The sequence below is a fragment of the Canis lupus genome, chromosome 7, assembly GCF_048164855.1.
Source record: "Canis lupus baileyi chromosome 7, mCanLup2.hap1, whole genome shotgun sequence".
Classification (NCBI taxonomy): Eukaryota; Metazoa; Chordata; class Mammalia; order Carnivora; family Canidae; genus Canis; species Canis lupus.
In genome coordinates this window covers 62540255-62604352 of record NC_132844.1, presented here as the reverse complement: position 1 = coordinate 62604352, position 64098 = coordinate 62540255, and the positions used below count along the sequence as shown (strand labels likewise).

Sequence of the window (64098 nt, the reverse complement as noted above, 5' to 3'; positions counted from 1 at the left end):
TCCTTATCTTTCTCCCTCTCTCCCATTCTCTTACCAACCCCTCTAATCACCCACCAGCTCTCCCCCCTCGGTCACGGAGGCTCCCCCTCCCCGCGCTCCAGGAGCCACGCCCCCAGCCCCCCAGCCCAGGCCTGGCCCCCAGCCGGCGCGCGCATGCCCACTCCACTTCCTCTCACTCCACCCTATCTCGCCCAGACAGCCGCCGGGCTGCAGCCAAAATGACCCAGCATTTGGCCCAAGACCCCACCCTCTACTCTGTCCTGAGCTCTAAGACTCAGAAGGATAGACTCCTGACATCCAAGAGCCATGTCATCTGTTCCTTTGGGGTCGGTGGAACCTACATGACTATGTGCTCCCTGTGCCAACTCACCTGTGCCAACTTTCTTCTCCTTAGACAGGATTCACAGTAACAAGTCTCAAACCAGGCTTGAACTCCCAAATCCCAAACCAAGGAAGTTTGATCTTTGCCGAGTCCAAACTTGCAGTCTCTTAACTTATTCTCCATTCATTCTTTCATTCGTTCGTTCGGCCGGTCGATCGTTAGTCTTTACAATCTTATGCGCCACGCGAGGTGCCAGGCATTTGGGGTAGAGGCATGAACTACAGTTGTCATTTCAGACCTCTCAACTCCCAGAAGACGTGTTACACTTTCCTTATTCACCCAGATGCCTGTGTTCGAAGGCTCTCTGCCCTCCCAACATGAGAAGTCTTCTTTCCTTCCTTTCCTCCATGCCAGGGATTAAGTGGCTTCTAGAGTGGAGGGTGCCATTTACACCTTGTGGGGGGTCTTATTGCTTGGAATCAGAGCGATAGCTGTGAGGATAAGGCCATAAGAACCCCAACACTCTCATTCCACTGAGAGGAAGTATAAACTGGATTCAATGTTACTTGAGGGAAATTTGGAAGGATTTATCAAAAATCTCTAAAATGTGTATACATTAGGCTTTTATGTACAAGATGATTTAACACAGCACAATATTTTTTCTTTACATTTATTTTCCCATTAAAAAACTGAGGTTTAGGGGTGCCTGGGTGGCTTAGTCAGTTAAGCATCTGCTTTCCACTGGGGTCATGATCCCAAGGTCCTGGTATCAATCCCCATATGGAGCTCCCTCCTTAGTGGGGAATCTGCTTCCCCCCTCTGCATCTCCCCCTCCCCATGCTCTCTCTTTCTCTCTCTCTCTCAAAAGTAAATAAATAAAATCTTTAAAAAAAAAAAAAGAACCAAAGACAAAACAAAACAAAAATACCCCACTGAGGTCTAACTTACATAGAGTAAAATTCCCCTTTCCACAAAGAAAACTCCAGGCTCAATTTTCTTCAATTTCTTTGGTGAGCTGCACCAAATACTTAAGATAGGATAACACCCACCGATGTTACAGAAACTGTTGCAGGCAGAAAAGGAGACATATCCCAACTTGATTTGTAAAGTCAGAATATCTTTGTTGTTGTTTTTAAAATTTCACTTATTTATTCAAGAGAGATACACACAGAGAAAGAGAGGCAGAGACACAGGCAGCGGGAGAAGCAGGCTCCATGCAAGGTGCCAGACGTGGGACCAGATCCCGGGTCTCCAGGACCACGACCTGGGTGGAAGGCGGTGCTAAACCGCTGAGCCACCCGGGCTGCCCCAGAATATCTTTGACACTAACACCTGACAAGGATTTTACAGGAACAGAGAAGTACAGATGTGTATGCCTTATGCACATAGATAGAAACATCTTTAATCAACTATAAGCAGATCAAAACCATCAATGTATGTAATAACATAAAACAATATGACCAAGTGGGGATTATCTCAGGAACGTAATTTATGTTCAACATTTGAAAATCAGTCAACCTAATTCGCCGTGTCACCAGAAAAAAAGGATTATCTCAGTAGATGCAGAAAAAAGCACTACTTCTCCCACTACCACCACCAATTCATAATTTAAAACTTTCAGCAAAGCAACAATAGAAGAGAATGTCCTGGCCTTAATAAGGGACATTCATCAAAACCTACCTCTAACATTTTATTTATGGCAAATATGTCGGCTACATTTCCCTTAAGATTGTTCATGGTAGATGTAGGCTGAGAGCTCAATGCCCTGGCCTTGCTAGATGTTCAGTGTTCTGGATATGACTCTGGGTTTTTCTTGTTTTATGGATGTGATATCTTCTTCTGTTCCCTGAAACATTTATCTTTCACTCACAGGCAATTATTCTGTTTGCTCAATATGATTTTCTCTTAGGCTATGAATTTCCTCACGTATAGTGCAGACAGAATGATAGATCGTGGTTATCACATCTTATTTGTGGACAAAGCATTTTGGAATAATTGTCTTCTGCTCACATTTTGAGCTGCCAAGGCATCTGCTTTTGCCATTGTTAGTTGCATTTGATTTTTTAAAACTTGCATGAATTCCTCAGTTTCTGGTCTGCTGATTATAACCTTTCTTATTTTCAATTTAACAATCGAGTCTTTTACTTTTTAAGGTATTCAAGATGGGGAGGAGAGGATAGCTGGTGAGATTCGTGTGCTACCTTGCTCAGTTTCCCCCTGCATATTTCAGTTCAAGGGTTTGCATTTGAGCACAAGAGAACATACATGTCTTCTGCTTGGTAAGTTTTCCTATAGAGTTATTTGTTGAACAGAATTCCTCAATTTTGATTTAATAAAATTAATTTTTTTGCCTTATGATTTGTGCCTTTAAAACTTTGTGTAATAAATGCTTCTTCATTCCTAGGTATTCATCTGCAGAGGTTTTTTTCTATTAATTTAATAATTCTATTTTTCACATATATGTCTTGAATTCATCTGGAGTTCATCTTTGTATTTAATATTAGGCAGAGATCCAGTATTTTTGGTTGTCTTATTTTTTTAATATACTCTGCCAGTTTTCTCAAGGATGTCTACCAAATAATGGGCTCTTTGTCCCATTTTTCATGGTGCTTCCTTAATGTAAATGCAGAGAAACCTTCCATGGTCAGTCTGGAGGAGCTAGGGACTGGGAGGCGGGTCTTGGAATGTTCAGTACTGGGATAAAGGGTCACCACAGATGAATGGGAGCTAGAAGTTGTCTCAAGAAGACTTTTTTCACAGGGCTGTGGTGTGAGTGGTTTGGGGGGGAGGGCTCCCAATAGCTGGGCAGGGGTAAGAGAATAGGTACTCATCTGGGATCCATGGAGGATATTAAATGCACTCAAGAGTCCTGAGGCCCAGACTGGTCTGACACAATCAGAAACCCCCATCACTGCTGCCCCTACAGTATCCTTATCACCCTGAGGAGGGAAGACAAGGAGGAAATTCATAAATGGAGGTGAATTTTTTCCCTGCCCCTTCCTCCTATCCTAAACCTGTTACTGGGTCCTCCTCTCCTCCTCCCTTCCTTTTACCTACTTCCAGCTACCCCTTCCTTTATGCTAAAAGCCTAGCTCCAGAAAGAGCTAAGGATCAGAGTTCAGTGGGGTGGTAGGGATAGAGCCAGAGGAGTAGGAACAATCCCACCAGGTCAGAAAGGACAGGGCCATCAGGCTGAACTGAAGATACTGAGGCCCAAAAAGAAGAGCAAATTTGTTGAGGTGATGGGGGTGGGAGAAGTAGTAGGGAGAAAGCCTCAGAATCAGAGCTAGACATACCAGGAGCGAGGACCACACAGAGGGGCCCAGCGAGGGCTCTCAAGAGCCTGCCTGGGTCTTTGCCCTATCTGTGCTGCTAAGTGCTGGGTGACAGTTTCTGGCCAGTGCCATGGGATCTCTGGGCCTCCTTTCCTCAGTTGTGATATCTTGGATAATCTCTGAGATCCTTTAGGTTCTGAATTCCAGAAGGTTCCTCCTCATGACTGTGTGGCTGTCAGGGAGGGAGGAATAATGTCTATTTTGTAACGGAGTTCCTATGTATCATATCCCTAAACCCACCAAGCACTTTACCATGTCTTCATTTTGCTAATTAAAAAGGTGTAAAGTGGCATTTCATGGTTGTTTTAATTGATATTTCTTAGGTTATTAAGAATTGTGAACATCACTTACCTGCCTTTTGGATTCCCTCTCCTGGAAATTGCCTTTCACATGTTCTACCCATTTCCACTGGGATTCTTGCCATCTTATTGATTGGCATAGCTTCTTGTGTGTTATACATCATATTGCTATATTACTTTTAGATATTTTCTTTTTTTTTAAAGATTTTATTCATTTATTCATGAGAGACACAGAGAAAGAGGCAGAGAGATACAGGCAGAGGGAAAAGCAGGCTCCATGCAGGGAGCCTGACGTGGGAGTTGATCCGGGGTCTCCAGGATCAGGCCCTGGGCTGAAGGCAGTGCTAAACTGCTGAGCCACTGGGCTGCCCACTTTTAGATATTTTCAGTTAATTTTTTCCAGTCTATCATCTGCTTGGTAAATTTTCCTATAGAGTCATTTGTTAAACAGAATTTCTCAATTTTGATGTAATCAAATTAAAAAATTTTTTTGCCTTATGAGTTGGCAAAATCACTAAGCCTTTAAAACTTTGTATGAGAAGTTCTTCATTCCTAGGTATAATGCTTCCTTATGATAAAGGATGTTGTCGTGTATATAGGGAACTGTTTGGAAGCCTACCCTATGTCAGTGTCTCACTTGTCAGTTCTTGTACCAGCACCACTGACATCAGTTCTATTACTTAGTAGCATATCTTGATATTTGGTAGGACAAATCTTATCTTTTAATTTTTATTTTTTCATGATTGACATAGCTATTCATGCATCTTTATTTTTCCATATAATTTTACAGTAAGTTTATCTAGTTCTAACCAGGATGTGAGGGTGATCTGGCTGCAATATCTGTCCCTCCATTGATTGTCAGTGTTGATCCAGCTGATCTGACTGGCTACAGGTGTCCCCTTCTTCTCTCACCACTCCATGTGCATCTGTCCTGAAGCTGCACGCTCAAAGAGGCTGACCTTCTCCATCAGAGGAAGAGGATCCTTCTTGGCTGAAGGGCATACAAGTAGCTGTGCTCCTCTGCTAGAACCATCAAAGTCCATTTGAAGGAAAATGTAGTGTAGTCAGGCTTCCAAGACTAGACACATCCAAATGAGGCACTGCATGTGGCAGTCTGCCTTTCTTTGAAAAAATAAAATATTAAGCTGAAAGTGTGTTTGGGATTACAGTTAGAGACTTATAATTTGGGGGACATTGACACCTTTATAAATATAATTGTCTCATCCAAGAACATAGATTATTTGTATTTTTCAGATCAAGGTCTTGGTTAAATTAATTCTTCCTTAATATGTTATAGATGTTGTTGCTACTAGAATTGTATCTTATTTTGATTAGATTTACCAAGTGATTATTTCTAGTATAGATAAGCACTTAAGTAGATGATGCCACCATTTCAAATTGTGACAATTATCCTTTGTCCTCTCATTGGTTCTCCTTATGATTTTGCCCAGAACCTCTAATACTACATGAAGCATTAGTGGTAGCTGTGGAAATCTTTGATTTGAATGTATACTTTCGGGATCCCTGGGTGGCGCAGTGGTTTGGCGTCTGCCTTTGGCCCAGGGCGCGATCCTGGAGACCCAGGATCGATCCCACGTCGGGCTCCTGGTGCATGGAGCCTGCTTCTCCCTCTGCCTGTCTCTGCCTCTCTCTCTCTCTCTCTCTCTCTGTGACTATCATAAATAAATAAAAATTTTTAAAAAAATGAATGTATACTTTCTTCCCCAAGTAATATTTACTGTAGCCATTGGTATACAGGCTTTTCCAAGTTATTTCTTCCTATTTGCAATTTATGAAGGATTTTAAAATAATTTTAAATATGTTGAACTATTCCAAATGCTTTTTCTGCATCAGATGATTTTCTTCTTGTAATTTATTGACTTAGTTCATTTATATTGCTAGATTTTCTGAAGCTAAATGATCCTTTTTGTCCTAGGATAAACCCCAAATGATCATAATACATTCTTTTCTTAATTATTATTACACTGTTGACTTCAGTTAGTTAATATTTATTTCAATTTTTTCTCTATGTTCCTCAGTGATATGAACCTATAATTTAATTTTCTTGTGTTATCCTTAACTGGTTTTGAGCTAAGGGAACTTAAGCCTCTTGAAACGAACTGGGCAGCTTTTGCTGCTTTTTATCTTTTGCAAACATCTTGTATAAAATATAAATCAAATGATTCTTAGGATATTTATAGGTGATACCTATAAAACCATCTGAGTCTTGCAATTGCTGTGAGGATGGGTCTTTATCTAAGATTTCAATTTCTTTAACATTTATTAATCTACTCCATTTTACTTCTTGTGGTCATCTTGGTATTTCATATTTTTTAGGAATTTGTCCACACCTGGGATTTCAAAAGATTTTGTTCAGGATTTATTTATTTAAAAACCTTTATTGAGTTTGTGGTAATTTTCTTTTCCTTCAATTTCTTGTTTATATCTTTTATCTCATCAGTTTTATCAGATGTAGGTCTATCTTATTAAACTTTGCAATGAGCAAGCTATGAGTTTCTTTAATAGCCATTTTTTCCATCTTTTTTATTTCAGGCCCTCATCATTATTATTTTCCTCCGTTACATGTCCTTGAACTTGCCTGTTGCTCATTTTCCATCTTCATGAGTAGAGCGCTTAGCTTATTTATTTTTAACCTTTTTGTATTTCTCACAAATGTATTTAAAGCTTCTAATTTTCCATCTAAATATTAGCTATGCCCCGCAAATCTGATATGTGGTGTTTATATATTATCATAATATATTTTATTATATACTTATGGTTTATATAATAATAAATAACTACTATTTAATTTCAAAATACGGTATTTTAGCTTCATTTCTATGCATTCTTAAGTTTTAAAGACTTTATTTTTAAGCAATCTCTTAACTAATGTGGGGCTCAGACTCATGACCCTGAGATCAAGAATTACATGATTTACTGACTGAGCCAGCCAGGTACCCCATCATTTTTAACTTTATTGCATTATGTTTAGAGAATGTATTTCATATCATATTAGTTTTTTGGAATTTATTCTTCTTTTATTTCCTCATACAAGGTCTATTTTTGTAAATATTCTCTGATATTTGAAGGAATGTATGTTTTTATTTATGCAGAGTGCTTTATATGTGTGTGCATATACATAGTTTATATTTATAAATAATAAGTTTTATTAACTATTCATAATACATTTATATAATTGAAAGCATTTTTAAGGTGTAATACATATTTTATATATTTTTAAATATTTGTTTTAAATTATAATTTATTATATATTATTTGTACATAATAATATATGTGTTTGTAAATATTATGTAAATATAAATGATACATGGAACTTATTAATCATCTGGTTTAAAACATAGATTCATTCATTTATTTTTTGTTTCTTTGATCTATAATCTTCTGAAAGGGATATGACTCTCCAATTATGCTTATTAATTATTTACTTCTCCTTGAATTTCTGATAGTGTTGTGATTATTATTTTATGGCCATACAGTTAGGTACATAATGTTTATGATAGTTCTGTTTTTTTATTTAAGTATACTTTTCATCAATATTTATTATATATCTATATATCTTTGTCTCATAGTATTTTTTACCTTAAGTTCTTTTTTGTTCAATATTGCTACTACAGTTTATTTCATATTAGCCACAAATATTTTTCCAACTTTTGTTTTTAGCCTTTTAACATCTTTTTTGTTAAGTGGATCTCTTGTAGATAATTTTTTTCTTATTTAAAAAGCTTTTTACATTCAAAAATGTTTAATTCCTGCATGATTAATATATACTGTTATATTAATTTCAGGTGTACAATATAGTGATTCAACAATTTTATACATTCCTCAGCGCCCATCACAATAAGTGTACTCTTAATCCTCTTCTTGTAGATAATTTTTTAAAACCCAAACTGAGAGTCTCTATCCTTATTTTGTGAGTTTAACCCACTTACATTTTTTGGAACTTCTTTTATATTAGGATTTATTATTGCCTTTTTATTTAACTTTTTACATTCATTGTACTTTATTTTCAAAAATTATTATCCCACTTACCTTTGGGTAGGGTATTATTTTGCTGAGTTAAAGAGTATGCATTCTATTTATTTTACTGAAGACCCATATTTATATTGATTTACTCCTGTTCCTGCCTTAAACTTATCAATATCTATATATTGACTCTCATGAGACAAGCACTTACCATCCTTTCATGATCTTCTGGTCTCTCCTCCTCACCCCATGCTGATGTTGTCTGGAATGTTATTTTTCAGTTGCCATGGGAGTATTTTCTCTTTCTCTTCATTTTGGTTCTAGCTGCATTTTTGTTGTTGTTTAAGGAAAAAAAAATATTTACCAAGATACTTGATCACATTTATTTCCTCGCCTCACCAAAGTATTATAATCACATATTTGAGTGACAGTTTGGCTGGATACAAAATTCTACTTACAGAGTTCCTTTCTTCAATCCTTTAATAACATTATTCAACTGTCTTCTGGCATCCAGTGCTCCTTTTAAGAAGTCTAACATAGATCTAATTCTTGTTCTTCTGTAGGTGATATGAAAGCCTTTAAATATACTCTTTGTCTTTGATGTTCTTGCATTTCATGTGATTTCCAGGAAACCAGAACAGAGAATGAAATTGGCCTCCCAAAACCTCAAGAGGAAGAGAAAAGGGAACAGAGTCAACTTAGGGTCCCTGCAGGCCATGGGTAACTGATGCCTAGGATCTTTATAATCAGCTGAAGTGCAGGGTGGCACTGGGCCCAAAGGGGAGAAGCTTCTCCCTGAGCTAGTGGGAAACAAAGGGCAAGGCTGGGATACACAGGTGCAGGGTCTTCTTAGACAGACTTGCCTCCTGGGGAATCCAACCTATCCATGGCTATCTTCATGTCTGGGTCAGATCATGCATGTTTATCTCCCTGGGTCTCAAGCCTAGCAAGTCCCAAATGTAGCTTCCCACTAGCCCAGGCCTCAGGCCTGAGGCAGGCTCCTGGTACTCCCTTCCTCAAATCTGAGGTTAAGCAAGCTACCTGGCCACTCTTCACTGTCCCCTCACTGAGACCTCAGACCTACCTGTACTTGGTAGAAGCCAAGTACAAGTCCACACAGGAAAAGTATTTGGAGCTAAAGCATACAGAAAGTAGACAACAACTGTCCAGGCTAGAAGACAGAATAGAGTTTGGCCCCAAAGCTGTGAGAGAAAGTAGGGGACCTGGAAACAGTCCCACAGGGTCCACTAAGCCAGGGTGACCTGTGTCTAAGATCTGTACATCATTGCTGTTGGTGTATGTAAGAAAAAAAGAAACAGAGAGACTCTGGGTTTCTGTCTACTGAGTTCTGGGCAGATCTTCCCACCAGATGGGGTTAGGAAAGAGATAAGAGCCCTTCCCTGGACACAGGGCCCTCAATACCCTTGAATCAGAGCAGAAGATCTGGTGGAGTCTGAGGTGACTGAGGCAGATGAAAGGGGTGAGTTACATTTCTCCCAGACCTCAGAGAGAGGGGAGCATTTCCTGAAGAAGTAAGCTCCCCTGGAGATACCACCAAGCTGATAATTCTGAGAATAGTGACCAAATTGCTGGAAGAGTCCTCCTACCTCAGCTGAACTCTCATGATAAAGAAGCCAGCATCTAGCCCACCCCAGATTGTGTGCTGAGAATCCTGAGCCGCCATCTGGGGCTTGGAGCTGTGACTAATCTGGCACACTCATTTGCAGATGTCTGCCAGCACTGGGTTTTCCTCATAGGGCTTTCCCTTGGGAGGGTACTGGCTTTGCAATGAGAGCACCTGTCTCGACACTTCATAAAGTTCCTCAGGCACAACTCTATTTCCCCAAGAATCTGGATAACAAGCCCTCAAGTCAGAGCCCTCGCTGGTCCCAGCTACTCCTTTCCCAGGGCTGAGGTAAGGGGAGAGGAAGTCCACACCCATAGCATAGGCCCCAAAGCCAGCCCTCTGGTTACAGAGCCACCTAGCTCCCTGCCCTACCCCCCCTCCATCTCACCTGAGGCCAGGAGCATCAGAAGGACAGGTAGCAGGAGCAGGCATAGGGGTCCCCAAGCCATGCCACCTCCAGCCTGTTTCTGACAGTGGAGAAGAGAAGGGGAGGCCTCTGGGGAGAAGGAAGCAGAATGTGAGCCTGATTCTGCTCCAGCTTCCCAGCATCTCTGAACTAGAAGACTCAAGAAAGGCCACCACCTTGACTGGAGAAGTAAACTAATGGGCAGGCTCTCTGGGAAGTGGGGAGGAAGGAGTGGGTAGGCTTGGGTGGTGGTTTGCCACCCTCAGGGTCTGTTTCTGGGCCTGCAGACCTGAATCCCGCCTCAGGTGCTCACTTTTGCCCAGCTTTTCCCTTTTTCTGTTATGCCATACTTTCCACCCTATCACACTCCTCCATCATTGCTGCAAAAAGCTCTGAGAATGTCCAAGAAAAGAACCATGGTAAAAGAAGAAGCCATTCCTCTATTCCCCCCCCCCTTTTTTTTTGAGAGAGAGAGAGAGACAGACAGAGCACATGCACCAACAAGTGGGGATGCAGGGTAAGGGCAGAAGGAGAACGAGAGAGAGAATCTTAAGCAGACTCCACGATGAGTGGGGAGCCCAATGCTGGGCTCTCTCATGACCCTGAGATCATGACCTGAGCAGAAATCAAGAGCCCGATGCGATGCTCAACTGACTGAACCACATGGATGCCTTCCATTCTTCTATTCTTTCTCTCTGTGTACTGCCTGAGAGTGGTTGGGGGGCTATGGAGTCCCTCTAGTCCCCAGAACAAGATAGGGACTCCACTCCAAGGGCATGGTGGGTCAGTGATATATTTTCAACCTGAGAAGTTTTTGAGTGGAGAGAAAATTTCAATTTCAGGCACTGTGAGAATGGTGCCTGGGAGAGGTGGAGGCCAGGGGAGGGGAAGAAGTGCTGAGCAGGAAATATCAGAGGGGAAGATGAGGGGGACAGATCTGCTGGCCCCAGGAAGCAGGGAGGAGAGATCAGCACCAGCTCCATCTCTTCACTTCTCATTCCCTAAATGTGCTCTGTCAATGTTGGTTGGAAGAATACTTGAGTGGGTGAAAGGTGAAAAAGTCTTTCATTTAAAAAATGTATGTGTAAAATGTGCAGAGGAAAACCAGCCAATGTTGGAACAAACTGAGAAATAAGATAAAGTGGTAAAGTATAAAATAACTATCCATGAGCCCATACTGATATAAATAAATAATTGAATAAATTTATAGACAAATGGGGGAGAATAGACAAATCTTTCCAGAAGAATTCCCAGTAATTGATATAGATACTCTGCCCTCAAGGGTGAGAGCATAACTGCTACCCCTTAAGTATGGGCTATCTATAGTGCCTTTCTTCAAACAAAACAAAACAAAACAGGGAAAGAGTAACTTCAGAGTGGACAAATCTGCAAACACCATCTCAGCTCTGTGACCAGGTTAAGACTGACCACGATAATCATGTGGGTTGTATGTACCATTGACATGATCTGATGAGAATGGCACTTTACCTCTATGGTTTTCCTCCCAAAACCTCTAGCTTAGTGAGAGAAAATATCAAGCAACTCTCAAATGAGAGACAGGTATTTTTTAAAAACTTAGTTTGATTAGGCACAAGAACAGCAAACAGGACCATTTAAGGGACTAGTTTATCTAAGGACGGTACACTCACCAATGTAGGTAGCCCAGTGTGCATTGAACTCTCACATGGCTGTTTTTTCCAGTTGGTTATAACCTAGCTCCCTGCTAGGTGTGTTTAGTCTTCAGAGCATCCTGTTCAAGTAAGAGGATTAATCTCATCTTCCTAAAATTAGGGACATTCTGATCTGCTCCAGACCACACATGTCCCTGGACCTCCCTGCCCTGGTCTGGCTGTGGAACTGGGCCCTAGAGAGCCCAGAGAGAAGGCAACAACAGGGGGGAGGAGGTGGGAAGCTGGAGTCTCTGAGGAAAATGATCAAGGCACATGGAGCCTAAGCTGTGACTGGGCACCAGGAGATTGCCCAGGTCAGAGGGGACAAATGGAGGAGGGGTGTCCAGCCACTTCCTGTCTGTGACCACATGTTCTCAACACAGAACTAAAGTGAAGGCTCAGCTACTCTGCATTAAAACTGGATTTCTAGGTTCTGTTAGAGGCCCCAGCCTGTATTAAGACCCCAGGGTGTCTGCTCCTCGCAAGACCCCAGTCCTGACTGTCATGCTGGTCCTTCTTCAAACTGTGTTGAATTGCTCCTGTGGCTGCTCCCCAACTAGCCTCACAGGTGTTGGGCCACAAGGGTGTCCTCTCGCCAGAAGCTGATGAGGAGCCTGTAAGCAGTGTCTAGCTGCTCACAGTAGTTCCTGATCCTGCATTGTGCTCTAACACTACCATACTGTGGACACTCTATTCCTTTCCAGACAGACTGTGAGTCCCTTGAAGGCAAGGCAACTTTTTCCTCTATGTGAACCCTGTCTTGCTCAATCCTGCCACATCATCTGGGCATGCTCCTTGATCTGAGAGGGAGGGGCCCACCGAGTGCATCTCCAGTCTCTTATTGTGGAGGCTGAGCTGCAAAGCAGAGCCAGTGACTTGTCGAAGGTCTCGTGGAGATTTCACAGCTGAGCCAGGCATTTGAACCCTGTCCCTCAACACAGCCCAGCATTTTGCCCACCTCCTGAACAGCTCTCATCCACTACGGCTCCCAGCAGCATGTCCCTGTCAACCCCCCAAATGGGGTGCACTTGCACTCACAGTCCAAGGACAAGGCAGCATTGGTGGAGACTTGGAGGAAAGGATTTAGGCACCAAAATAATATAAGCCATATCTTTGAGAATAAAAAATTAAAAAAATCATAAGTGTGATTCTTTTTTTAAGAAGAAAATCTGCTTTAATTGAATGGAAATTCTAAATCAAACTACCCAGGTGTAAAAGTACCAAGTGCTATAAAAAGTTTTCATCTGCATTAATAAGAAGCTAAATTTATAACAAGGAACTGAAAGTTTTGTTAGCCAACTGGTTCTGTTGAAAGAAAAAGCTTGAGAGCAGGGCTATCTGACAGAGAATATGGTAGCGATGCCCCATGTCCTCCAGCCCAGCACAGTAGCCACTAGCCATGTACAGTCGTTGAGCATCTGACACATGGCAGGTGCTACTGAGGAACTGAATTTTGGTTTCTCATTTGATTTTAGTTAACTTAAATGTAAATAGCCATGTGTGGTTAGTGGCTAGAAGATTGGCACAGCTTTAGGTGACTGAGGTCAATTTTAACAATACCCTGCCCTCCTCAGAAGGAACGGATTTCTTTGTTGTGTGGTATTTGTGAATGTCGAAACTATAAAGCTAATAGAAGATCATGTATCAGAAGGTCTCTGTGCATTGTCTAAGAGACAAGATTCAAAATATTATTGTGCTTCATGTTGGGATGCACATCTTAAATAAGATCCCCAAACCTAAGTCATAAAGGGAAAAATAGATAGATTTAATCACATTGTCAAACACTGTCTTCCCCAAATAACAACCTGTGGAGAAGAGAAAGCTGAGTTTATTGCTCACGTTGGTCAGGGAGGACACTACCGCAGCGTCCTAGAGGAAGGGCAAGGTCAGAATTTATTCAGAAGTTTGGTTTAAGGCAGGTCTTTGCAGGGCTTCATTAGGCGAGGGGAAGGATTATAGTACAACAGTCCATAATTAGTAGGAACAGCAAGGCAAGGATTTTGAGTCAGAGATTCAAAGATGCTTAGGACTCAAAGTATTTCTTGATGCTTTCCATTGAAGAGTCAATTGATCTTTCAGAAAGTTTCTATAATGAAAAAAAAAATTTTAAAAAAAGAAAGCCTCTATAATGAACAATGAAACCATTTGCCTGGGGGGGGAAAAGAAAGTCTGGAAAAATAAAGTAATACCAGAACAGTGAAAGAGCAAAGTCATGTTAATATAGACAGTAAGATGTGGCTGAGACAGATTGTGATTATAAATAGTTTCAGCACACAGCATAAACATTTCTTTTTCAAACAAAAGCTATTGTGGACAAAAGACACATTGGCAAAGAGCGCCACATAGACACCAGCTTTCCTGCCTGCAGCCACAGGAGCCATGCAGTGAAGGTTTGAACTACAGCTACTTGGAGTCAGACAGATGCCTTTGGCTCTTCCTGGAATGAGAGAGAATGGCATGAACACCTGCTGCTCACCACCTGATCTTCTCCTGGAAGACAATTTCTCATCACCCCTCTGATGAGGTAAGAGGCTTTCTGCTGTACCCCTCAGAACAGAACCACAGATTCTAAGACCACTGAGTGGCAGTTGCCAATGGGTCCTCAGCTGTGGGGTATCATATGGCTCGTTGCAGTTCTCTGACCCCCTTTTGTTTTGGCATATGAGACAAGGACCCCAGGGAGTTGGAACATTGAGCTGATCTTCCTTTCACTGCCTGTGTAAGTAATAGACTGTCTAAATCTTAAAATGGCTCCTTGTATTTTCTGCACCAAATCACCCGAGGCCTGGCCTCATGCGTGCTTGCCAAGTAACAGATGAGAGATTGAGGAGAGATATTTGCAGTGTGAAAAACTGACCATGGATGAATATCTAAATGAACCAAGGGGTTACTAAGAAGCGCAAGCAGAAGAAAGGAAGTCCAATAGCAAAATGATCAGAAGCAAGAGATCCAGCACAATAAATATCCAAATGTCAAATGAGCCCACAGATATAGATGTTTGATTTCGTTAGTTCTCAGAAGAATATTCATGTAAAACACTGAGCTGTCACTTTGTACTCAGCTGACTGGAAGGAATTAGGAAGTTGGATAAGATTCAGTATCAGTGAGAATGTGAGAAAGTTCTGGAACTTCCATGAGGAATAGGTGTGTGACTGTCCTATACTGTCTCCAATCCCTGAATCTACGTTCTATTGTCATTACTGTTTTTTGTGTCCTGTCCTGTTTAGGAAACATTTGCCTACTTCAAGATCATATTTTCTGTTTTCTTCTAGAATCTTTATTGTTTATACCTTTCATATTTAAGTATGATCCATTTTAGTTAATTTTATGTATGGTGTGCAAGAAGGGTAAAAGCTTTATTTTCACCCTTGGTGACTATCCAATAGACCATCACTATCTGTTGGGAAGACCAATCTTTCCCACTAAATCACAGAGACACCTCTGTGATAATCAGGTGAATACATGTATGGGTGTGTTTCTGAACCCTTGCTCTATCTGCCTTATGCCCCCTGGGTATGTGCTCTAGAAAAAATCTTACATGGGTCCTCCAAGAAGATGATGGGAGTATTTATTTCAAACTGCTTTTCATTTTTCTGGATTTTGCTTGTTTGCTTATTTTTTAAAATACTTTATTTATTTGAGAGACAGAAAGAATGAACAGTGGGGAGGGTCAGAGGGAGAGATAGGGAGAAACAGGCTCCCTGCTGAGCAGGAAGCCCAACATGGGGATCGATCCCAGGACCCAGAGTTCTCTATCCGAGCCCAATGCGGATGCCTAACCTCAGCCACCCAGGCGCCCTGGTTTTCTTTCTTTCTTTCTTTCTTTCTTTCTTTCTTTCTTTCTTTCTTTCTTTCTTTCTTTTCTTTTCTTTTCTTTTTTTTTTGCGCTGTATTTTTTAAATTTTTGTATTGGAGTTCAATTTGCCAACATATAGCATAACACCCAGTGCTCATCCTGTCAAGTGCCCTCCTCAGTGCCCATCACACAGTCACCCCATCCCACCCCACCTCCCCTTCCACCACCTCGTGTTCGTTTCCCAGAGTTAAGTGTCTCTCATGTTTTGTTACCCTCACTGATATTTTCGCTCATTTTCTTTCCTTTCCCCTTTATTCTCTTTCACTATTTTTTATATTCCCCAAATGAATGACACCATATAACGTTTGTCCTTCTCTGATTGACTTATTTCACTCAGCATAATACCCTCTAGTTCTATCCACATCGAAGCAAATGGTGGGTATTTGTTCTTTCTAATGGCTGAGTAATATTCCATTGTATACATATACCACAGCTTCTTTATCCATTCATCTTTCGATGGACACAGAGGCTCCTTCCACCCACCCCAAGGTTGCTAGAACTCATAGAGCAAGTCGGCAGTGTGGCAGGATACAAAATCAATGCCCAGAAATCAGTGGCATTTCTATACACTAACAGTGAGACTGAAGAAAGAGAAATTAGGAGTCAATCCCATTTATAATTGCACCCAAAAGCATAAGATACCTAGGAATAAACCTAACCAAAGAGGTAAAGGATCTATACCCTAAAAACTACAGAACACTTCTGAAGGAAATTGAGGAAGACACAAAGAGATGGAAAAACATTCCATGCTCATGGATTGGAAGAATTAATATTGTGAAAATGTCAATGTTACCCAGGGCAATTTACACATTTAATGCAATCCCTATGAAAATACCATGGACTTTCTTCAGAGAGTTGGAACAAATCATCTTAAGATTTGTGTAGAATCAGAAAAGACCCTGAATACCCAGGGGAATATTAAAAAAGAAAACCAGAGCCGGGGGCATCACAATGCCAGATTTCAGGTTGTATTACAAAGCTGTGGTCATCAAGACAGTGTGGTACTGTTTCTTTATTTTTTATAAATAAGATCAGCTGCTGAAGCAGATTAGGTACCCATCACGAGGGGAATGGGAAAGTAAAATTCAACACCAACTTAGAATCATACATAGCAGTAAAAAAAAAAAATCAAAGATTCAGATTTGCAGATGATAACAAGGATGGTCTCAGAAGCAAAATAAGATTGAATGAAATTTACAGAGTTATAGTTTTCCAAAAAAAGATTAAATCACAACCTTCATAAGTTAAAAATTAAAGTTTGTTTAGCTCATATTCAGTGAATTAACCAGGCAGACCTTAGAACCAGTTAAAAAAGGAAATCAAGAAACATACTGTTATATGGAGGAAAGGAATGTTGAAACAAATCTGGTCCTCAAAGATAAGCCCCTGTTCAAAAAAGACCTGCCTTTGGTTCCAAATGTAATCAGTTCTGATTTTATTAAGTTTTGAAAAGTTTGATTCCAGAATGCTAAAATGGAACTATTTTCACTTATGTGACTGCCATGGAACCTGAATTTTCCAAATGTCACTGAATAATTAATAATCATGTGTATATCCCAGGAGTAGACTGAAGTAGAGTGATGGGAAATAGGAATCATTTTCTTAAACACGCAGAAGTTTTTGAAAAAAATACCATAGATTTTGGAACGGGAAAAAATAGGAATTATCTGTATTTGTATCTTTTTATGCAATATATGGCACATAATAACGTCCAATATATTGTTTTTGGTAAATAGGAACTTTTATTATAATATAACTTCATAATAGAAAAAAGGGTATATTTGCTATAACATAACAAAGAATGTATGTTTGTATTTGTCTTTCACTGACAGTGAAAAAAAAAACAGAACAGAACAAAGACTTTCAAATTTGAACTGTTTTCATCTCAGTTTTGGATGAGATTGTTCGGGGGATGCCAGGGACCATTCCTCTCTCCTTCTCATGGATCTTTCTGTACAGTAAAAAGTCTGCACAATCCTTTCTCAGACTTTCTGGCAGCCAGGGTTCCAGATATAATTTAGGTGCCACCAATCAAATCCATCTGTGCAAGACTTAAGTTTGGAGCAAAGGTATCCATTTTGCTGGATAGTGGCTGAGGTGGGGTGATGCTGGAACCAAAAGTTATGCCAGCAGCTTCCTGATTTGGGAAGTTTCCCAATTCTCCAGGGTCCTCACTGTGACAAGAGCAATGTCCCCTTTAGCAGCACCACCCTATTGTGTGGCTTTGAGAGTCATGTCCAGATCTGATTCTGTAAATCATTTACTATTCTAGTTTTTAAAAATCCCTTCCTACATAAAATAGGCAGATTGGATTTAGCTATCTGCAACTAAACCTTGACTGACACAAATACCAAGAAAACAGATGCCATATTCCAGAGTGAGGCAGGAAACCAGTGCACAACCCATGCAAAAAGGTATTCAAACCTCATCCACACCAAGGGTATGCATTTGTTGGGATTTTGAAGATTAGAAGAAAATTTTTAGAGATAGCTTGGGAATATTAATACCCTGCAGGTAGAGGGGAATGGATGTCTCCTCCTCACCTCAAGCCCACAGAAAGGGGCTTCAAGGTCACAACTTGAATATATTAAACGTCTTCTGCACTTTGAGAGACATGGCAGACTGGTGCCTGACTCCAGCCTAAGAACTGTAATGGACAGAGACTGCCAGTGGCTAGATGTCCCAATGTCAGAGTGAAGAACAGGTGGCTGTGTGGGGGTCCACCAGTGTGCCATGAGTTTGTTGGGGTGAATCAAATGGGTATTTCCTGTGGACCAGATGTGAGCTGCACATGTGTGAGACCCTCAGTGTGGGTTGTCACGGATCCTGTCCAAAAACGCTGCCTGGGGGTGGACAGATCCCATGGAAGAAAGCTAGAAGTTGACTGACATAGGTGAGGAAAATAATTTTCCGTCTACCCTTCTGGGTTCCTGGCTGAGACCCCTGTGATAAAGATAGATTAACAATAGCTGTATCTTTGGAGTGACTGGGTGACTGAGGGGGGCACTTGACAGGATGAGCCCTGGGTATTATACTATATGTTGGCAAATCGAACTCCAATAAAAAATATACCAAAAACCAAAAAAAGACAGATTAACAAGAGAAAAACTAACAGAAGTTTATTAACATGTATATCTCATGTACACAGGGGAGATAACCAGGGGAAAAACTGAGTAACTGCCCAAGGTGGCTTAGAACTCCAGTTTAGGGGATCCCTGGGTGGTGCAGCGTTTTGGCACCTGCCTTTGGCCCAGGGGGCGATCCTGGAGACCCGGGATCGAGTCCCACGTCAGGCTCCCGGTGCATGGAGCCTGCTTCTCCCTCTGCCTATGTCTCTGCCTCTCTCTCTCTTTCTCTCTCTCTCTCTCTCTGTGACTATCATAAATAAATAAAAATAAAAAAAAAAAGAACTCCAGTTTAAATTCTATGTTCAGCTAAAAACAAAAGACAGGTATGGGGAAGCCACAGGGCAAAATTAGTTTCAGGGAAAGCATGGAAAACAAGAGTTAAGGTTTGTTATGCAGATTTCAATCCCTGCCTTCTCCACAGATAAGTTTCTCATATGGTTTAGAGTCCTCCTTCTCATCCTGGTAGAGAGGAAGACACCTTTACAAATGGGGATTTCCTTCATAAATGTAAATTCTCTCACAAAAGTTAACTTCCACTCTGCTTTCAGAGCTTCTTCTGTATCTGCTGTTTCTCAAAATAAACTTTATGCCAGACATGTTTTCAGGTGGCATATTCTGCTCCCCATACTGCCAAATGCTTGTAGACTGAGGAAGTCAGAGGCCACCAGTCAAAAGTCAGATGCAATTGCATGTGTCAATGAAATTGCAGGTAATGGGGCTACTCCGAGGAGCCCAAAAAGTGCCCTATGACAGAAAGTCAGCTTTAAGCTGACCAACCCTTGGAGCAGTGGCAACAGGTGAGACCTTCCCTGCTCCCTTCCTCTTCCCTTCCATGGCTCTGTCCTGGGGGACGTCAGAAGCTACAGCAAGAGGTGGAGATGGTAGCAGAGGAAAGAAAGAAAAGCCAGTTAGTACCCTTCTATCCCTCTGACAGGGGGACAAAATCGAGAGGATTTGGAGGAGAAGATTTCATTTTGAATGGAACACTTTTTCCCCTTATTGAACTGAAGCTACTTTGGGAATAAACTTTATACTGCTTAGAATGGCTCAGAAGGGTATGGATGAATAAGTAAAGCACAGAGGGGTTTTAGGGAGTGAAACTACTTTTAATGATACTACACCAGTGGGTATGTGTCAGTACACCTTTGTCCAAACCTATAGCATGGTCAGTACCAAGTGTGAGCCCTAAGGTGAACTTGGACTTTGGTTGACACTGATACGTCAATGTAGATTTGTTGATTCTAACAAACGTACCACTCAGGGACAAGACGCCCATAGTGGGGGACTCGGTGCAAGTGGGGCAACAGGTGCGATAGGGGAACTCTGTGCTGTGTCCTCAGTTTTGCTGTGAACCTGAAACTATTCTCAAAACTAAAATCTATTTTTCAAAAAAGAACCAGAAGAGTGATGGGTCTTGCCATACCTTTTACCAACAGGCCAGCAAGTTCCCCAGCAGAGTGAGTTTGGACGGCAGTGCGAGAACAAATATAAAGTTCATCTGGGGCAGCCTGGGTGGCTCAGTGGTTCAGCGCCACCTTCAGCCCAGGGCGTGATCCTGGAGACCTGGGATCGAGTCCCACCTCGGGCTTCCTGCAGGGAGCCTGCTTCTCCCTCTGCCTGTGTCTCTGCCTCTCTCTCTGTGTGTGTCTGTGTGTGTGTGTGTGTGTGTCTCATGAATAAATAAATAAATAAAATCTTTAAAAAGAAAAAAAATTTAAAGTTCATCTGAATTACCCTTTGTGAATCCCAGTTGTGGTACTTAATACAGAAATTGACTGCCATTCCCTTGGCCCTGATGACTCCCAGTGGCTTCTTTGCTGCCAGCCCTCTATACTCCCCCCTACCCATTACTGCTTTTCTCTCTCTGGCTAAGAGAGGGGCTGGGCAGAGATCTCACAAAAGTTCAGGAAACCTGTTCTTTAACACTGAACAGAGCGGAATGTGGTATTTGTTAGTGAAGGAAGGCATGCCCCTCTGCTCCTGGAAGGTCGAGTCTGCTTCCCTGGGTTTGCTGTGTCCTGGGGACATCTCAGGAGGCTGCCTTACCTGATGAGTGGCAGAAATGAATGTTATTTGAAAATGATGCATCTCTGCCATCTCTGGCCTGCGTCTTCCTCCCTCCTCTGAAGAAAAGACTGGATTGCTAGTAACTAAAATCCTCAGCCTGCCCCTCCCACCTGTCCCAAGGAGCCAGCCCAGCCCCACTCACATCATTCCCAGGGATAGGGCCTCCCTCCTCTCCAAAGACCTCTGAGCACAGAAGTGAGGAAAGTCAGGGAACAGGCTCTGGGGAACCCCTGGGAGCTGGTCCCTCTAAACCCACACCTGAAGCCGCTGCCTATGTCCTCTCATTCATTTCCACCCAAGCCTGGCCATGGCTCTCACTCACCTGAGCCTGAGGCTTTCCAGAGAGACACAATGAGAACACCAGGCCATTGTTCAGGATGAATCCACATGTCAGAACAATCTCCAACAACAGAGGTCCTGTGGAACAATCGTCAGCAATAGCAGGCCTGTGGAAAGGGCAAGCACTGGAATCCTAGCTTTGACTACCCCCACACCCAGAGTCCAAAAGGGTGGGTATCTGCTAAATGTTCTATTCTGAAGCTGAGCCTGCTCCTGGCCATGAGAGCAGCCAAGCAGGGGTTTGTACTCTTTGAAGACGGGGCCTCTACTTTTCCCAGGCTCTCACCGCAAAGGAATCTATCTGGTCTCCTGCCACTAACACCTGCCTTCTCCAGAACTCCTGCACAGCTGCTGGGTCACTCTGCACTGAGACCCTCACTGTTCCCCTCAGGAGGCCTAGGGAAAGCCCTTTGTGCTCCCCGCTGCTTACAGAAAAAAGTGCACATGACTGTGGCCTTCAAGGGTCTCCACCATCTGAACTTATGGTCGTGTGTTAACCTTATCCTCTCCTTGACATTCAGCCCACTGTCCACCTCTGTAGCTGACACATTCTGTGTGCGTTCTCACCACTTGCTCCTGGCATGGAACGCCATCCTCTCTGTGCCTTCAACATTTCTCTCCCTCCAGGTGGTGATCTCTGACACCCACCTGTGGCCCTCACTCCCCAACAGCTCTGGGTGGGGAACAGCTTCTGTAGATCCCATTCCTTTAACTCCAAGGAAGAGGCTGCTAAGGGATTACTCAAATTCCATTGGCGCTGGGGCCCCATTTTCTAGATGGTGCCTCATGGGCAGGGATATAATATGACTGCATACTCTTAGCATCCCAACTCCCAGCTCCTTTCCTACAGAGCTGATGGATGGGACTTTTGCTGCCTTGAAGTAGTAACATTCAAGGCTTGGATTGGGCCTTCAGGATAGAAAAAGAAGAGAAGGTCATTCTGCCTGCTAGGGTTCAGGACCCCCTTGGTCTGCCTGGAGCAGGAGAAAGTCCTCCATGTGGTCAGCCTGGTTCCAGAATCCTCATGTGGGGCCTGAGCTGAGGGCCTCAGCTAAGCCCTTACATTCCTTTGCTTGGGCCTCCACAGAGCAACCCTCGTTTGGACACAACTTACATTGGATCCAGATTGCCTTGGTTGGTTCTCTTGGCCAGTGCCATTTTCTGAAAGAGATAAAAAGCCCTTTTGAGCCTTGACTGACATGGGCTCCTACTGGGTGCCCAGATTCCGCCTGCCCAAGATGGCTCGGTATACTCCGAGCTTGCCTATTTCCACAACCCAGCTGACTTACTCTGAGCCAGAGAGGGACCTTCTTCTTCTCCTACATGCTGAACAGCCATCTTCCAAAATCATTGCCATGGGACAATACTCTGTTTGGGGGAGAAACATTCACAGGGTCCTCGAAGGTCAAAGGTAGAAGGAGTATTCAATACCATCCAGCCCAATCCTCCAAGGAACAGGATGACAAGGAATGCCCAAGGTCACTCAGCAAACAGACCCAGGGACCCACGTTTCCTGACCCTATTCCTATATATCTCTGTGACCGCCAGCTGGCCTCAGCCACCAGAGTCTCATCCAGTAATCCCAGTCTAATCTTTCAGCTCTCAGTACTCTTGTCCTCCCAGCCCATCACAGTCAAGTGACCCACTCACCTGCCACGAGTCTTTCTACTCTTGCTTCTGACCTACATGGAGCTTGCCTGTGAGGCAGGGAACCTCCCTCCTGCCCTCCCTGCCCCATCTTCTCTCCTCTTAAATTCTCATTTCAGCCCTTCTACTGTGGGGTTGGGTGGACACCATCCATCACCTCCAAATATCCCCCCAATATATTAAGTTTCTTTTTGTGCTCCACAACTGCCATGCCCTCCCCCACCTGGAAAACTGAATAAAAAGTCAAGAATAAAGAAAGACTCTCCCCAGTGCACTGAAGGAGCATCTATTCATCCCTGGGCAGGCCCAGCCAATCCCAGAAAGAAACCTTCTCTGTTCATTTGTTTTAACCTAACTAAAAATCAGTCCCTGACTATCCTTCCTAGGAGTACAAACTCAGGTATTACTGCAAGTACCCTCTCCGGAGGATTATACTTTGTTTCCCCTGTGAGGCTAGTAATTCCTTCAGGCAAGAGCAATCTGTACTTGACTCGGTTTCCTTAGCCATATTAGCCTAGATTTTCTCCAGTTACTAGAGAAAAGGAATGTGAAGCTGCTACCCATCCTGCACTGAGTGCTCTTTATGGCTTGACGGAAATAATTATGTTAGTGTTTATCATAAACTAAACCTGATACACTTCTCATGGAATAGTCTGGGATCAGTCATTCTTGATTACTTTTCTTGGTGTTCTCGTCGCGTGAGTTAACGAATCAGGCAGCATGAGGGATTCAGACCTGGTGAGCCCACGCCATCTGCTAGTGCCTGGAGTGAGCACACTCCTCCGAATGTAAAACATAAGGCTTTTGTTCCTCTGAACTCAACAAACACAGAAGAACCCAGAGAATTGGAGCCACTGAATGTCACAGTGTGGAAAGCCAGAAAAGGGTGGGGGACTTGCTCGAGGTCACTGAGCATGTCCGGGGCAGAGAGGGAATGGGTCTCGGGCCAGCACTCTTCTCCTCGTCCCATGACAGCCTCACCTCCCTGGGTAAAGAGCAAAGTGCTAGTGCTTCCACACCATCCAAATTAATAAAATGTCTCTGAGTAGAGGGCAATGGAACCGCTTAACTGACTGCATAAATCCTTTGTAACCAGCCAGTTAGTTCCTGGGTATCACTGGATGTTTCTAAAGTACTGGGAATTACTATATTCGAAGACTTCCCTCTGTCCTGCCTATAGCCCTGTCGGTTTGCATGGTCAACTCTTTATTTCCAAATACTACGACGTCCAACTTAAGCCCAGCCCTCTCCTGATGTTCACATATTGCAGTTAGCAGGACATGGGCCAGCGGTGTCCTGTGGGGAGGAGGCCCCTCCAACACACTCACTCAAAAGGAGGTTTCTTATTTTTTTTTATTTATTTAAATTAAATTAGCCAACATATAGTACATCATTAGTTTCAGATGAGTTCAGAAATTCATCAGTTGTGTATAACACCCACTGTTCATCACATAACCTGCCCTCCTTAATGCCTATTACCCAGTTACCCCATGCCCCCACCCATGTCCCCCCCACCCCCCAGCAACCTTACCTTGGTTTCCTATAGTTAAGATTTCTTAAGAAGCTTGAGGCAAGGACACCTGCATGGTTCAGTTGGTTAAGCACCTGCCTTCTGCTCCAGTCATGATCCCAGGACCCTGGGATGGAGCATCAGGCTTCCTGCTTCTTCTCCCTCTCCCTCTGCTTGTGCTCTCTCACTCCTGCTCTCTCATTCATGGGCTTCTCTGTCTCAAATAAATAAACAAAATATTTTAAAAAGAGAGGAGGAGAAGAAGAAGAAGAAGAAGAAGAAGAAGAAGAAGAAGAAGAAGCAGCTTGAGGCAGAAGTATCAGGGTCCCCCTCCCCATGTGGATAGACAGGCTTTCTAATAAACCTGTGGTTTATTAGAGGTGCCCCCACCAACAAGAAACAACTAGAGGTAGTGAAAGGGCCTCATTTTGCTCTCTAGAATCTATTCCTCATCTGCTACTTTTTAAATCCCTTTAAAAAGGGAGCAGCTTCTTATTGGCAAACTGGACCCATTTCAAGGATTCACCAAGAACCATCCAGTCAAGGTAGGATCCCAGCTGCATCCCAGTATCTGCTGAAAGATACAGGGAGAAACTTAATCTCTCTGAGCCTCCCTCCCTTGTGCCATGGGAACAGCAGGGCTTATTTCACAGCAGGAAGATTAACGAATTATGCTCGTGGCACAGAGTCTATGGTCAGTTATCTATTTCTTCAATCAGGCTCTCTGATACAGAGAGGATGTTTGAGATGACCTAGTGCAACTTCTTCACAGGTGAGAAAATGGAGGCCCAGAGAAAAGCTATGGCTTTCTCAAACTCACAAAGTGTGAGTGTGGAAGATCCAGGGTGCAATGATTTGGGGTCTGAAGCTTTTCCCATTACTCTGCTCCATCTCTCCAAGGCAGCCCTCCCAGCATATGGGGCCTCAGCCTGTGGCTGAGGTCAGTCTCCACAAAAACCCTTCTCTGTCCTGGGTCTCGCTTCTTCTCACCTTTGCACTCTACCCAACCAATCTGTTTGAACAGGACATGGGGCTTCTAAGGTAAGAGATCGATCACACAATGGTACAGCCCCAAGTCCTGCTGGAGCTCTGTCACAGTGACCTTGCATAGGGCCTCAGTGGGACAATCCTTCAGCAGGAATCTCCCTACCTGGGCCCAGTTCAGGCCTTTATTTCTAATGTTCGTGCACACCAGTGTCTCTGGGGGACCCTGGCTCCTCATCTGTGGCCAGGCCTTCAGGCTAGAAGACTAGGACATGTTGTTGTAAGAACCAACAGTGGTCCAGTTCTTTCCTTCTAACAGGCACTTCTGTTTCTCCTCTTCGCCTTCAGCTTGGAATCCTATAATGAGGAGTCAAAGGGCTTCACAGAGCAAATGTTTCTTCCACCATCCCTACATCTGCAGACCCCAGTGCAGATACAAGGTCGCAGATCAAAAGTAGTAGTAACTCCACCAAGCCTTTCTGAGTCATTTAGGATTTCCATAAATTATTTTGAAATGGTTCAGAAATTTTATATATACACATATATAATATATAATTATATATACATTTATATTACATATTATTATTTATATATATTATTTATATATACTTACACAATACATAATTATATATAAGTATATATATATCTCCCAGCAAAGTACAAACATATGGAGCAAATAAGGCAAAATATCAATTATGGTTGAGTGTTTGAATCTAGCCAATAAGCTTATGGTGGCTACTCTTCCCAGATTTTGTAGATTGGAAAATTTTCGTAATAAAATTGGTAAAAAAAAAAAAAAAAAAAAAAAAGAATAAAAAAGAACTTAACCGGTTTTACAAACTATATTCTATTCTTCTTGTGCTTCCCCCAGACATGTCCCTTGCTTTCCAGAACACAGTACTTCATACTAGCCCCTGCCATCTCAGGGCTGAATGGCCTCCCCACTCCTCTCCATCCCCACCCACCCACCCTGGTCCCAGAGGAGAATCTACCTGAACAAAATTGCACCTGCACTAATCTCTTTCCCCTTTCAATCCTCAATACCATTGGTCACCCTGTACCTGCTTACACCACCACCACCACCATCATCCACCATAACTTGTATTAAGCACCTATATGCCTAAATACTGAGCTGAAGAAGTTTACAGTAGTCTACTATTTAACTCTCAGGAGAATCCTCTAAAGTAGGTACCATGTACAAACAAATACTGAGTAGGTACTATTTATAAATGAGGACATTCAGGCTCAGAGAAGCTGGAGGACTTCCTCAGGTCATAAATGTAGAAAGAGACAGAGATCGGATTTGAACCCCACTCTGTCTGATTCCAGAACCCTTCATCTCTTTTCTATGCTGCCTTTCTGTGTCCTCCTAGAGAGATTTGTACTGTATTTTTGTCTTCATGTTGTGACTCTTCCCTTTTGTTACTTACCTTTCATTTTTACCAATGCCTCCTCTACTTCAGTGCCTGATTCCTTTAAAGAGAGACTTCATCTTACACTTTATATCTCCCAGGAAACCAGCATAGCGATGAGAAATTGTTTGGGTGACTTCACATAATTTCTCGATTTCACAGTATGCTAAAGGAAGCTCCAGGTTCTGTTTCATCACCTAGTTCCTGCTGGGATAGGTGCACCCTTCATTTCTCTTTCCTGTGTCTAGCACACATCCTGATCCCATCCAGTCCCTCCTAAGGAAGTGAGAGAAACCCCTCTTCGCAGGTATCCCTTTGACTGTCTGCATCCCTGCCACCTCCTTACCTGAGGCCCAGAGCAGCAGCAGCAGCAGTAGCAGCCATGGCCACCCCCAGAGCCCTGTCCCCTCCATCCTATCCCACTCCCAGGGTCCATTGGGTGCTGGCCTTCCTGGGGTTCTTCCAGTTGCTGGAGGATGTTTCCCCCACAGGGGTGTTTCTCATGTTTCCTGAGAGGCTTGACTATCACTTTGCAATTGAGAAAGGAAGTGTGAAGAGGGAGCAGCTCGGAAAAATGCAGAAGAGAAAAGAGTGATCACTGACCTTGTGACATCTTCCTTCCTGCTTCCATTACATCACAGCCCATTGGTCAACACTCGAGAGCTCCCCATTCTCCACTATAGCAAGACCCATCCATCTGATGTCCCACTTCTGTTTCACCCACTTCCACAGGTCACCAGGACTTTCTCATGCCTGGCCACTGACCACTACATCCTGCAACACCCCCTGCCATTCCCTCTGTCTAGAATGACATCATGCACCCAAAGTTGGCTTGTTCTTCAAGATGCAGCTCAAACCTTGCCGATGACCTGCCTTCTTTTTTTTTTTTTTTTTTGACCTGCCTTCTTTAATCTTGCCCCACAGTAGGGTTCTCAAGTATGGGCATGTAGCTGAATCACTCAGGAAGTCGGAAAGCATACATATGCCTGAGCTGTACCTCCAGAGATTCTGATTTGGTAGGTCTGGGAAAACTCAGCAATCTGCATCTTTACCAGCAGCCCAGGAGATTCTAAGGCAAGTGATCCAAATGGGGGATACTGTGAAAGCTCTGTTTGAGGTCAGATGAGTTCTGAGGCGTTCCCTCATGTACTCGTCCCGGATGCAAGGTGTGTACTTCTCTGAGCTCCCAGCTTTGGCAGAAGCATGAAGACCACAAACATGATGGTACTAGGAGTAACTACCACAGATCAGAGGTATTTGTCATCTTCTGACTCTCCAGCCCCCAATACCATCTCTGCCTGGGGGACATGCCCCAATGCATGGATCTCACTAGGATGCAGAGCTCTACTTCCTCTACTATTGCATATGAAGGCAGAGATTGCTCCTGCGTCTTCTTCCTGGCATCTAAATGCCAAGCATGTGACTTGACCTAAGCTTGTGCAAGATTCTGTCTAGGATTCTGGATCCTAAAGTTGTAATATAAGGCGTAGGGCCAGTTGGAGATGCCTGACGCAGAAGAAATTTAAGCACTGAGAGTCCAGAAATAGCATGTGCCAAGGATGTGCTGGCTTCAAGTGTCCAAGGGCCATGGCACAATGGCAACATCACTAGATTGTGTGATATTGTGAATTATAAGAAATATGTGTTCAGTCATCCAGATAATTAAAACATATTAAAAGATATTTGGACTTCATCTATAGTTTCGGGATCGCATCTCCCAAAATCCATGAAATTTCCTAAGCTGTAAGAGCAGTGGGAGCTTCTTTTGTCACATTTGGTCTCTTGTCCTCAGTTTCTGAAAACACTTCAAAGCCATAAATGTGACATGAGTGTTTTGTTCATAACAAGCCCCTTTCTACCACACTTGAGTTTATGTCAGTGAATAAACTCTTGGAATTCCCAGAAAGATGGAGGCTGTTGCCTACGGAATCAACCTTGAAACTTTCAACCCCATCCCCTGATTTCTGGGGAAGAAGGAGGGGCTGGAGTTTGAATCAATCACCAATGACCAATACATTCATCAATCATGCCTATGTAATGAAACTTCCAGTAAAAAAAACAAAACAAAAAAAAACACAAAAATTGGGGAGTTCAGAGTGTATCCAGGCTAGGAAACCAGAATATTTCCATGTGCCACTGTGCTGGGCTCCAAACTATGGGGACAGAAACCGTTTTGTTCAGGACTTCACCTTATTTATTTATTCATCTGGCTGTTGAGCCATATCCTTTAATATTCTCTTATAAAATACGAGTAATCTAGTAAGTAAAATGTTTCTGAGCTTGGCAAGTTGCTCTAACAAATTAATGGAACCCAAAGAGGAGAGCACTGGGAACTCCTCTAGTAGGTGGACCAGAAGCACAAATGCTGCCACTGGCATCTAAAGACGAGGAGGGGGAGTCTTGTAGAACTGAGCCCTCAATCTGAAGAATCCGATTATATCTTTGGGTAAGTAGTATCAGAATTGAGTTGAATTAAAGGACACCTAGCTGGTGTCCAAGAATTGTTTGTATGAGAAACCCCCCCCCCAACACACACACACACAGAGAGAGAGAGAGAGAGAAAGAGAGAGAGAGAGAGAGATGGGAATTGGGTGCAGAATCTAATCAGTGAACAGACCCTTTGACTGTCTTCTTCTATGACTTCAGCTGTGGCCTCTACTGTGTGCATTGTCTCTTGGTTTCACCAGTTAGATGTCTTTTTTAAAAGATTTACTTATTTATTTTAGAAGGAGAGAGAGAGAGAGAGGTGGGGAGGGTCAGAAGGAGAGAGACAATCTCAAGCAGGCTCCTCACTGAGCACAGAACCGTACCTGGAGCTTGATCCCCCAACCCTAAGATCATGACCCCAGACAAAACCCAGAGTTGGCTGCTTAACCAACTGAGCCACCTAGGCACCCCTCACCAGTTAGACTTCTGCAGGCTATCCCTGTGGGTTCTTGGTTCTCACTTTGCCTTCCTTCTCTGTCTGCCCTTTAACTGCCCTGTAGCTCTCATGCTCACCCATAAAATAGGCATTCAGGCATACCCATGTCTTGCAAACTCCAACAGATTTAAGTCAGGATTTTCTGATTTTCTACCTCTTCTGTTCTAAAGGAAGGGAGCCCCATTTGTGGGCTACTATCCCTGCTTCTCATGTGATACAAGGAGGAGAGACATTTAGACTTGACAAAACTCCTTTCCATTCTATATGGCTTTGAAGCCCTTAGTCCTCAGAAAAGGAACTCTAGCTTTTGTTCCTGTTAGTAAATAGTGACTTATTACTTATGTAGTCTCATTCTAGGCACATATTTCCTTTCTTAAATTTTTTTACTTAAAATTTTATTTTAATTCCAGTGTAGATAACATATGGTGCTATATTAGTTCCAGATGTACAATATAATGATTCAACAGTTCCATATATTACTCTGTGCTCATCAGGAGAGGCACTTAATCCCCATTACCTATTTTCCCCATCTCCGACCCACCTCCCTTCTGGTAACCATCAGTTTGTTCACTATAGTTAAGAGTCTGTCCCTTGGTTTGGCTCTCTCTTTTTTTTTCTTAGCTCATTTGTTTTGTTTCTTAAATTCCACATTGGAGTGAAATCATATGGTATTTGTCTTTCTCTGGCTAGCTTATTTCACTTAATATTATACTTTCTAGCTCCATCCATGTTGATGCAAATGACAAGATTTCATTCTTTTTTTATGGCTGAGTAATATTCAATTGTATGTATACACCACATCTTCTTTATCCATTCATCTACCAGTGAACAATCGGGGTCCTTCCATATTTTGGCTATTGTAAATAATGCTGTAATAAATATAGGGGTGCATGTACCCCTTTGAATTACTGTTTTTGTATTCGTTAGGTAAATACCCAGTAGTGTGATTCCTAGATCTTAGGGTAGTTCTATTTTTATTTTTTGAGGAACCTCCATACTGTTTTTCACAGTGGCTACACCAGTTTGCATTCCCATCAAGAGTGCACAAGGGCTCCTTTTTTTCCACATCCTCGCCAACACTTGCTGTTTCTTCAGTTTTTTATTTTAACCATTCTGACAGGTGTACAGAAAAACAAAATGCTGTTGGTATTTTGATAAGGGTTGCATTAAATTTGTAGATTGCTTTGAGTAGTATAGACATCTTAACAATATTTCTTCTCCCAATCCATGAGCATGGAATATCTTTCTATTTCTTTGTGTCATCTGCAATTTCTTTCATCAATGTTTTATAGGTTTTAAAGTATAGATTTTTCATCCCCTCTGGTTATTTTTTTCCTAGGTATCTTATTATTTCTGGTGTAATTATAAATGGGATTATTTTCTTAATTTCTCTTTCTACTGCTTCATTTTTAGTGCATAATGCATAGGAATGCAGTGGATTTCTGTACATTGATTTTGTATCCTGGAACTTTAATGAATTCTTTAATCAGTTCTAGCAGCTTTTCGGTAGAGTCTTTAGGATTTTCTATATAGAACATCATGTTGTCTACACATAGTGGAAATTTTACTTCTTCCTTACCAACTTGGATGCCTTTTATTTCTTTCTGTTGTCTTATTGCTGCAGCTAGGACTTCCAGTACTATGTTTAATAAAAGTGGTAAGAGTGGACATCCGTGTCTTGTTCCTCACCTTAGGGGAAAAGCTCAGTTTTCCCCTACTGAGTATAATGTTAGCTCTGGGTTTTTTATAGAAGGCCTTTATTTTGTTGAGGTATGTTTCTAGTCGCATACCTCATGGGTATGTTCTGAGGATTCAGTGATAGTGTACCCTTGATAATGCATGTGATCAACAAATGAGATTCTCTATCAGTCCTATGTTTTGGACTCCATCTCATCCAGTATTTTCCCAGGATACAACCTCTTGTTAACTTGTTTTCTCTTTCCCAAATTTAGAATTCTCACCGTGATGTCATTTCTTCTTCTTAATCCATGCTTTTCAAATCCCTTCTCTGGGAATGTGGGAGAGGACCACAGATGAAGAGAGAAACCCAAGCATCTGATTCTAGAGAAGAGGAAGGCCCAGAGGTAGGGAGAACAGGATGTTTCTGTAGTAGGAGCTCTGTCTAGATCAGGCAAAAACGTTATAGCCCAGGGGAAGAACAAGGGCAGAATTAGCAGCAGTGCCCTCTGTACCTCACAACCCCCATGAGACAGCAACAGTAAAGAACATTGAAGAACATTAAATAAACATCTCTTTATTTAAGGCAAATCCTGAACCACTAGAACAGGCATGTTTGCAGCTCTATCTTCTCTTCTGAGCAGGCAAAACACATACCCAATGTTATTAATGTAATGAGGAGAGCTGGCAGGGTGAGAAGGTGGGACCTGAGCCTTAGAAATAACCTGTTACAGATTCAACTCATGTCATTGCCCTTCCTTCCCTTCCCCCTCACAGCTCTCCTCCAGGACAATTGCCAGAGGGATGTAGTTAGAAGTCAGAGGTCATTCTCATGGCTTCACCAGCCTAGGGTCCAAATGACCTCTGTGTGACAGCAATCAGGACAGTGAAGACCAGGCTCTTGCTCAGGAATCCACACAGCACAAGAATGACAATGTTGATCACAGAGAACCTGGGGGAAAGAAGAGTTGTAAGTTGTCGCTACTCTGGCATGCCTCATACCTGAGTATTTACAGAAGTCCTTCATGCCCCTTCTCTTATTTGCTTAGGCCCTTCTAGCACCTGTCCCCATACTGACTGGTCCTGTGCCTTTAGTGTGTCCCATTGCCTAAAACTACTGACTGGAAATATGTTAGTGAAGAGCATAGGGCCCATGTGCAGAAGAGGCACCGGGGAGAAGAGGCAGGCTTCTTAGGACTCTCTTCCTCACTGGGATGCAGTAGAGAGTGAAGGCTCAGCAAGGAATCCTAGTTTGTAGTCCCAGCAGCATGGTTTGCTTCCTGAAAGGGCTCTGGCCTTTCATGGCTCTGGCCTGTTTCCTCATCTGTAAACAGAAGAATCTAATCCTTGCCCAAATCTCTTCATGAACTTTTACAGATTTTAGCATAATGGTTCTAAAAGTTCTGAGATAGCATTTGTGGATACCATAAGAAGAGATACCATGAGTGAGGAAACATGGCCTATCTATACTCAGTGATATGCATACAGATTATAGCACAACCAATCTGCATGATAGGACACGGGGCAAAAAGAGAAATAGGTGACAGTAAAACAAACAGAAACCTAGATATTCACCTAATGTTATATACAAATTTAACATCTAAGGAATTTGGCAGCCCAGGAGGTAGGCAAGGATTGTTTATTTTATTATTATTATTTTTGTGTGTGTGTGAGTGGGCAAAGCGATAGAAGTTTATTAAGCAGAACTACAGAGAAAGCTCTCAAAAGTGAGAGAGGTCCCGACAGGGTTGCCCAGGATTATTTAATAAATAATCACGTGGTATCTGGATTGTAATATGAAGAAAAAGTCATCTTTTATATAATTTATACCATTTAGCAAAATACACCCCCACCCCCAAGATGGACTAAAGATTTAAATAAAATGAAAAACAAAACACCCACAAACACCTAGAAACGTCACCAGAAAATAGAATCAAGCACATTAAGGAATAAAGCAAAGCAATAATTTAAAAATCAACACATTTACCCACACAAAACTTAAAATCAAATGTATGAGTTCGCAAAGGGGGAAATGACAGAATGGTGACAGAAAGCAGCAAAGGCCCCTTTCTGCTGAAGTCCCTGTGGGCCTGTAGCACTGTCCTCCCTGTTCTCCTTGTCCTCCATGTCTTCCATCACCTGGAACTACATATCCCAGCGGCTGGTCAAGTTCAACCCCTGGCAGCTCCTGGCCCCTCATGGTTAGTGTAGCGCCATCCACAGCACAGATGCAGTCCACTTCTCCAAGGCGCAGCTCAGCTTGACCTTCAAGTCTCCTCTGTCCTCTCAGCCCTTTCACATATTCATGTGTGGAGCTCCTGGAGGGTGTCCACTTTTGAGAGCCAGCACGCACCCCTTTCTGAGGCTGCACACAGGCCACCAGACCACCGTCCCCACTCCAGGGCCTGAAATTCATATGCCCCTGGGCTGCCCCTAACAGAGGATTGGGAATTCAGGCGTATAAATACTCCAGCTCCCCCAGCCTCTGATATAGACAAGTCCCGTGGTCCTCCAGAACTGCCCTTCAGGACTGAGCCCCAAAGACTCAGCTTGGTGATGACACACTTGCTAAGCTTCCTTCTCTCCTGGTCTCACTTCCCTGATGTATTTACCTGAGGTCATTTCCTACATTTGTACAAGACTTTCCCCACTGCTTGCTTCCAGGGAACCCACCCTAAGACAGAGTGACAGTGGCTCCCTCTGAGGTGCTCCCCACCCCATCCATCCCCAGATTAGAAGCCCCCTTCTTCCATTACCTAGGCAAACAGCTCCCTGTACTAAAACATTTCTTTTTCAAACAGCTTGGTGGCTTCTGCTTCCCTGATTGGATTCTGACTGATAGAATAGTTTATATTATTAATAAATAAAGTTAATAGAAGAGGTGCAGCCTCTATGTGGGTAATAGTATGTACTCTCAATTTATATGCTGGAAAACCAAAGTAACTTTTAAAAAGAAAAATGTTGATTCTCACTGGATCGTTTACTTAGTCCACAAAGATTTAATAAGCACCTATTATATACCAGGCACTGGCGCCAGCAAAACAGTTGTTGGGGAAGTGGTGGGGGCGGTGGGAGGGGACAAAGTTCAGAGAGGCACTGCCTCTACCTTTGTAGAGCTCCTAGTCCATAGTAAGAGAGAAATGAAAACAAGTGCCAGTTCACATCAAATTTAGTAGAAATATTTTCCAAATCCCTGTAGGCAAAGGATCCCTGTGGTGACAACTGCTTTACTTATATATTATGGATCACAACACAAATTGTTTCCAACCTTTGGAGGATATTTGGCAATATGTTTATAGAGCAATATAAACATTCATATTCTCTTAAGGGAATTTCCTTTGAATAAATAATTTAAAAGAAAAAAGACATCTGCAAAAATGTTCATCTCAAAGTTATCAATACCATAAAAAATTAAAACAATCTCAGCGTCTAAAGCAAGTCAAGATGTAAGTCATGGCTGGTTCATTGAGCAAAGGATGCATTTGTTGAGATTATAATCATGAACTCTAGGTAGCAACATCAAAGGATAGTTTTAGCATAGAAAAATAATAGCAATGTTTATAATTATAATTACTGCTATATTAAATATGTATGAACATGAATAAAGACTACAAAGAGAATGTGGAGATCAGACATGTTAGATTAGTAGGAATATGGATGAATATTTCTCTGTTAATTCAATATTTAATAATCAACACATTCAAAGGTAAGTCAACATTTAATAAGAAACTGTAAAGAGGGTTTTGCATGCAAAGTTAATGGTTCTTAGCTTTGCCTGCACGTTAAGAAATCTCCTGAGGATCTCATAAAAAATACTGAGACCAGCCCCATCTCCAGAAGTCCTGGTCTACAGGAGGGCACATGCATCAGTATTAAACACAAACCAAAGCAAAAGCAAACACTCCGGTAATCCTAACATGCTGCAGCCACTGAGAGCAGTTGGGCTAGATTATCATTTCCAGCTCTGCATTTTCTAGCCTCCCTATAGACAAGGAAACAAGCTACAAAGAGTTCATGACTCACCTAAAGTCACACAGCCAGCCAATCTGGCTGCTATTAGAACCCAGGGGCCCTTACTCCACTATACCATTAGGCTGATGGGGTTGGCTGAGACCTACTGGAATTCAGCAAAGACATCCTTTCTCTCTTCTTGCTCCTCTAGTGTGCAAGAAAACAAGGTGAGCCAGGAAGAGTGAGCAGTCTCACCAACAGTCTCTTCCCATTCTAGCACCACCCCCTTCCTCCCCAGGGATATTTCACCAGAATTAGGTGACTCAAGTCTGTCCTGCCCTCCCCACAACCCCATCCATCATTCCCCACAGCTTCTCAAGCACATGGACTCAGAATTAAAACAGTAGGGCCAGAGACCTGAAACCATAGCTGGTGACATTCGTCACATTTGTGATGTTGACTCCAAAGTCAGGAGAGGAGGTGTCAGCAGTTGATTTGGGTGGGAGTTGGGTCACAGTCCTGGGGCTGGCAAGAAGCGTGCTCTGGGCCTTGGTAGTGGTAGGAGGATGGGTGGAAATCTGAGCCAAGTTCTGGGTAGGACTCTTGTCTGATGCAGTGATGCCTAAAGGATCGGCAAGAAGACACATTGAGTAAATGTATGGATAAGTTGAGGATGAATTTTTGGGAAGTGGGTTGGTAGATGGAAGCATGGAATATTACTCAGCCATTAGAAACGACAAATACCCACCATTTGCTTCGAGGTGGATGGAACTGGAAGGTATTATGCTGAGTGAAATAAGTCAATCAGAGAAGGACAAACATTATATTGTCTCATTCATTTGGGGAATATAAAAAATAGTGAAAGGGAATAAAGGGGAAAGCAGAGAAAATGAGTGAAAATATCAGTGAGGATGACAGAACATGAGAGACTCCTAACTCTGAGAAACAAACAAGGGGTGGTGAAAGGGGAGGTGGGCGGGGGGTTGGGGTGACTGGGTGACAGGCACTGAGGGGGGCACTTGGCAGGATGAGCACTGGGTGTTATGCTATATGTTGGCAAACTGAACTCCAATAAAAAAATTAAAAAAGAAGAAAAAGAAAGAAAGAAAGAAAGAAGAAGAAGAAGAAGAAGAAGAAGAAGAAGAAGAAGAAGAAGAAGAAGAAGAAGAAAGGAAGGAAGGAAGGAAGGAAGGAAGGAAGGAAGGAAGGAAGGAAGGAAGAAGAAAGAAAGAAAGAAAGAAAGAAAGAAAGAAAGAAAGAAAGAAAGAAAGAAAGAAAGAGAGGAAGATGAATAGAAGGAAGGCAGGAAGGCAGGCAGCCAGGAAGGAAGGGAGAGAGGGAGGGAGGAGGGAAGGAAGGATGGATAGGTGGCAAGGCAAATGAAATTGAGGAGGGCAATGAACATGGCCATTCATGAAGCAAGTTTTTCCTTTGCTAAGATTAGAAAATTAGTGTGAAGTCAGCCTGGGTCAGAGACAGGAAAAAGGAAAGAACTAAGGAAGAAAGGCAGAGAAGGGAAGAGAGACAGAGACAGAGACAGAGAGAAAAGAGGAGGAGGGAGGAAGGTGGTTAAGGAGGAAGAGTGGGGAAATAAAAGAATTCAAGCTATTCCTATCACTGGAAATGCACTTGCCTGCTATTCTTCACCACGTTCTTCAAGAATAACTTGCTGATTACTCAAACTTGTACCATTCTCTGCCTTGTCCTCACCTGAACCTGTAGCATATTGCTTTTTAAATTATCTATTATTAATATATTGCATATGAATTTTATCTCCCTTAGGGTTAGGATTCTCCAGGTGCCAGAAACTTGAGCCTTCTTCTCTTTCCTCTCCTTAATTTCCCTAGTTAACATCTACTGAGGCCCTACTATGTGCCAGGTACCACATTAGTTGCTAGGGATACAGAGCTGAGAAAGGCACAGGTTCTTTTACTCAGAGATGAACATGGGAGGCATTTAAGTAAACTGGCCACTACTACCCAGTGAGACAGCATCATCTATGAGAGGGGACATGAAGTGAGCTCTGTAGCTTTGCTACCAAAAGTGGGGGCCATGGACCAGCCTCAGCAGCAGCAGCAGCACCTACAAGCATATCAGAAATGTGGAATCTAGGTCCCATCCTAGACCTATTATATCAGAGGCTGCTTTTGAAATAAGATCCCCAGGTGGTTTGTACCCACAGTAAAGTCTGAGAAGCACTGCTTTTGGAAGCACACAGGAAGGCCATCAAATGGACCCTTCGGAAGGAGATAATGGATCACAGAGGCATCCCCCCAAAAAAATTTCCATTTGGAAATCTAAAGAATGAGACTAAATTATCCAAGTCTATCACTCATGTTTCACTATACCCCATTTCTTACAATAGCACCTCAAATTAAGCTCTGCTACCCCAAGAGGAATCCCATACATAGAAGCCCCTTCTTACTTTTGGGCCAAATGCATCTCAATGACCTCAAATGAGAGACAAGGAGCTTTTGGGAGAGGCCAGGCTGCTAGAAATTCTGAGCCACAGCCTTAGTGGTGCTACCAACACTGCCCATACCCTCACCTGGCCTGGCTCTCCCCCATTCTCCTATACCAGATCACTCACCCTTGGTCACCACCAGGCGGACACGGGGGTACAGGATGTCAGGGTTCTTCTGAGGGTGGTAGATCACACACTGATACAGTCCTGAATCCTCCACTTGAAGATTAGTCATTTGGACGTTCAGGATGGCCTCGCTGGGGATGTCTTCTAGGAAGTACCTGCCTCTCTGGACTTGACTGGTATCCCCTGAAACATTCTCTGTGAAAATCAGTGTCAGGGGCTTCTCTCTATCCATAAGCTTCTGCCAAGCTTTCTGGCTATAGGTGTACTTCCAGGTGGAGGTGGTACATTTCATATTCAGGGTGCCTCCCTCTGCTAAGACATACTTTATTTCATCTGGTTCAGTTGTAGCTTGGAGTTCTGTAGGTAGGAAATAAGAGTTAGACTCTATGAGGAATAGTTTTCCTCTCTTTGGAAAAAAAAAGAGAGAAATCACCTCTCTTTCTTGTTCAACCACTCATTTTTCAGATGAGATCCTCAAGGCCTCCAGAGAACATGCAAACTTCCCTGCAAGCCAGCACTAGATCCCAGATCTTTTTACAGCACTCCTGTTCTTACTCCAAGAACTAGACTGCATATTTTTTGTGCAAACTTTCATTGTTTTGAAAGGGAAAAATTGTTTTTGAAAGGGAAAAATTGCCTGATTGGAGGCAGAACACGGTACATGTGCCAAGACCATGAGTGATAGGGGTATAATGGAAGGGAAGATTATAGAGGACATACAAGGTGATGAGTAGATGTGAAGACATGGTAATAATGGACAGTGATTCCACTAAACAGCTAGGAAAACTGCGTCTAAGTAGGGGAAGGAGATCTATTCTGGTCTAGTCCAAGGGAGCTTTGCCAATGGGAAGACCAAGTTGAGAAGAAGTAAGATCTTGATCTGTGTTTTTGGCGACACAACAAGGCTCTATAACTTATCCACGAGGTCTACAGAATATTCACTCAAGCCTGGGTTACTTTCTTCCGTGGAAACCACCAAATAATGGACTGGACAGTAATGTTGGGTCAAACTGAGGGTCAGGCTACCAGTACCTACAACCACTACTCTTATTATTAATACTACTGCACGTGCACACACACACACACATACACACAATTTTATCCTTGGGCAGTAGCTCTGAAAATGCCCATTGAAAAATGCTAATCACGACCCCTTTAATGAAGCCCCTGGGCTATCATCACAGCCCACCTATGGACTCCTAAGGATTTTGAAAATGAAACCAGGCCAATTCTTCTGTGACCAGACTGTTTCTAAGGAAATCTAAAAAACAAGCTTCCTGGAAAGTCATCTGAATTCTGGTCAGAAATTCTGCTCCAAGAGACAGGCAAACGGAGGCTGAAGGCTATCTTAAGCCAACCGTGGCTCACTCATTCACTCACTCATTCATCAATCAATGGCTAAGAGACTACTGTGTGCAAGGCACTGTGTTGGGCTCTGAGAAAGATACACACCTCCTCTCTCCACCCTCTGTAACATTAATGTAAAATGTTATAGATAAGTTATTTGTCAACTCCCTGGGCAAAGTAGATAGTATGGTCTAAATGTGTGTGTTCCCCGCAAAAGTCATATATTGAAATCCAAACCCCCAAGGTGATAATGTTAGGAGGTGGAGCCTTTGGGAGACGATTGGGTCATGATTGACCCTACAAAAAGGATTACTGCCCTTATAAAAGGGGATGCAGAGAGCACCCTCACCCCGTCCACCCAGGGAGGACATAGTGAGAAGTCCACAGTCTGCAATCCAGAAGAGGGCCTTCACCAAAATCCAACCAAACTGGCAGCATGATCTTGAGCTTTCAGCCTCCAAAACTGTGAGAAATAAATGCCTGTTGCTTATAAGCCACCCAGTCTGTGGTATTTTGTGATAGCGGCCCAAGTCGACAAAGAGAGTAGGAGTTACAGGAGTCTGAGACTGTACACAAACTTGCCTATCTCTTGTGAAAGAAGACAGCAAGGACTCAGCACTGAAGTACTATCTGCATGCCATTTCTTGCACCACTGCAAGAAAGGAATTCCTTATGTTAATAAAAAAGAATAACAACTTCCTTCTATTGCTGTTTTTAAAAGTACTAGCTCATGTAATCTTCCTAACTTTATCGTTAAGCTTCATATTTTATAAGGTTGATACTACCATTATTCCTATTTCAGAGAAAAGGAAATTGAGGCACAGAAAGGTTATTTAACAACCCAGAGGTTATTAAGTGATTTGCCCAAAGTTCCACAATAGAAAGTGATAGAGTCAGGATTCAAACCTGGCTAGTCTGACCCCAGACTCAGCTTTAAACCCCAGAGCTGTGTTGCCCAAGGCAGCTGTCTCGTTGAGATGAGAGCAGTCCCAGCCCACGCCTGAATAGGTACCTAATGATTCTGTTCCTTAGGATACAGGAGTTAGAAGGAGATTTTAGGTTATCCCAAAGCCACCCTCATAGGACCCAATGAAATATATATCACGGGCTTTCTTGAACACAAGTACACAAGCATCTACCCTCCATCTTCTCCTAGTTCTGCTTTGGAAAAAAAACATGATTATGACACAAGTGAATGAGAACCAAGCTCCCATCTGCCTATATGAGTTATTACCCCAGCTCCAAGCAGGCTTAAAGTGCCATGTGTGTGCAGGCTCTGCAAGGTGACCTTGCTCAAAGTAGTAGGTTCCTGGAAAGCACCTTTTCTCTGTAATCTTCATGTCTTTCCACAACAAACTCTTCTTTTTACTTGTTATTGACATTTTCCCTCTCTTTGTTTTTTTTCCCCAATTTATTCATAAGGATTAGGAGGGGAACAACTAAAGTCCCAAATGCTTCCATCTTTAGGAAAAGTGTGAGCTGTACAAGAGAAGTGAGGGTGTGGTGATGGGGCAAACCTGCAAAGCCAGGACAACAACACCTCCAACAGCAGCAGACAATGGCAGCCTGGAGTCACAGCCCCCAGGAAAGTGAGCATCAAGCCCCCTCTTTTCCTTTCTGTTCTGCTATTCCTCAGCACTAGCAGATTTCCTGGCCCACAGTAGGCTCCTGGGAAATACTTGTTGAATGAATTATGTCTTTTGGGGTTAATAGACGGTCACATCAAAAGCACAAATATAACATTTGAAACAAAACTTCAAATGCAAACAAAATTATTTTGGATCATGTCAGGTTTAGATTTGCTCTAGCATTTTCCAATCCAGAGTTGTGTCTATCTTTGCCAACATCAAAATGCACAGATATCCTGTTTCCCTAATTCACCCGTTCTATTTCTGTTCTCAAGGCCATATACAGTCTCCTGTTCTGTTAAGTTTGGGTAGAGAGACCCAGTCTGGCAAGTCTTCTGGTTGGCTCTATGCTGGGTAGCCACATCCTCCCCACCCCCCAGAGCTTCCAAAGAATAGGGAAGCTTTTCTCATGGTGGGATCTCCGAGGTTTGGGGCAGAGGCCTCACCTGCTCATGCCTCTTCCTCGCCTCACCTGAGATGAAGAGCAACCAGAGCAGCTCCCAGAGCCTGGCCTTCCTCATCCTTCATGTGCGCCAACACCAGCTGGCACTGATGTGCCTGGGACACTCTAACCTCGAAGCTCCAGAAAGTTGCACAACAGGATATGAAGCCATTCTTGGGAGGTGCTGAGGTTGATGCTCTGTTTTCGTCATCGGTTGTCTTGGCTCCAGATGTTAGGGACAACACAGAAACCCAGAGATAGGGTTTGAGTGTAGCCTTTTCTGAATTCCAGTTTCCTGATCTCTGGGAATAATGACAATTACCTTTTCAAACAATCTCACAAAATTTTAGTGAGAATAATACTTTTGTGTTAGCAAAAGTGAGGCATCACTATTATCAGGGTACTAGAGGGCCACCTTGCCCTCTTGAGGCCAGCTCTTAATCCAATCCAGTTCAGTGTAATTAAGAGTGCCAAACATGGGAGGGATGGGTTGGGATAATAATGCCTTGCTTTTAGGGTTATTGTGAGGATAAAATGGGGGTCCTTATGGAAAGCACTCAGTACTGTACTCAACATACATAGTTTTTTACACTCTCTCCCTACTCACCCCCACCCTGATTTCCTTGGCTTTTTCTGACTCGAGGCTTACCCCCTCTTTACTGGGATGGCCCACATCATACATTTGCCCTGAGCCTCCTGTCATAGACCTGGCCTCAGAGCTCATGGAAGTGTAGGAAGCCCCCTAAATTATTTGAGATGACATGGCAGCCATTAAACAAGAATAGACTTAGAAACAGAGTGACACAGGACAGGACAGTGATGAAAGAAGGAAAAATTCAGCAGCTGCCATACCAGAAACAATAAAAGGCAGATTTGACAATGTGAAAAATCAATAACAAAAAAGATTCACTTCAGAAATACTCCCAAATGTTGGGCAGCCCCAGTGGCTCAGCGCTTTAGCGCCGCCTTCAGTCCAGGGCATGATCCTGGAGACCTTGGATGGAGTCCCACGACAGGCTCCCTGCATGGAGCCTGCTTCTCCCTCTGCCTCTCTCTCTCTGTCTCTCATGAATAAATGAATAAAATCTTAAAAAAAAAATACTCCCAAATGTAAAACAAATATAAGCATTTTGAAGATCTCAGAAATATATTAGAGGAAAAGTCCTAAAAAACTAATAAATAATTTACAAATAAGAGATGTTTTTGAAGTATAATATGAAACAGTGGATCATAAATGAGGATAAAAATGTATATTTAAAAAATACTTTCAGGGATCCCTGGGTGGCGCAGCGGTTTGGCGCCTGCCTTTGGCCCAGGGCGCGATCATGGAGACCCGGGATCGAATCCCACGTCAGGCTCCCGGTGCATGGAGCCTCCTTCTCCCTCTGCCTGTGTCTCTGCCTCTCCTTCTGCCTGTGTCTCTGCCTCTCTCTCTCTGTGTGTGTGACTATCATAAATAAATAAAAATTAAAAAAATACTTTCACTGTAGTATGGCAACTGAAGAATACCATATTGAAAATTTAGAAGTTGCTAAGAGAAGATACCTAAAAAATTCTCATCACACAAAATAATTCAGTAACTATGTAGGTGAGAAATGTTAACCAGATTTGCTGTGGTGATCATTTTGTAATAATACAAATATTGAATTATTATGTTGTACATCTGAAACTGATATGTGTGAATTATACTTCAATTAAAAAAACACTTTCTAGATCTGAAAAGAAATCTGCAATTTGAAGCTGAAAGTCCAACAGGAACAAGAAAAAATTCATGAGACCAAAGAAGTTTCCAGGTGAAAATTGTCTAATTTAAATAAAAAGATTCCTTGCAAACTGGTACAGCCACTCTGGAAAATAGTATGGAGGTTCCTCAAAAAGTTAAAAATACAACTACCCTTTGACCCAGCAACTGAACTACTGAATATTTACCCAAAAGGTACTTTTGATTCAAGGGATATATGCACCCTGATGTTTATAACAGCATTATCAACAATTGGCAAATTAGGGAAAGAGCTCAAATGTCTATCAACTGATTGATGGATGAATGTATAAATGAATGTATGGCTGTATACTCAGCCATAACACAGAATGAAATCTTGCCATTTGCAATGACATGGATAGAACTAGAGTGTATTATGCTAAGCAAAATGAGTCAGCCAGAGAAAGACAAATACCATATGATATCATTCATATGTAGAATTTAAGATACAAAACAGATGAACACAGAGGAAAGAAGAGAGAGAGAGAGAGAAGCAAACCAGAAAATAGAATATTAATTATAGAGAACAAACTGAGGGTTGCTAGAAGGGAGGTGGATGGAGGGATGGTCTAGATGGGTGATGGTTATTAAGGAGAACACTTGTGATTAGCACTGGGTGCTTTATGTAAATGATGAATCACTGAATTCTACACCTGAAACTAATATTACACTGTATGCTTACTAACTGGAATTCAAATAAAAACTTGACAAATTAATTAATTACTTTTTAAAAAATTCCTAACTGCTAAACAAACAGGGGAAAAAAAACACCTTGATTCCTTCAAAAGAATTGAAATGAGCAGGACTCACATTTCTTCTCTAAGCAACAAATGCTAAGAGACAGTGAGATGATGTGTAAAGAACATTATGACTAGAATTTTACACCCACACTGATTGCTATTCAAGTATGAAAACAACTAAGAGTACGATTATGTCTGCAAATTAAAAAAAAATTCTAAAGTTAACTTTGACTTTTTAAGCTAAAACTGTGAAATGTAGCAATTTCTAAAATATACATAGTAGTGGAGACATTGAAATCATATTATTACACCCTGCAGAGATTATTACAGTTAAGGTTTTGCTAAAGTTCCTTCTATGTTCTATAAATGATATCAGAATCCAGGCTTCAAACTGCGCTTGGATTGAAATTTCAGAGACGTTTTGAAATTTTCTGATTTAGAGAGAAGCCTGCATGATTTTTTATAGGGATGAGTCAGATTAGTACAGTTCATTTAACAAATCCCTTTTCTTACAACAAATTCCACATTTAAATGAATAACACATTTTCTAATTTTTTATGTCTTTGGATACTTTGTTTCGAGAATCAATTTACTGGAATATTAAGAGAGAACTTTCTTTTTAGCTGTATTAGTTTTTGCTTCTTATACTTAAAGCCTCTGTCATTTGGTGTGTATACATTTCAGATCATTAAATCTGGGTGGATTGATATTTTAATCATTATATTGTGTCTGTCTGTGATATTTTCCTTGCTCTGAAGTCTACCTTAATCGGATATTAATACAGCCACTTCTGCTTTTTAAAAATTTAATGTTGGGGGCACCTGGGTGGCTCAGTCGGTTATGCATCCTACTCTTAATTTTGGCTCAGGTCATGATCTCAGGGTCCTGGGATCAAGCCCCAGGTTGGACTCTGCGCTCAGCGGGGAGTTTGCTTGAGGATTCTCTTTCCCTTGTCCTCTGCCCCTCGTCCCTCAAATGAATAAATAAATCTTTAAAAAATAACTTAATGTTGGCATGGTATATATTTTTTTCCATTCTTTTTCTTTCAATTTACCTAATCGTTGACTTTGAAGGGAGTTTCTTGTCAGCAGTATCTGGTCAGATTGTGCTCTTTTATCCACTGTCTTTTGATAGGCATATTTCAACAATTTAAATTTAAGGTAATTATTGATATGTTAGCACTTGATCTACCATTTTATTACTTTCTATTTCTTTCTTATTGGTTCTTATTTTTGTGTTTTTCTTTTGGGAACTTTTAATTAAACAGTTCAAGAAGGATTTCTGACTATTACAAGAAGTGGATTCCTCCTTCACATCATCCTAACTTGAGATGGCACCTCAGTGTGTTTAAATGAGAATAAAGTCTTTCTCCACCTGTCCTGTCTGCTTTATGCACTTAAGGTAAACAGAATGTAAATATCCTCTACTCCCTTATCCATTAGTTTTCTGAAGAGATGGATGACCCACGCAGTATCTTAAGTTCTCAAACTAGTTTTCCCATCAGGCTACTGTCTCTTAAGCCTTCTCATTAAATCACCATGGGACTTGTGACCTAGGGTTTCTTTTTATTTCATTGAGGCTGAGTAAACAATTCTACTTTCACACTTAATCCTTTGGTGGCCAGAGTACCAGGAAGGTTTATTTTTAAGGTACCATGAGCTTTTTTGTCAAAAGCTTACTTTTATCAAACACTATTTTCCACACTATCATGAAAGCCTGTACAAATATTATTCTGGTCGTTTTTTTTTTTTCCTTCAGCAAGTCACTGGCCCAAGTCAGTATGTCCTAATCATCATGATGGGGTAAGGTAACAGTTTCTTTCTTAATATGGTTAAGCACATATCTATTCTACCCTCACTGGAATATGTGTGTGATACCTTTTGACAGTGAGATTATGTATATCTTCTTTTCTGGCTGAAAAGAGGGCCCCACAGGTCTAGGACACAGATCTCTGAGATCTGGAGCTTGGTCTCTGAGAAGTTCAATGAGGACTTTAATGGGAGTGGAAAAAGCTTTAAACTGGCACCAACTACAGCTGCTGGAAACATACTGTCCTTGTCTTGATGAAATGTATTGCCATGCAACACTCAAAGGAACAAGTTGCAACCATCCTGTCCCCCTCCTTCAGTCCCCCAGTCTTCCTCCAGTCCCCTTATTGACAGAGGACAATAGGGAACCAGTGGGCAAAGAAGTTGGGTTTCAGAATCTCAGCTCAGACTAGGGTAGAAAAAGGTTTAATCAGAGAGATAATAGCTGGATAACCAGCTCTCGCACCATCAATGAACAAGGCTGCCCTAGTCATAGGATGGGAAACTTTTATGAGTCTTGCTGATAGTGACTTTGAACATGGAACAACCTTTGGATTTGGAAACACTTCTACTCACTTTGAAAACATGCATACAATTAACTGTGAACAACATTTTTTTTTAATTTGGGCAAAAAATATCAACTTATATATAGCAGTCATTATTTTGTAAAGGAAAACATTCTATTCCTTTTTGAATTCAATAAAGATACTCAGCTTTTTGAGACTCAATTTGTCTTAACAGACCGACTGCTATTTCATTTTTGATGCTTATGTAGTGACAATTTTGCCACTGAGGTCCTTTAAGCTGGCTTTTGTTCCTTTCATGACCACATAGGATGTCAAATATGTCCTTGCTTGACAGCAACAAGATGCCACAGGCTCATCTTAAGTTCTCCCTTCCCAATATGGAATCAGCCACCCTCCAAGAAGCCAATACACTTGAAGAGGAGAACAGTATTGGAAACCAATCTCTGGGACCAAGTGAGGACCATTAGTTTTTTCTCATAAGTATTATTGTTACTGAGGTAACCCTACTTCAAGCCAGTTTAGAGGAAGAGCCAGAAAATACTTTTTTTTAAAGGTTAATAATTTTTAAACTTCCCTAAAGAAAACCTCAGGACCAGATGACTTCATTGGTGAATTCCACCAACCATTTAAAGAAGAGTTAACACCAATCTTTCACAAACTCATCAAAAATACAGAGAGGAGAGGACACTTCTCAACTAATTCTATGAAGCCAGTACTACCCTGATACAAAAACAAAGACATTACAAGAAAACTATATACCAATATCTCTTATGCATATAGACACAAAAGTCCACAATAAAACACAATAAAACTGAATACAATGGCATATAAAAAAGAATTACACAACATGACCAAGTGGAATTTATTCCAGGAATGCAAGGTTGGTTAAACATGTGAAAAACAATTAATGTATTACACCATACTAATAGAATAGAGAAGGAAGAAACACATGGTCATCTTGACAGATGCCACTGAGGTCCTCAAAAAGCATTTGATAAAATCCAGCACCTTTTCATGATAAAAAAAAAAAAAGAAACTTTCAATAAATTAGGATAAGAAAGGAATTTCCTGGTAAAGGGCACCTAAGAAAAACCCATGACTAACATCATAGTTAATGGTGAAAGATTGAAGCTTTCTTAAGATCAGGAATAAGACAAGGATGCTTCTCTTGCCAATTCTATTCTCTATTGTACTAGAGATTCTAGTCGGGGCAATTAGGCAAAGAAATGAAGTAAAAGAAATTCAGATTAGAAAAAAATGAAGTAAAACTATCCCTATTCACAGATGACCCAAGCTTCTAAATAAAGAATTCCAAGGAATCAAAAAGCACCAACAACAAAACAAAACAAACAAAAACAGCACTAGTAAATGATTTCAGCAAAGCTGCAAGATACAAGATCATTATACAAAACTCAGTAGTATTTCTACGACTAGTAATGAACAATCTGAAAATGAAATTAAGAAAGCAATGCCTTTACACTAGCATCCAAAAGTATAAATACTTAGGAATAAATTAAACAAAAGAAAGATAAAATGTATACTGAAAACTATAAAATATTGTTGAAAAAAATTTTAATCTGAATAAATAGAAAAGCATCCTTGTTCATTGATTGGAAGTCTTAATATCATAAAATGAAAATATTCCTCCAAATTCATCTGCAGATAAAATGCAATCCATATTAAAATTCCAATTTCCTTTTCTTCAGAAATTGACAGCAAGTACTGGCATAAATATGTACACATAAATCAAAGAATAGAATTGATAATGTAGAAGTAAACCCAGACATCTATGATCAATTGATTTTCAACAAGGGTAACAAGACAATTCAAAAGGGAAAGGATAGTCTTTCAACAATTGATTTGTAACAACTGTATGTCAACATGCAAAAGAACACTGGAGGGTATTATCCTGGGTAAAGTAAGTCAATCGGAGAAGGACAATCATTATATGGTTTCACTCATACAGGGAATATAGAAAATAGTGAAAGGGATTGTAAGGGAAAGGAGAGAAAACGAGTGGGAAAAATCAGAGAGGGTGACAAAACATGAGAGATTCCTAACTCTGGGAAACTAACAAGGAGTAGTGGAAGGGGAGGTGGGTGGGGGAGATGGGGTGATTGGGTGACAGGCACTGAGGGGGGCACTTGACAGGATGAGCACTGGGTGTTATACTATATATTGGTAAATCAAACTCCAATAAAAAATATATATATGAAAAAAAGAAAACCTTCTTTCACTAAAAAAAAAAAAAATGCAAAAGAACAAATTTGAATCTGTACTTCACACCATATACAAAAAGTAACTCAAAATGGATCAAAGGTCTAAATATGAGAGCTAAAAGTATAAAACTCTTTAGAAAACAAAGGAATAAATCTTTATGACCTTGGAGCGGGCAGTGGGTTTTGGATATAACACATAAACACAAACAACCAAAGAAAAAATAACCTTCATCAAAATTAAAAACTTTTGTGCTCCAAAATTATACCATTATCAAAGTGAAAGGAAAATCCACAGAATGGGAGCAAATACTTGCAAATTACATATCTGATAAGGATCTAGTATCCAACATAAAAAGATAAATAATCCAATTTTATAATGGGCAAATTTCTCCAAAGAAGATAAAACAAATATCCAATATGCACTATTCTAGAGTTACTTGCATTCAGTGATGTCCTGGTAAATACTTATTAACCAGCTGTCTGAAAAGTGACTAAATTTGTAGCAAGCCAACTTCTGTGGTATAAATACTCTCACGAGAATTGATTTCAAGCTCTCAACACAATGTCACTGAATGTGGAGTTGGAAAGAGATGCTTGCAGTCAACTTTCATGATCCAGTACAAGCTGGCTCCACTATATAATATATAACATATATGCATGTAAAAGGTATGTAATAATTACATGCAATTATGATAATTATAAGTATCCTATAATTATAATATATACATATATTAGGAATTATAATTCTTAATTCTGTTTTAGTTGTACAAACACTGATGCCCATTGTTGTTCATTTTCATTGAGAAGTATTAGTGCCCTATCAGGTGACATTTTATACTTGGTAGTCTTTGCCCTTGGTTCTTACGAGTAGCGTTTTGCTACTACAGGATAGTGAAATTGACTCTCCAAGTCTAGATTGTGAGCCAAGTGGGGAAAAATGAACAGGTCTGTCTATAAGCCTTTCATTTAGCTGCAGTAGGTCTGCCGACAATTGCTCAATGCATAGTTTTCTGTTCATGTTAATAAGCGGGAATCCCCACTGAACAAATTCACTTTGCACTGACTATCCAACAACAGAAATTTTAGTAATAGGAGCATCTGGGTGGCTCATGGTTGAGCATCTGCCTTTGGCATAGGTTGTGATCCTGGGGTCCTGAGATCAAATCCCGCATCAAGCTCCCAGGGAGCCTGCTTCTCCCTCTGCTTATGTCTCTGCCTCTCTGTGTCTCTCATGAATAAATAAATAAAATCTTTAAAAAAAAGAAATTCTAATAATACAATTAAAATATAACATAAATGTATAAATGAACTTCCAAAATTATTGGATATTAAGTTTGACACAACTGCAAATTGTCATCAAGATTAACTGCAAAGACCAAACAAAACAAGACAGAAAATAGAATATATAATTTTCAAATATACTTTTAGATGTTTGAACTTTACTGTCATTTTCTATTGAATCTTGATATAAAAGCATATTAATTAGATTTCCCTCTTTCGTGAAGCTTTTCATGAATCTTTTTCTTACTTTTAAAAAATATTTTCTTAATCTTAAAACATGTCATATATTATCTTGTCATCCCATGTTTGAATTATACCTGTGTTGAGCATATGCTAATGTTAAGACCATTCACAAATGCTCAGTCTCTCCTCTTTCCTGACACATTATGGGGTTGCAGCCTTGTACCTTTTGAAGCAAGTATGGCCATGTGATTTGCTTTGGACAATGAATTATGAGCAAAAATATGTATCAGTTGGAATGAGGCTTTAAGAGTCAGCACAGTCAGCACAGAATTCACCACATTTCTTCTTCCTTTAGAGTGGTTATTGAAGCTTCTATCAGCCTCTATTGTGGATAATGTTCACTACAGATTTGTTTCCTTTTTCATTTTGGGTTTTAGGAAGAAGCAGCATGTTCTATATTTTGATAAGTACACATAGGTATAGATCTTGGGAACTGTATGAGGACTGTACTTATTCTTCCTAATTCTTAGCCCAAATATCTGGGCATTTATTTCAAATGGTATCTGTCCAGAGTATCCTGCCTTTTAGTATGATCTTCACACTGTACCAGCAAACTGTAAAGAGGCATTTATGTTCTACCTTCAGGAATTGATTAGGAAGAGCCTCTAATAACTATAGGGGTAATTTAATATGATAAATGAAAAGGAGAATACAGATAAGAACGAGTTTTTGAAGCTTTATCTAAAACCTTCTCAGTTATTTATTCCATTGGTTAAGTACATATATATGTGTTTGTCTGTCTGTGTGTATGTATTTTACATATATATAAATATATATTAGACCTTCGATTTAGATTCAGTCCCTAATATATACTAGTATTATTTTCTTTGACCAATCCATTTTAATTTTGAACTTCAGTTTTCTTAAAAATATTTAGATAGAAATATTAACTTTCCCAGTATCACAGTAGTCCAAAAATTTATTAATAAGTTAATAAAAATGGATAGATTATTATTAATAATCAATTCAATTATATGGAGAATTATTATAGAAACATTATGTTTTTAAAACTTTACCAAAAGGTCCAAGTAGAATGATAGCACTGGTCCACACAATTTTCAATTTTATATGGATTACAAGAACCAATTTATATAGAGACCAGTTATTTATTTGGGTGTTGATGGGGTAAGGATCCAAAAACAAAACAAAACGGAACCCTCAAGCCACAACCTGGTATAAATCTAGTCACCACTAGAGGAAGCAATTTACCTAGTTTATTTTTGGATAAGTTTCTGTGGCTTCATATGGCAACTAAGTAGAAAGTGGCATTCTAAGGGAGCCATAGTTTTTAGACTCCTTATCCTCAGACCTTAATACTCAAAAAGTTTTATCCTAGTAATATCTTTTACACTGAGATAGCTTTAACCTGGAAGATATATATATATATATATATATATATATATATATATATATATATATATATAAACTGGACTTTATAAGGACGAGGTTACTGTCCAGCCTAGCTGAATCTTTGTTTATACATGGTGTTCATGATTTAGGGAGTTCCCAGGGACATAAGGTTTCTCTATAAATAAGGTATAGGTCTGGTTCTGGTTAGTTGGAATCAGGGGGCTGAATGTAACAGAAAATTTTAGTAAAATAGTAGTTTAAGCAAGATATTAATTTCTTGTGTCTCATTAAAAAGTTCAGAAATTGGGGATCCCTGGGTGGCGCAGCGGTTTGGCGCCTGCCTTTGGCCCAGGGCGCGATCCTGGATACCTGGGATCGAATCCCACGTCGGGCTCCCGGTGCATGGAGCCTGCTTCTCCCTCTGCCTGTGTCTCTGCCTCTCTCTCTCTCTCTCTCTCTCTCTCTCTCTGTGTGTGACTATCATAAATAAATAAAAATTTTAAAAAAGAAATATTATTTTAAAAAAAAAGTTCAGAAATTTTGGAGCTGGTATGGGAGTTTTTCATCATCAAGGACTTTGATTCCTCTCTCTGCCACACCATCCCAGCCCATAGCCTCCAAATCACATCATCTTCTGAGCCAAAATGACTGCTGGAGCTCCAACCATCACATTTGTGTTCTAGACAGCCAGAAAGCTTGTTCTTATACACTTCCTTAGCTTCAGTGAGGTTTGCCTCTTCCCTGAAGCTGACCAGGCTTGCTACCCCTACCCCAGTGGCTTGATGCTTCTGTTCCATAGAGATAAGAATTTATTTCCCACTCCCTCTCTCTGGGTCCTCACCATGGAGGGAGATTCTCTGCCTTCAGTCTTTCTCATGAGTACCTGGAAAAGAGGTTGCAAGTGGATGTGAATACTTCTCTTGTGTTGGGATCCCAGGAGTCTTGTGCTATCATACTAGCCTGCACTTGATGTTTGACAATTTGCAAAATCTTAGGTGAATTGTTCTTACTCACTCATTTGGTATTCTGCATCTCTTTCTTTCTGTGGAATACGTGGGCCAGTGCTACTCACATCTCAGGTCCACTTACAGTGGCCCTTGGGTTCTGGGCCACTTGGTTGCCTTGCAACCTCAGTTTCTTCTAGGTTCAGGGAAAGTTATGACTCTACAGCTTACCTAGCTTTTTCTTGTTGCTCAGATGGGAGCAGCACTCATTTGAGCTTTTTGCATGCTGGGTATAAGCAACTTGAGAGGCAATTGTGAAGACATACTGGCTGAAAAATTTCCAGAGCTATGAAAAGTCATTAAGCCACAAAAGAGGCCATCATCAACCAAGCAATGTAAACAAAAAGAAATCAACATCTGGGCATATTGTCAAGAAATTAAAGAACACAAAACAGAGAGGAAGCAGCCATTTATGAAGAACGTTAAATAACAGACTTCTCAGCTGGAATAACGCCAGCCAGACAGCAATGGAACAAAATCACCAAAGTGCTTAGGAAAAACAAAAATTGTATACCTAACAAAACTCCCAATAGTGAGGACTGTATTCATTAGGATTGGATTCTGCTATAAAAAAAAAAAATAGAAGAATTCCAGAGAACAGTGTTTCACCCAACTTAGAGGTTTATTCTCACCCCGTAATGAGATAGCTGTACTGCCTCCAAGATGTATGGGGACTGGGTTCCCTGAAGTTCTCAGGCCTCAGGTTTTCTCCAGGGCAATATGCTGTCATCATCAGATATAGTTCTTTTGCTCATGATCCAAGGCAACATTTGCCATTTCTAAATTCCTTTTCTTTACAGAAAATTAAGATGGAAGTAACTCTTTTATAAAACGAAAATTTTGCCCTTATGTCAGCATGCAACATATTCCATAACATACTGTTGGTCTGAGGAATCCACACTTCTGGGAGCTGTGGTTCAAAGTCTGGAGAAAGGGCAGCCCAGGTGGCTCAGCAGTTTAGTGCCACCTTCATTCCAGGGCCTGATCCTGGAGACCCGGGATCGAGTCCCATGTCAGGCTCCCTGCATGGAGCCTGCTTCTCCCTCTGCCTGTGTCTCTACCTCTCTCTCTCTCTCTCTTTCTCTCTGTGCGTGTGTGTGTGTCATGAATGAATGAATGAATGAATGAATGAATGAATGAATAAAATCTTTAAAAAATAAAAAACAAAGTCTGGAGGAATGATCTAACTTTGAATTTACATTCTGGCAGTCATGGGAGTCAGATCAGGGCCTCTTTTCTCTTTCCCTTTAGACGGTAGAGCATCTTAAAAGATATCCATAAACATGAATCCATAAACATCTCCAGACAAGCCTGGACACCCAAGATACATATTTGCTTTCCTCCCATGCATGTTTACTGGGAGACTCCTGACACATGAGGCACACAGCTCCCAGGAAGGGAAAGACACTGACCTTGTGTGCCTGGAGAAAACCACCTAGCACCTGTGGTATATTCGTCCCCCACAGACTGAGGATTCTCAGTCCTCCTCCCTAGCCCACAACTCCCCCTCCTCCAGCATCTCTCTCTGTTATCACCAGTCACATAAATCCGCCAGTCACTTCTGCTGGAGTCAGCTATCGTTCTTGGTTCTTTCCCTTATCTTCCAAATCCATTTCTGCCACAGCCAGTCAATTTGATCTCAACCTAATGCTCCCGTATCCTCCTGCCACTTCCCTGGTCCCCTTTCCCATCTACAACCTTGTCATCTCTCTCCAAGGTCACTTTTGGAGGCTTCAGAAGCTGGTCTTGCTTCACATTCTGTCCTTCAATCCAGACTGCTCAACTTCCCAGATCATTTTTTTTCTGAAGTGCATCTCTACTTCAATATTTGGAACTCTTTGTAATTCAATGAAGTCAATAAGAAAAAAGCTAATAACCTAGTGAAAAAATGTACAAAGAACATGAACAAGCAGATCACAGAAGAAAAAAAGCAATGTAAACAGTCTGATGACATCAAAACAGGATCAGCCTTCCTTATAACTGAAAAGATACAAAACAAAACAACACCACATATAATCTGCACCTATTAAATTGTCCAAAAAAAAACCCACCTGCAAATGTTGTTAACATTTAGCATTAGCAGAGGTATGAGCACCCCTGCACTGTTGGTTGTTAGGAGTACAAGTTGGTGTAACTTCTGAAGAGGACAATTTTGACAACATTGATAGAAATGCACATACCTACCAACCCAGCAATTTTACAGCTAGAAATCTCCCCATAGATGTGCTACAGAATTACAGGGAAGTTTATTGCACTACTATTGGTAAGATCCTTTGAAAACTTTCACAATCATTAAGGAAGTGGCTGGGTGAACTGCAATAAAATGCCTTGCTGGTATTTAAAAAAAAAATGAGCCCAATCTCCATGTGTAGATAAAGATCAATCTCTAAGATCAGGCTCTGGAAAAAAAAAAAGATGCAGGACCATATTTATTGCATAGTGTGTTTTGTGTAAAAAATGTTAAAAGAAGTATATGCTCTTATAAAGTTATAACATTTTCTGAAAGAATATATAAAAATAAGTTAACAGAGGTTGCCTTTGAGGGGAGAACCTGGAGGTTAAGGAAGGACAAGAAAGACTTTTACTTTTCATTTTATACTTCTAAACTGCTTGGAAGTTTTTGTTACCATGTGCATATATTTTTTAATCATCTTTAATTTTTTAGGTTTACAACAAAATTGAGCTAAAGGTACAGAGCTGTATACCCTTGCCCACCCCACAGAGTCTCCTGTTATCAACACCCCCACTATAGTACATGTGTTGCAATCAACCTACACTGACACATCAGTACTACCCAAAGTCCATAGTTTACAGTAGGGTTTACCCCTGGTGTTGTATATTTTATATATTTGGACAAATGTATAGTGACATGCATCTACCATTATAGTATCATACAGAATAATTTTACTGCCCTAAAAATCCTCTTTCCTCACCTAACGCCTAACAATCACTGATCTTTTTTACTGTCCTCATAGTTTTATCTTTTCCAGAATGTTATGTAGTTGGAATCACACATTACACAGCATTTCCAGATTGGCTTCTGACATATGCACTTAAGTTTTCTCCATGTTTTTTCATGGCTTGATAACTTACTTCTTTTTAGTGATGAATAATATTTAATTGTCTGTATGTACCACAGTTTATTTATCCATTCACTTACTGAAAGATATCATGGTTGCTTCCAAGTTTTGGCAATTATAAATAAAGCTGTTATAAATATCTACTTGCAGCTTTTTAAAAAATGTTTGTTTATTGATTTATTTGAGGGTTGGGGAGAGGGGCAGAGGGAGAAAGAGAATCTCCAGCGGACTCCTCTCTGAGTGTGAAGCCCACCACAGGGCTTGATCTCATGGCCCTGAGATCATGACCAGAACCAAAACCAAGAATTGGACCCTTAACCAACTGAGCCATTCAGATGCCCCTCCATGTGCAGCCTTTTGTATGGACATAGGTTTTCAATTCCCTATCAGGGAATACCAGGGAGTATGATTACTGAATTCTATGGTAAAAGTATGTTTAGATTTATAAGCCACTAGTCTTTCAAAGTGGCTGTACCATTTTGCATTCCCACCAGCAGTGAATGAATTCCTGCTGCTCCATATCCACCCAACAGTTGGTCTTGTCAGTGTTCTGGATTTGGAGCATTCTAATAGATATATAGTAGAATCTCATTGTTTTAATTTGCAATTCTCTCATGATATGTGGTGTGGAGCATCTTTTTGTATGTTTATTTGCCATCTGTACATCTTCTTTGAGGAGATGCCTGTTCAGGTTTTTTGTTAATTTTTAAATTGAGTTGTTCATTTTCTTATTTTGGTTTTTCAGAGTTATTTGTATGTTTTGTATAATAGCCCTTTATCAGATTTATCTTTTGCAAATATTTTCTTATAGTTTGTGACTTGTCCTTTCATTCTCTTGACAGTGTCTTTCACAGAGGAAAAGACTGGTTTGTTGTTGTTGTTGTTGTTGTTGTTGTTGTTGTTGTCGTTGCTAAAAGTAGACTCTACACCCAGTCTGGGCCTCAAACTCACAACCCCAAGATCAAGAGTCACATGCTTTACTGACTGAGCCAGCCAGGTACCCATAAGCTTTTAATTTTAATGAAGTCCAGTTTATCAATTATTTTTTCATGGATCATGTCTTTGACATGATCACAGCGGTGCCTGGGTGGCCCAGTCAGTTAAGAGTCTGTCTTCAGCTCAGGTCATGATCCCAGGGTCCTGGGATGGACCACTGCATTCAGATCCCTGCTCTGTGGGGAGCCTGCTTCTCCCTCTCTCCCTCTCCCTGCTTGTACTCTTTTTCTCTCTTTCAAATAAATAAGTAAAATATTTTTTAAAAGAAAGGAAGGAAGAAGGAAGGAAGGAAGGAAGGAAGGAAGGAAGGAAGGAAGGAAGGAAGGAAGGAAGAAAAAGAAAAAAGTAAGTCATCACAATACCCAAGGTTATCTTCTAGGAGTTTTCTAATTTTATGTTTTAACATTTAGGTGTATGATTCATTTTGAGTTAATTTTTGTGAAAGGTTTAATGTCTGTGTCTAAATTCATCTTTTTCATGTGAATATCTGCCATAATTTGATGAAAAGAGTATCTTTGGGCAGCCCTGGTGGCTCAGCGGTTTAGTGCCGCCTTTGGCCCCGGGCATGATCCTGGAGACCCAGGATCGAGTCCCACGTTGGGCTCCCTGCATGGAGCCTGCTCCTCTCTCTGCCTGTGTCTCTGCCCCCCCCCCCTCTCTCTCTCTCTCTCATGAATAAATAAAATCTTAAAAAAAGAAAAGAGAATCTTTTCTTCATTGTATTGCTGTTGTTTCTTTGTTAAAGATCAGTTGACTATATTTACATGAGTTTGTTTCTAAGCTCTCTATTCTGCTTAATTGATCTACTTATCTATTCTTTCACTAATACCACATTGTCTTGATTACTGTAGCTTTTTGCAGCAAGTATTAATTTTGGAGAGTCTCAGCATTCTAATTTTGTTCTTCTCATTCAATATCACATTGGCTATTTTGGGTCTTTTAACTCTCCGTATAAACTTTAGAATCATTTTGCCAATATCCACAGAATAACTTGCTAGGATTTTTATTCAGATTGCATTGATTCTGTAGATCAGCTGTAAAGAACTGTTATTTTGACAATATTGAATCTTGCTATACACAAACATGGAATATCTCTCCATTTATTTAGCTCTTCTCTGTTTTTTTAATTGGAGTTTTATAGTTTTTATCATATAGATTGTATACATACTTTGTTAAATTTATACCTACATATTCCATTTTTGGGGTGATAATATAAATAGTATTGTATTTTTAGTTTCAAATTCTGCTTGTTCATCACTAATATATAGAAAAGTAATTAACTTTTGTATGTTAACTATATAATCTGCAACTTTGTTGTAATTGCTTACTAGTTCTTTGAGGGTTTGTTTTTGTTGTTGTTGTTACTGATTCTTTCAGATTTCCTACATAGATGATTGTGTCATCTGCAAATAAAAAGTTTTTTTTCTTCCTTCTCAATCTATATACCTCTTATTTCCTTTTCTTATCTTATCGCATTAACAGGGACTTCCAGTACAATGTTGGAAAGCAGTAGTTGGAGTGGACATCCTTGCCTTTTCTGATCTTAGTGAAAAAAATTTTCACTTCTCATCATTAAGTATGATGTTAGCCATAGAGTTTTCTTTTTAATGTTCTTTATCAAGTTAAATAAGTTCCCTTCTATTCCTAGTCGACTGAAATTTTTCATAAATGGGTGTTGAATTTTGTTAAATGCTTTTTCTGCATTTATTGATCTGATCATGTGGTTTTTCTTCTTTAGCCTATTGATGTAATAAATTACATTAAGTGATTTTCAAGTGTTAAAACCAGCCTTTCATACCTGGAGTAAATCTATCTGGTTATGGTGTCCAGTTATTTTTGTATATTGTTGAATAGGATTTGATAATATTTTGTTGGAGATCATTTCATTCGTGTTCATGAAATATATTGGTCTATAGTTTTCTTTTCTTGTGATGTCTTTGATTTTAGTATAAGAGTAATTTTGGCCTCACAGAATGAGTAGGAAGTAGGCCCTGTGATTTTATCTTCTGGAAGAGATTGTAGAGAATTGGTATAATTTCATCCTTAAAAATTTGGTAGAATTCACCATTGAATCCACCTTGGCCTGGAGCTTTCTGTTTTGGAAGGTTATGAATTATCAATTCAATTGCTTTATGAGGTATAGGCTTATTCAAATTGTCTATTCTTCTTGTGTGAGTTTTGGAAGATTGGGTCTTTCAAGGAATTGGTCCATTTCACCTAGGTTATCAAATTTGTAGGCATGGGGAAGATTTGTCAAAGTATGGGGTAACAGAATGATGGACATTAAGGAGGGCATGTAATGTAATGAGCACTGATTGTTATATGCAACTGATGAATAACTGAACTCTACCTCTGAAATTAATGATACAGTATATGTTAATTAACTGAATTTAAGTAAAATAAAAATTTTAAAAATTGTAGGCATGAAATTGTTCATAGCATGAAATTGTTCATAGCATTCCTTTATTATCATTTTGATGTCTGTGAAATCTGTAGTGATTCCCTTAACTCATATCTGCTCTTAGTAATTTCTATATTCTCTTTTTTCTCTTAGTAACCCTGGCCAGAGGCTAATCAATTTTATTAATCTTCTCAAAGAATCAGCTTTTGGTTTTGACTATTTTCTCTATTGATTTGTTTTCAATTTCACTGATTTCTGCTCTAGTTCTTATTATTTCATTTTGTCTCCTTACATAGGGTTTAATTTGCTCTTCTCTTTCTAACTTCCTAAAGTGGAAATTTAGATTATTGGTTTTAGATCTTTCATTTTTAATATATGCAACCAATGCTATAAATTTCCCTATAAGCACTGCTTTCACTGAATCCTACAAATTTTGATAAGGCATGTTTTCATTTAGTTCAAAATATTTTTTTAAATTCTCTTGAGAGTTCTTCTTTAACTCACATATTATTTAGAAGTGTGTTGTTTGATCTCCATGTATTTAGGGGTTACCTTTCTGTTACTGATTTCCAGTATAATTTCTTTGTGGTCTCAGAACAGATATTGTATGGTTTACATATTTTTTTAATTTGATAAGGTTTTATGGCCCAGAATATGGTCTATCTTGGTAAGTGTTTTATGTAAGCTTGAGACCTTCTCATGTATCTGCTGCTGTCAAATAAAGTAGTCTATAGATGTCAATTATATTGACTGATGATGTTGTTGAGTTCAACTATGTGCTCACTGGATCTGTCCATCTCTGATAGAAGGATGTTGAAGTCTCCAACTATAATAGTGGATGTATCTATTTATCCTTGCAGTTCTAACAGTTTTTGTGTCATGTAACTTGACACTCTGTTGTTAAGTGCATAGACCTGAAGGATTATTTTGTCTTCTTGGAGAACTGACCCTTTCATCATTATATAATGTCCTTCTTTATCCCTAATAACTATCCTTGCTTTGAAGCCTGCTCTATCTGAAATTAGTATAGGTAATCCTGCTTTGTTTTAGTTAGTGTCATTATTGTTTCAAATATATTCTTCATTTTCTTCTCTCTTCTTCCCCTGGTATTTCTTTTTACACATGCCACTCATTCTGTAGTTATCCCATGATTTTTGGATACTTGGTTCTGGTTTTTTGTTTCAGTCCTTTTTCTCTTTGATTTTTCAGTTTTGGAAGTTTCAATTGACATATCCTCAAACTCAGAGATTCTTTCCTCAGCAATGTTCAGTCTACTAAGGAGTCCATCAAAGATATTCTTCATTTCCATTACAGAGTTTTTTATTTCTAGCAATTCTTTTTTATTCTTTCTTAGGATTTCCACTTCTCTGCTTACATTTTCCACTTTCTTGAATTTTGTCTACTTTTTCATTATAGCACTTAGTACATTCATGACAGTTTTTTAAACTCCTGACCTGATAATTCCACCATTCCTGCCGTATCTAAGTCTAGTTCTTGCTGATCCTTGCTCAGTCTCTTCAAACTGTGTGTTTTTGCTTTTTAGTATGCCTTGTAATCTTTTTTTGATAGCTAGACATGAAGCATTGAGTACAAGTATTGTGGTAAACAGGACTTTAGTAACATGGTGTTAAAGTGTAAGGGGAGTACAAGACTGATAAGAACTCAGTCTTTGAGTGCACTAGTGCCCCTGAACTGTGGACTTCAAGTGTGATTTTTGCTCTCCTTCTTAGGTGGAACAGGATGACTAAACGGGACTACAGTTGGATATTTCCCTTTTTGCACATAGGAGGCTAAATCACACAAGAGTTGAGTATTTTCCTTCTCCCAGGTTAGTTGGACTCTGATAAAACTCTAATAGGCTCTGATAAAATGGTTTCTCTTGAGAACAAAACTCAAGGAAAAACAGAACGCTCTGGTATTTTTAAAAATAATTCTTCTTCCCCTGCTAGGAGCACAAGGGGATTTTTCTCCAATATTCACTGCAAGAACCTGGTACAGATCCTGAAGGTAAAACTCACAAAAGTGTGGGACCTCCCTATTAATGAGCCCCCATGTTTTACTGCTTAGATTTGTCCACACTGAGCCTCTAGCAATTCATCAATGCCAGTTCAGGTTTTCCTACCCTAGTATTGGTCCCAAAAGAAGTTTCTCTCTTGGGTTTTTGCTCCAGTAAACTGTGATTCTTGTATCTGCCTGTATGTCTCTCGAATTTGGGCATAGCATTCACTCTGGGACCTCACTTCTCTCATAGATCTACAAAGAATTGTTAATTTTTCGGTTTGTTCAAGAATTTTACTTGTTGTTAGGATGCATCACAACTTCTAAGCTCCTTATATGCCAGCCTGAATACCAGAAGTCCTATTATTTTTCTAAGTGCATTTAATTTTAAACAAGCGCCCATAATGCCTCACTGCTTCCAGAATCAATTTCTATCTCTTTGGCATGGTTTTCTTTCTCTACATAGTCACCCAACCCACTATTCGACTTTATCACTTTTTGTTCTTTTATGAAAATGACATACAATCCACAAAAGAGTAAAAACATATAAAGACTTGGAGAATGTTCTATCCATTCTGGTCTTGCAATCTCAGCATGCTCAGGTCAGCCATGCATGTCCCATTGTGTGATTCACCCCCACATGCATAGGAAAAGCAAAGAATATAGTAGTAATATATGTACCTGGAAAAAGCCGTGTGAGTGTGTGTACACATGAATGTGCATATTTATTTAGACCATAAGTATGTGTACGCATCTGTGTACAGTGTGTGTGTGTGTGTGCATGCATGAATGGGTATGTGGTATACATGTGAGGGTGTTTGTACATTCTTACTTTCAATGCCTTGAACATAACACTGCTTGAAGTCCACAGGGAGTGGGTTGAGTTTCTGGGGCTTTTCTGTAAAATTGAGAGAATGAAGACATGAGAATAGGATGTATAAGAGCTGCCAGAGAACATGCGTTTGGTCCTGAGTCAGGTGGTAACATCCAGGAGTCTGATTGACTGACAGGGAAAGCTGACAGAGGAACTGTCAGTGATCGTGAGCTCTCCTGGAGTTTGGACCATGCTCTCTGGTCACTGGGAAGATGGATCCTTGAGAGGACCAACACTGTCTTCCAGCCTTGGCCTCCACTTTGGTGAGTGTCCCACCGGGTCAGGCCATCTTCACAAGATGAAGTGTGAGTGTCCCAAGCCACATTTGAAGACGCTTGGGCATTCCTTTTCCCAGGTACCTCTAGTCCCAAGAGGGGTGTGAGAACACCTTGGAGTCACATGGCTTCTGGGAGAGACTACCCCAGATAACAGAGCAGTTTATTTTTTTTAAAAGATTTGTTTATTTGTTTATGATAGACATAGAGAGAGAGAAAGAGAGAAGGGCAGAGACACAGGAGGAGGGAGAAGCAGGCTCCATGCCAGGAGCCCTTTGTGGGACTCGATCCCGGGACTCCAGGATCGTGCCCTGGGCCAAAGGCAGACGCTAAACCACTGAGCCACCCAGGGATCCCCAACAGAGCAGTTTAGCTAAAGGTTTTCTTCTTTTTCTTTCTTTTCTTTTCTTTTCTTTTTTTTCTTTTCTTTTCTTTTCCTTTCTTTTCTTTTCTCTCTCTCTCTCTCTCTCTCTCTCTCTCTCAGAGAGCATGAACAAGGGTAAAGAGAGGTATGAGAAGGAGAGGAAGAAGCAGACTTCCCACTGAGCAGGGAGCCGAACATGGGGCTCAATCCCAGGACCCTGGAATCATGACCTGAGCCAAAGGCAGAGGCTTAACCAACTGAGCCACACAGACTCCCCAGTATAGCTAATGTTGACCTCCTACTCCCTTCAAGATCAGTTTGCTTATTGAGAAGTGTTCCTGAGAAACATTTATTAAAGAGAGTATGAATGTAGCTCTTCTAAAGATTTTTGCAAATATTTGGGTTCTGCTTCTGTTGGGTATAACTTTAAATAGTTCACAAGTAAATTTTGCTTGATTAATTTTTACTATTTTCCTAATTATACTAAGTCTTATCCATTTTTCAGTATATCATATGCAAGTTATCAGACTTAACTCTTTTGAGTGTTCTAGCCTTTTTTCTGGGTTAAAACGTTATTTTCTGTATGATACATCTGTATTAAAAATAAGTGAATGAAATGGGAGAAGAGTCATATAGAGTCATACACACTTCTACTGAATTTTAGTTTTCATGGCATTTAAATCACAAAGTCCTATTCCTATATAGAGCCCCACCATCTAGGTTTCTGGTTCAATTCTGCCCTTCATGAGCCATCTGAATTAAGTAGCAAAACTTCTACAAGTCTTGGATTTTTCATCTCCAAAGTGTTTAAAATCAGTGACTCCCTCACTAGGTATTTCTAAGGATTATATGAATTAATCTTTTGAAAGGACTTAAAGCAGAGTTTGGTATACACTATTCAATAAATTCCAGATACAGAAATACTCACTACCTACGGTTTATGTCAAGCACTGTTCTAGGGCTGGGGATACCAGAATAAAAAAGATGAACAAAATCCCTGTGCTTAGAGAGCTTACATTGGAGGGATGGAGGCAAACAAATAAATAGACCAAGTGTCACACGGTGACAAGTGCTAGGGAGGAAAAAGATAAGGATGGTGGAGATAGGGAAGGTGGTATACTGGTTTTATATTGTTATCAACTCAGGTAAGCTAGAATTGTATTTCTCCAAATTCATTTACCTCATGGCTCCAGGTTACAATTCACCATGAGAGCAACCTACACAAGATTTGGAAGCAGAACTGAAGCCACAGGCATGGTACCCCTGAAGGCTGGTGCTGGTGCCACTGCAGCCCAGGTGCCTTGTTGCTAGACTCACCTGTTTGGTGTGGGGCAGCTCCTGGTCCATAGCTCCTGTGACTCAGTCTCCAGAGTCCTGGGCCAAAAGTCACGGCTCATCCTGCAGTCCACCCTCACAGCTGAGGTTGGAGAGCACTGAGAGGCAATAGCAGGCTCCACCTTGCCCTCTGGCTCTCCATTTTCCTCATTCTCCCTTCCTTCAAATCCAATCCTTTCTTTCAGTCATCAGCCCCACTGACTTACAGTAACTTTAGGCCCAGGCCCAGCTGTCAAGTCCACCTGACAGATTTATTCCCCAGATTTCACCAATGTGTAGGGTCTGCACCCTATAATTCCCATAATCCTGAATGATTTGTGATCCACTTTCCCAAACACACCCTGACTGATCGGAAGGTGACATCTATCTGGGAGTAGTGAGCTGCTGTTTCCTACAGGGGAATGAGAAGGCTTCACTGATAGGGAGACATTTAAGCAAAAGCATAAAAGAAGGGAAGGAACAAGGCATCTAGTGCTCTGGAGGAAGAACACTCAAGCAGAGGGATAAAACATACACAGATCTGGAGGTGAGAGTATGGTCAGTAAACAGCAAGGAGTTGAGTATAGTCAGAGGAAAGTTAGAAAAGAAGAGTCTTAGGGGTGGGGGTCCGGGAGAGGGATGAACTGGATCTCAGGGCACCGTATGGACCATTTTATGAATTTGTCTTTTACTGTGGGGAGGGAAGCCATTGAAAGGTTTG

At 40.8% G+C, this 64098-nt stretch overlaps 1 protein-coding gene and 1 long non-coding RNA gene across 3 annotated transcripts; both read right to left on the bottom strand.

Moving 5' to 3' along the window:
• Positions 1-4671: 4671 nt before the first annotated feature.
• On the bottom strand, positions 4672-27119 carry LOC140637052 (uncharacterized). Its single transcript, XR_012034291.1, has 9 exons — positions 26933-27119; positions 24212-24404; positions 22323-22401; positions 22148-22194; positions 21017-21140; positions 11623-11723; positions 8399-8605; positions 8152-8264; positions 4672-5078 (listed from the first exon to the last, which is right to left on the bottom strand). It is a non-coding gene; the product is annotated as an uncharacterized lncRNA (long non-coding RNA).
• A 4623-nt stretch (positions 27120-31742) lies between these two features.
• TREM1 (triggering receptor expressed on myeloid cells 1) lies at positions 31743-41296 on the bottom strand. Of its 2 annotated transcripts, none has more exons than XM_072833088.1 (4): positions 41175-41296; positions 37728-38084; positions 35555-35759; positions 31743-32138 (listed from the first exon to the last, which is right to left on the bottom strand). In XM_072833088.1, exons 1-4 carry the CDS (start codon positions 41221-41223, stop codon positions 32033-32035), a joined length of 717 nt encoding a protein of 238 aa, XP_072689189.1. In that variant the 5' UTR covers positions 41224-41296; the 3' UTR covers positions 31743-32032. The 2 variants fall into 2 exon arrangements, with proteins under 2 accessions (XP_072689189.1, XP_072689190.1); XM_072833089.1 differs by having other exon boundaries at positions 41149-41286.
• Positions 41297-64098: the final 22802 nt, after the last annotated feature.

What these genes read in the sequence shown, in the direction of transcription:
- TREM1 (XM_072833088.1), bottom strand. Translation starts at nt 41,223, where the DNA reads ATGAGGAAGGCCAGGCTCTGGGAGCTGCTCTGGTTGCTCTTCATCTCA. An exon ending in CTGGTTGCTCTTCATCTCAG is followed by an intron (nt 38,085 to 41,174) that starts GTGAGGCGAGGA and finishes TCCTACCTACAG; the next exon opens with AACTCCAAGCTACAACTGAA. An exon ending in CCGCCTGGTGGTGACCAAGG is followed by an intron (nt 35,760 to 37,727) that starts GTGAGTGATCTG and finishes CCGATCCTTTAG; the next exon opens with GCATCACTGCATCAGACAAG.